At 49.3% G+C, this 71,436-nt stretch overlaps 1 protein-coding gene across 4 annotated transcripts; it reads right to left on the bottom strand.

Annotated features, from left to right (window-relative positions):
* Window positions 1–15,561: 15,561 nt before the first annotated feature.
* RGS10 (regulator of G protein signaling 10) lies at window positions 15,562–57,935 on the bottom strand. Of its 4 annotated transcripts, XM_084764527.1 has the most exons (6): window positions 56,576–56,831; window positions 42,407–42,525; window positions 41,202–41,288; window positions 28,163–28,306; window positions 27,743–27,774; window positions 15,562–15,993 (listed from the first exon to the last, which is right to left on the bottom strand). In XM_084764527.1, exons 1-6 carry the CDS (start codon window positions 56,622–56,624, stop codon window positions 15,978–15,980), a joined length of 447 nt encoding a protein of 148 aa, XP_084620653.1. In that variant the 5' UTR covers window positions 56,625–56,831; the 3' UTR covers window positions 15,562–15,977. The 4 variants fall into 4 exon arrangements, with proteins under 4 accessions (XP_084620653.1, XP_084620651.1, XP_084620650.1 ...); XM_084764525.1 differs by lacking the exons at window positions 27,743–27,774; window positions 56,576–56,831 and adding an exon at window positions 57,705–57,935; XM_084764524.1 differs by lacking the exon at window positions 27,743–27,774 and having other exon boundaries at window positions 56,576–56,736.
* Window positions 57,936–71,436: the final 13,501 nt, after the last annotated feature.

Here is a 71,436-nt window from a genome sequence, read left to right as displayed (position 1 = left end):
TCCCAACACCAATGAGGGGGGAAAGAAAGGTCCGGAAAATTAGCTTGACCTCTTAAGAAGCTATGGTCTCCACAGCCTGAGCTTTAGCGAAACAGGCACAGCCGAACGTCCTTTCCTTCCGTTTCAGTTCCTAAGGTCACCCAAAGAATGCCTGATGGTTTCCCACAGAGAGTTCTGGGGACACAGGTGAGCCTTTACTGGGTTCCCTACAAGGGTGTCTCCAAAACAAAATATATTTAATGTCTGCCTCCTCCCTTCATCCTGTGCCGTCACCCTGACTCCCTTGGGTCCACTTGTTAGAGGGGCCATCTCCCAGCCAGCCTCCTTCAGATGAGCTTCTAAGCTAGTTTGATTTTTTTTTTCTTTTTCATCTAGACAACAAATGCTCCAGAATTGCACCTGCAATCTTTCCAAATCCATCCTTTGAACAGGCTGCAAGTTAAAGCATAAGAGCGTCCCTTCTTGGTTGCAATTCAGGCCGCCTTCTGCCCCGCCGCTTGCTTCCCACAGGCTCCCCACTTCCCACGTCTTCCCCTCGTCCAACACAAAGTTGAGAGCAGACCTTCACAGCAGCACCCTTCCTCAGCCCGGTGTTCTTACACTGGGGGAAGACTAAAGCCTTGGCTGCCTCACCCTCCTCCTCCTCCTCACATCTGAGCTTGGAACACCAGCAGCAACGACCGTGCTGAGGCAGACGGACAGACGGGTATATGAGGACGGGACAGATGTAATTAGCAGCATCAAGTCTTTGTGTGTGCAGAATGGATAGCAGGATGCCACCGCCTACGCTGCGCTTCGGCAGATGTACCATCGCTCATTTTCACAAACAATTCAATGAGTCTTTGAAAACTGCAACAAGCAAATGAAAGCACGGGGTGAGGGTGGGGGTGAGAGTAAGGGTGGGGGTGGGGGTGGGGGACCCAGACTGACACACACACCTGGAGTTCCAAAGTTACTTGAGAGTCTCTCCGAGGATAGTGAAGGCAAGCCAAAGGCTAGAGGATGGAGTCCCGTGTTGCCAGCACTGTAGCAGGGCATGATGGGAGGAGCACCAGCTGCCAGATCAGAAAAAACGAAAGCACAGACACTGGGATTCCTTCCGTAGCTTCTCCCTTGGGACTTCTTTTCCCATCCATCTAGTGGGCCACAGATACCTGCGTGCTGGTCTCTGGGTTTGCAGTGGGTCTCGAAGGAAATAGAAATGGAAGTATTTGTCACTTACAGGGGTTCTCAGGGGACTACAGGCAGCCCACCACGCAAGGGACAAATCAGCTGAACAAGATGATGCTCCGGGCCACACCCCACAGCAGTGTGCATCCACCTCTGTGTAGTCCAGGGGAAAATAGAGTAACCATGAGAAAAATCTAGGACCAGTCTAGCCCTGACAGTGTACAAACATAGTCTAATGTATTCTGCTCCTCCCCCCACCACCCCACCCCCCGATCCCTAAGAAAAACCAAATTACCAAGTTCTGGAAATTAATTAGCTGCTCTGTTTCTCTTTCACCACAACCCTCACCTAGGCAGGTGCCCTGACATCTCCTGCTGCCCTTGTAAAGAAGACTTAACTTATTATTTTTTTTATTTATGTGCTTGTCTCTGTGTGTGTGTCCCACACAGGTATGAGCGCGGGCGGGCATGGGGGCGCTCGCACGGGCGCGTACACCCACCCACACACACACATACACACACACGGACACACACATGCACAAGCATACAGGTGCCACCAAGCCCAGAAGAGGGCATCAGGTCCCTTGAAGCTGGAGTTGCCGGAAGTTATGAGTCTTTGTGGATATTGAGAAACAAACTCTGGTCCTCAGAAAGAACAGTAGGCACATAACGATGGGACCATCTCTCCAGCCACGACTACCACCTCTTTTTTCTAGCTCTTGTGCAGAGGGTCTGAACTTGGCCTTTTGGGGTCATAGAGAATCTTTCCACTGTCGTGAGGCAGCTAGTGATGGGGGTGGGGCTTCAAAGGCTGCTGGTAACCAGGGAATTGGTTAATATTCATTATCCCCCTGCAATTGTTTTTTAGGAGGTGCATCAAAAGCTCTCCAGAGCCCAGGCTAAAAGGTTGTTCGAGGACTGAAACAAATCAGGCCTTTGGGGGTATTTTTTTTCTTTTTTCTTCAACCTCCTACTTTATGTTATTCTCTCATTTTCCTTGGGGTGAAAAATGAAGATTCATGTTTTTATCTTTTTTTAAATAATTTTTTATTATTTTTATTTTATGTGCAATTGTTGTTTTGTCGGCATGTATGTCTGTGTGGAGGCGTCAGACCTCTAGAACTGGAGTGGTTTTTATCTTTTAAAACATTTATTATTTAATGTTATGTATATGGGTGTTTTGCATATATATACATATATGTGTATGTATATACATATGTACATATATATGTATGTGTGTGTGTGTGTATGTATATATATACACTACACCCACACCTGATATCTGTAGAGACCAGAGAAGGGGCTGGATCTCCTGGGACTGGAGTTACAGATGACTGTGACCCACCATGTGGATGCTGAAAATGAAACCTTGATCCTCTGGAAGAGCAGCCAGGGCCCTTGACTGTTGACCCATCTCTCCAGCCTGCCCACCACAGGGTTTTGTGTAGCCCAGGTTAACACAAAATACAACATGTAGCTGCAGCTGATCTTGGCCCCTGCTCCTCTGGCTTGTGCCTCCCAAGTACCAGGATCACGAGCATGCACCACGTGTATCTGGTTTGTGCCTGGCTAAAGCTCAAAGCCAGGGCCTTGCGTGAGCTAGGTAAGTGCACAGACTGGGATAGAACCCAAGTTCCTGCCTGTCTGTCTGTCTGTCTGTCTGTCTGTCTTTTCTTTGAGTTCCTGTCTTTCTCGAAGGCATTTTCCAAAAACATAAGCCACCCCTCAGAGTGGGAGAAGCTTCCGGTTCAGCTTGTCCAATCTCAGGTGATGTCTGGAGCCTTTGGGATGACCGGCAGGTGGTGACCCAGTCCTGCATGGATGCTCTGGGCAGCTGCTGCCTCCTAAAGCTGAGCGGACAGCATTTGACTTCCTCCCAGGTGAACCTCCTAGGGGATACTTGCTTCCTCTGCCCCTGCCCCTAATCTTTCCTGTCTTTCTCCCAGTGGGGGGCTGCAGAGGACCTAGGAGATGAAGGAAAAGTGTCCCCACCGTATCTTATACAGAGCAAGCTTTTTAAACTTGATCACGCTTTGACAGCTTCTTTGCAGACCAGAGGCTGAAGCTGCTTTTGACACGGGTTTTGGGAAAGAATTGCATCTAAGGGCATGAAGGCAGGGGGAGGGGGGGAGGTGTGGGTGGGGGGGGGGGTATATGGGGGTCATACACTGGCCCAGAGCTCCACTCTGCAGTCACATGCCACCTAGGGACATGAATCAGCTCTCTGCCTTACAGCCCTGCCAGCTACAGGAGGGGGCTGCTCTATAGGCCTCACCAGATGTTTTCAGTTTCGTTGCAAATGTGCGTGTGGGGTGGTGGGGGAACTTAATACAAATAGATCATTATCATTAATTATTAAGGAATAATAAAACTAGAAAAGCTCCAACATTCCAATTTGGAATTTTAATAATTCACCAAAGAAATACTGGTATTTTAGTAGAAAAAGAGCCCTAAATTCTTCCTACCTATTGAGATTTGGAAAAAAAAAATGGCCTCATGACGTTTGGGAGTGGGAGGGAGCTCGTTACAAAGTGACAACTCTATCCGATCCCTGGAAAACTGCAAAAGCAGTGTTAGATTCACCCCAGCTTAAGTCAGCTCTGATAAACATCTATTTCCCAACACTCCACAGCCAGGACTGAACCTGTAGCCTCTTGCACGCAGCTACATCTCAGCTTAATGCATTGCTGTTGCTGTTGCTATTGCTACTTCCTACTGCCCTCTACTCAGCTGCAGGAAGAACTCAAGGACAGGACTGGGCTTGTTCGACTCTGGCAGCCCAGCTGGAGCTCAATGGCTCTCCCATGATGTCAGCCAGAAAACATTCCAGAAAGCAAGTTAGCAAAGGACAGAGCAGCTGCTGCGGTCCCTGCTGGCTGGTGAGGAGCAGGCTTTGTCCCAGGTCTTCTCCTGTTTCTTCCCTAGTGTCAGTTCTCCCAGAGGAGACCTAGAAAGGCTGTCCTAGCACTACTGAGGATGTGAGAGGTGAGATGGATTTAAAGATTATGGATTGGGGGCTGGGGAAGTGGGTGAAATGCTTTCCATGCAACCATGAAGACCTATGTTTGATCCCCAGAACCTACATACAAGTTAGGCACAGTGGCACGTATGTGTAATCCCAGCCCTGGGGGCAGGAAACAGGAGAGACCGTGTTTCAGAAAGCAAGGTAGACAGCAACTGAGGAAGATACCCAGAAACCGCCTCCCCCACCACACGTGCTACACATACTATATTAAACATGCTACACACACTATATTAAACATGCTATACATACTATATTAAACATGCTACACATACTATATTAAACATGCTACACATACTATATTAAACATGCTACACATACTATATTAAACATGCTACACATACTATATCATATCTACACATACTATACTATATTCACACTATACATGCTAACACAGAGAGGGAGAGGGAGGGAGGGGGAGAGAGAGAAAGAGAGAGAGCGCGCACATAGACGTTGCTTTTTATTTTATGTTGCTTTTTTAAAAAAGATTTATTTATTTATTGTATACGAGTGCTTTATCTGCAGAAGAGGCCATCAGATCACATTACAGATGGTTGTGAACCACCATGTGGTTGCTGGGAATTGAACTCAGGACCTCTGGAAGAGCAGGCGGCACTCTTAACCACTGAGCCATCTCTCCAGTCCCGTGATGTTGCTTTTTAAATACTTGGTCTTGACATTCTAATGACCTCTTCTTTTCCTACAAGACTTCTGTTATGGTATGTTAGCGGGAAGGGACCCAGGACCTGAGCACGGGGATCTGTGATGACTCGATGGTTATGAAGTTGACAACATCTGGAATTAACTAAAACCCAGGCGCCTGGGTTACACCAGTGAGGGATTTTTTTTTCCTTAGTTAAGTCACTTGATGTGACCCACTTTAAATCTGGATATTTTAGGGTGGAAAAATTCACCTTTAAGTCAGATCATTTGAGGTGGCTAAGACCCACCTTTAATCTGGGCCACACCTTCTGCTGGCAGCCTATATAAGGAACATGAAAGAAAGAAGCTTGCTCTGTGCCTGCCGCTCTCTCTGGAAAGTCTATTCCTTCACTGGCATTAGCCCTACATTCCTTTAGACGGAGTCATGGCTTTGAAAAAAAAAATTGGATTTTCATGTTGCTGTGATTAAAGAGAAGCATAACACCAAAAGTATGTCACATTTATGTATGAAATTGTCACAATGAAATCTATTAGTCTGTATAATTAAAATCCATTAGTCTCTATAATTAAAACGCTGTAGCAATAAAAAGAGAGGATATGAAACAGGAAATTAGCTGATGATGTCAATCTGGGTCTGAGGCTTGAAAAGTTTTTTTTAGATAGTTCATCTATTCAATGAAACTACCCCAGACAGCAGGAGTAGAAAGAATTAAATTTTAGCCTCTTGTCTCTGAAGTTTAAGAAATAATGACTATAGTTTAGAAGGAACGTCTGAGGCAAAGGTGAGGATTTAAGTTCTTGTTGCTTCATTCATTATGTGTGCACCCATATGTATGTGTGGGGGAGGGGCCCAGGCTGCGGTGCATGTGTGGAGGTCGAGCCCAGGCCGCGGTGCATGTGTGGAGGTCGGGGCGCAGCCTCTCCCCTTCCACCACACTGGACCTAGGCCTCCAGCTCAGGGCGTCAGGCATTGGCGGCAAGCACCTTTACTTGCTGACTCATCTCTTTGGCCCAAGATGAGGATGTTAAGTGTTGACTTTTCAAGTAGAGTAATGGGTAAGAGAAAAGTTTAATATCTCAACTGCTTTAAGTCTTTTAAGCGTCTGTGTACCCGGCCAACCATTTCTTGATCTTTATTAATGTAGCTTTAGGGCCAGGCAGCTTATTGTGAAATAAAATAAAATAAAAATCCTGCAGTTCTTTTTAAGTAATAAGCTTACATTGAAACAATATTCTGTTGGGTTTGGCAAGATGTGCTTGTAATCTCAGCACTTGGGAGACTGAGGTAGGAGGACTGTCGTGAGTTCAAGGCCAGCCTGGGCTACCTAGTGAGTTCAAGACAGGCCTGGGCTACATATGTACCAAAAAGCGACAAGAAAATCCCACAAAGCGTTGCTTTCACACATTTAAAAAAAAAAACAAAAACCCTAGCATTAATGAAATGGACATACGTATTCCACTGATAGCCTCTTGGGAATATGTGGGGTCTTTGAGAGTGGCAGAGCAGGAGATGAAATCAAAAGAAAAACAAGAGATGAGGAAATCTCAGCACACCAGAAAGTGCCTTGAGCCCTGGACCAGGGACCAAGAGAGACAGAGCTATTGGTCTTCTAGACTGTCTCAGCCTCTGCCACCCACATTTGGTTTCCAGGTCAGTGGCCCTGGGCCCCTGGCACGGACGTGGCACGTCTTTGAAGATTAGTACAAGAGCCTTCACATCCAGACCTGAGGAAGGGGCCTTTCAGGGAACCCTCCTCTGCCAGGGGCCAAGTGGTTCACGCATTCTCCATGGCTCACTATCGCCCCAGTGAGGTAGATCTGTGAACTGCAGGAACATCCTACAACCTTCCCTTCCTTTCTTCCCTTCCTCTCTCTTTCTCAGTCTCTGTTCTGTGTCTCTCTGTCTCTGTCTGTGTCTCTGTGTCTCTGTCTGTGTCTGTGTCTGTGTCTGTGTCTGTGTCTCTCTCTCTCTCTCTGTCTCTCTCTCTCTCTGTCTCTCTCTCTCTCTCTCTCTCTCTCTCTCTCTCACTCTCTCTCTCTCCATGATCATGTGTTTATGGTTGTGTGGAGGCCAGAGATCAATGCCAAGTGTCTTCTATCACTCTCCACCTTATTTTTTTGAGACAGGTCCCTCACTGAACCTGGAGCTCACTAATTGGCTAGACTGGCTGGCCAGCACGCCCCAGGGATCCCTCCTGTCTCTCCCTCCCCTGCACAGGAGTGAACTATACGAGGCTTTTCTTTCATGTAGGTAGTGGGAGCCCAACTTAGGTCCCAGTGACTGTGTGGCGAGCACTTCACCAGCTGAGCCAGCTCCCAAGTCCCAAAACCTCCCTGCCAGATGACACAGAGACCCCAGGGTTCCCTCTCCTTCCTTCAGATTTAGACTGTCTAGGGATTGCCCAGCTCCGACCTCCCTAGACACTTCCCCTGTGGCCTTCCAAGCCCCTCACGTGCTCTGGCCTCCAGCCTAACCACTGTACTTGATGAGAGAGCTGGCTTTGGGTTGGAAACTGAGCTACATCCCAGACTCTGCCACCAGCTCTTGTTTTCTCTTCCCTGGTTGCTCCTTGGCTGGCTATCCTCTCGGCCACAGCAGATCCTGCTCTGAAGATGTACTCGATTAGGACACTAATCATTTGAATGACATGCAGACCCAGCTCTGGCCCCGGGGTGCTTCCTGTGGCTGCTCAAACAACACCGGGAGTAGCGTGTGTTAGGACTCAGAAGTGACAGTGAAAAGAGACCCAGTCTAGGACACAGACCAGGAACCTCCATTCTTCCCTGTGTGACCTTGGACAGTCTCTGTAGCTGGTTGACTGCCGGGACACTAATATTTATTCCAGGCACCACGCTTTGCACATGACATGTGCTCTCTTATGAGTCTTATGCAGCGCTGGAGCCTGAATCTTTGTGTCCCCCCTAAAAGCCATGTGTTGGAGTCTTGTCCCCAGTGTGATCCAATCAAGAGAGGTGGCATTTGGGGAGGGAACCTAAGTCTCGAGGGTTATGATCTAAGAATGGAACTGGTGCCCTTACAAAAGGGGCCTGAGGGGAACGTGCTTGCCCCTGTCAGCATACAGGATCACAGTAAGGAGGCATCCTGTGCGAGGAAGCCGGCCCACCATGAGCTATCGTGTCTGCCAATACCTTGATCTTGAACTTTCAGCCTCTGCAAGTGAGTGAATTACTGTTGTCTGTAAGTTGCCCGGTCTAGAGTGTTTTGTTATAGGAACCTAAAAAGATTAAAGCATAGGCACCCCCGGTGTCACCATCTAGCAAGAGAGGAAATGGGCTTAAAAGGATGTGTGACTCATCCAAGATCACACAGCTGGAACGTGATAGAGCTGGGTTGATGTTTGGGAAGTAGAATATCAGAGCAGGAATGAGCCACAATTATCAATATTAAAGGGATGATGACATCAGCAATGATGGTGATGATGATGATGATAGTGGCGGTGGCTGGTGGTGATAGTCATGGTGACAGTTATGATGGTGGTGATAATGATAATTGATAGATTATCTACTAAGATTCTGGGGAAACTAGCAACTTTGTAAAAGCACACACACATTCTGGTGTCTCCGTGTCATGACCTTGCTCACGCAGGAAATTGAAGAAATGCCCATCCTCCAAGAGGGAGGGACCGGATGACCCTTGCCTCTGTCGTCTGTCTCCATCTGTAAGTGCAGATAGAAAGCAGCCCGAGGCACTATATTTGTTGCCTTGAGCTTAAGAGGGCAAGAGGGGTGACAAGCAGACCACAAGACACATATTCGCACAGTCACCCTTCCTCTGGGGACCATACGGCTCTCACTTATCTTCCGGGGAAACAACTCTATCAAGCAGACATCTGTTACTCCGAGGCGATCTGTATGCCATAACAGTTTAAAAAACAGAGTTTTGGTGCTTAAATAAGAAGAAAACAGTTTGCCTACGTTGCAAAAACAGTCATATAAACTGAGCTAGAATTAGCACAAGAGAAACATCTATCTTCTGTGTAATCTCCAAGCAAGACTTCAGGGGAACAGCGTACAGTTATGTTTACTGGCACGGGAAGGCATCCGCCGTATATCACTAAAGGGGGGGAAAACCCACCAGTTGTAAACACGAAACTAGATGTTTTGAGGGAGCATTAGCTCTGCCCCTAGATGGGGACCAGGACCCCTCTGTGTGTCCTGAAGACCAAAAGGAAGCCAGGACCAAGACTGCGTGTCCTACAGCCTTCCTCTTGAGAAACAGGACACGGTTTCTCTTGTGCGTGTGCACACGTGAGCATGTGTGTGTAGAGGCCAGATGTCAACAGTGGGTGTCATTCTTCAGGTGACACACACCATTTTTATAGGGTCTTTCACTGGCTTGCAGTTCACCAAGTAGGCTAGGACCAGCTATCCAGCGAGCCCCAGAAATTCATGTCACCATCTCCCCAGCACTGGGATTACACGCATGCATTGCCACCTGGATTTCTGATGTGAGTTCTGGGGATCAAGTTCCAAATCTCTTCGTGCTTGTCCAGCAAGCATTTGGAGACCGAGCCGTCTCCCCAGCTTTCAGGGACATATTTTCTGTGTAGAATGGATAGGGCTTTGCAGGAAGCTGGACCAGTTTGATGCAGAGAAAAGGCTTTTGAACTGCCAAGTCTGGAAGATCTAATTCCGGTTCTGGTGCTCCTGAAGACGGCCCCCAACGACCCACGATGGTTTCAGCAACCCTGAAGATCCGTTCCCCACAGAGCCCAGGAGGCTCACCCCTGTAGTGCAGCCCGTGGTATGGGAGGAGAACACAGGAGGTGGCCCTGTGACCCTCTAGTCTCCACTATTAATGCCGATGACATGGGCTACAAACGAGACCAGTTGAAAAGTTTGGATCCAAAGCCCTTCCTGCACCAGTACATTCAACTCAGAGAGCATCTTCTCTCTGTGTGTGTGTGTGGCTCCTCACAGCCATTGATCTGGCCACTGTGTTCACTAGGAAAAAGACCTGGCCCCCTGACCCTGGGGAGAGAGAACTACCCGCAAAAGTAAAAGGAAACCAGGAGAAGCCCAAAGTGAGGGGGCGATTCATGAGTCTTCAGCGTGTGGTCTCCAGGAGCTAGCTGTCAGTCTGAGGCTTGTGGCCTGGCGAGGAATGGGCCTCCAAGGTCGGAAGGAGGCTACCCTAAGCAGAGGAGGCTGTCACGCAAAGGCTGCCAAAAAGTAGCGTGGTGCCCGCTTATGGATCTGAGGCTGAGAAGGGCGAGAGCCTTGGGCATTAAAGGAGGCCAAGGGACAGCTGGGCTCAGGTCTCTCTGGCCTTGCAGGCCCAAGGCCATAGCTGTGACCTGAATTTTCATTCTGAGGAGGAGGAGAAGAGGAGGAGGACCAGGAGGAGGAGGAGGAGGAGCACGGAAGGGTCTTAAGCAGGGTGACCACATCTGGGCACATTTGTGCTTCTGACAGATGCTGGGAACAATGTGGGGCTCTGGGAAGCTAGAAAAGCCATCGGTGAGGAACAAGGCGGCTTGGTCAGGCCTGTGGAGATGGAAGCAGGGCGTAGCACAGTGGATCCTAAGGAGCAATCTAGAAGGCCTGGGCTGGGGAGGAGGCAAAGCACTTGATGTACGAGCATGAAAAGCTGAGTTCAGATCCCAGAACCCACATGAACGCCGGACCTGGTGGCTGCACCTGTAACCCTACAGCTGAGGAGTCAAGGACGGGGGGGGGGGGGGGAAACAAGGTAGGGAGCAATCGAGGTGGACTTTAATTGTGACCTCTACTGCATGCACACCTCCACACATACACGAACACACGAGCACGCAACCACACACCGAAAAAAGGAACAGAAACGCAAGATGACTTAGTGGCACGTCATGTGTTGAAATGAGGGAAAGATGAGGTGCTTGATTGCCCAGCCGCCTCTAACCTTTGGTCTTGGGAAAGTTTGAAAATGGCCACTTTTCTATAGGTGGCTGCAGCGTTGGGGCCACGCCCTCCAGTCCATCCCTGGATACTTACCACCTGCAAGGTCCCCATCCAGAGGCTCCTGCAGGAGGGGACCCCCAGCTTACACTGTGACTTTGGACTCACATGTGTTTGGGAACCTCATGAGAGGCTTAGGCTCATCTGAGCGTCCAGGTTTCTTCGTGCCCTTGGTAGCCAGTGGCCTCTTCACACCGCTCACTGCCTTGTACCAAACTAGCCTTGTGCAGAAAAAGACAATTAAAAATGAAGCTCCCCGAAGCTGATGGCACAAGGCCGCAGAGCATTTAAACAAATGAACATCTGCAGGCAAAATGAAAGTGAATAGTGGATGTGACTCCGGCCTGTGCTCTGGGCTTGCCTAACAGTTTGTAAAGTGTATAAACAGAGTGTCCCCCGCCTGGCAGAGTGGGGCCTGGGAGCCAGCTATAAATTAATCAGCTTCTAACTCTGTGACACATGACAGGATGCATGGCCATGTCCCTGGAGAGCACAACCGTAGGGAGAAGCTTAGCTCTTCCTCCTCTGAGGCTGAAGTGGGAAGTTTACACACCGCACCATTATCCATCTGAAGCTTTGCACCTCTGCTCAACACCCCCAATGCAACCTAGTCTGTGAGCCTCAGGGCTGAGCACACTCAGTCTGCCATGTTCTGCCACTCTTTGGAGTAGTGTCATCACCTCACCAGCCGCTTCCCTGAAGACAGGATTAACACAGCACTCTTTTCTCCTACGGCGGTCTCATTGTATCCACTATTTGGCCCAGAATGTAAATAGAAGGTGCTCATTAAATATTTGTCTGGTAAGAAATGATCATGCTTGCTCAAAGGCCAGCAGCGTTCACCCTGGCCTCGCCTTGCAAAGGTTCTGTCCAGTGAGGGGATGTGCTGGAAGGCAGCAAGGTCAGAAGACAGGTGTGGCTTTGCCCCCGAGATCCTGCCCCTCACAACCATGTATTTGTGAGTCATTTGCCACTCTACCTGGTGTCCTCACCCCAGATCTCTTTGGAGAGGAGGCTAAGAGAAAGAGTCCCCTGTCACCATTAGAGAGGAGTCTGCAATGGAGAAGGCACAAGGAAAATGTGAGATGGTGCCACAGGTCAGGGTGCTTCCTGTGAGCCTGACATCATCTGACCTCAATTCCTGGGACCCATACGGTGGGAGGCAGGAACCAACTCCTGCAAGCTGTCCTCTGCATGTCCATCATGTGTGCTTATACACACACACACACACACACACACACACACACACACACACACACACATACACAGGCACGCAAAGCATACATAATTTTTTTTTTGGTTTTGGTTTTTCGAGACAGGGTTTCTCTGTGTAGCCTTGGCTGCCCTGGACCTGCTTTGTAGACCAGGCTGGCCTCAAACTCACAGCGATCCACCTGCCTCTGCCTCCCGAGTGCTGGGATTATAGGCGTGCGCCACCATAATTTTAACAAGAAAAAAAAGACAGACAATGCAGAACCCACAGGGAGGAAACTACCATGGCTTTCTCTCAGAAAAACCAGGCAGTGCAGTGGTTAGGGAAGAGGAATAGGTGACCATAAAGTCAGAGAAAAAAAAAATGTCCCCTGGACTGTGCAGGTGGGAGATGGAGACGAGGGAGCAGGTAACGGCATGAAAGTGGCCTGGAACAGGCACCAGGGAACAGGAGAGCCCGTGGGCTATAGGAGCTGATGCCATTCTCTCCCCGAGGCAACAGCGCAGCAAGATTTTAAACAGATGCCCAGGCAGAGACAGCAAAACACATCCATGGCCTGCAGGCTGAGTGCTGGTGGCTAGGACCGTGGTACTAAGAGTGTCTCTTTATTCTGCTGCTGTGACATCTGGGAGCCTTGCTGACCCTCACGAGGCTGATCCTCCCACAGCTAGCCAATGGCTAGGCCATAAGCACCTGGGTTGTATCCTCCATACACTAAGCAACCATGTTAGAGCACGCCAACTATACTAAATCATTGGTACCATGCTTCCCCGTGCTGGCCCACTGTCCGCCCGCCCTCATCGCCCCACAGATACCTGGGGACAGTCATACCCAGGAGCATAAAAATATGCAGACTGGCCAATCCCAAGTCTCTTGGTCTTGCTTGCCTTACCCAAGAAATGACAATAAAGACTCATTCCATGACTCCCCCATGTTCCCCCCACACACACACCTTGTTCTGGGTCCTGACAGGACCCTTGGGTAACCCTCCATGACTCTGCCTCCCTCCTCATAGGAATGGAGAGCAACCAAATCTCTCCAATAGTCTCTGTCTTCTGGCTCGTTGGCCTCTCCAGACCTTAATAAGAAGAACTACATCTATAGACTTCAATGGTGTGTGAATTGTCACAGTTGTTTCCCCCTTCAATCCTGGCATCTGACAGTCCCCAGCATGCTGCTGACCTGGCTTAAACACAAATTGATGGGTGGTGAGCAGGTGGGTGAGTAAATGGATGTTGGATGGATGCATGGATGGTTTGTGAGTGGACAGACAGATGTTGCGTGGATGACGGGTGAGTGGGTGGGTGGACTGAAAAGACAGACAGAAGGATAAAAGTGAGGGGCTAGATAGAAGCATTTATTTGGATGCATGGATGCCCCTACATCTCAATCCCATGGCAACTGCTTCCTCGGGTACCAAATTCTATATGTACCTAAGTTTGGTGTAGATTCTGGTGGTCAAGAAGTAAGAGAGGAAATGAGGGCGGGTCCCTTTCTTCATACAGACAGAGTCAGAGGGAGGCCTCCAGCTACTCTGGTCTCTGCCCATGGTGGGCTTTTCTCAAAGGTGCTGGCCTGGGATCTTGCAGGGGTCCCATCTGCACACTACTGGCCAGCCAAGCCAAGGCGGGGCTGGAGGACCTGCACTGTGAACCTTCACTCTGTACATTGCACCGATTTACTCTGCTTGCCATGACGATGCAGCTCTGGTGACAGGGCCCTCGGATGTCACCCTCAGTATCCCCATTCAGTCCCAGGCTCCCGAGACAGGCAGAGAGGAGACACCCACAGGAGGCATGCGCCCACGGGGTGTGCAACGTCCTGGGCTTGCAGTTGCCAGCAGATGCTCAGTGGTCATTCCATCTTCATGAGGGAAGAGCTGCCCAAAGGCCATTCCTCCTCCAGGACCAAGAGGAGAGGACAGGGAGCAGGCAGGTGAAGGAGCAACTTCACCAGAGGGTCATCATCAGAGCATCTTTGTTAATGGGTTATGAGAGATGCCAAGCCACTATAATTCTTTTGGGTTTTGTTATATATATATATATATATTTCTCTTCTATTTTTATTTTATTATTTGTTTTGTTTTGTTTTGTTTTGTGTTGTTTTGTATTTTCAAGACAGGGCTTCCCTGTGTAAACCCTGGCTGTCCTAGACTCGTTATGTAGACCAGGTTAGCCTCGAACTCACAGCGAACTGCCTGCCTCTGCCTCCTGAGTGCTGAGATTAAAGGCATGCACTACCACGCACAGCTCTATTTTTATTTTTAAAGATTTTTTTTTAAATGTATATGAGTGTTTTGCTTGCATGGGAACATGTGCACCAAGCACTTGCAGTTCCCACAGGGGCCAGAAGAGGGCATTAAGTCCCTTGCAACCGGAGTTGTAAGCTACCTTGTGGTTGTTGGGAACTGAACCCAGGTTCTTTGGAAGAGCGACAAACGCTCTAAACCACTGAGCCGCCTCTCCAGCTCTTGATTCATTTGCGAGGCAGGTTCTCACTGTGTAGCCTTAGCTAGCCTGAACTTTATATGTAGACCAGGCTGGCCTTGAACTCATGGAAATCTACCTACCTACCTCTGCCTTCCCAGAGCTGGGATTACAACATGCCTGGCCACTATCACTTTAAAATGTATCTCACCTTGTCTCTCCAGTACCCTGGCTGAAGTGATAGGTCACACAGTCACCTCCATGGCAGGGGATTTTGCAAATGCTAGCGCTTGAGTCAAGGGGATAGCAAGCAGCAGAGGCATGCTGTTTTGTGGGTACGAAAGAGAGCCAGCAAACATGTCGGAGATGGTCTGGGAGCAGTGGCGAGTCCTGCACGTGCTGGAGACACTAGGGAGCTGAGCCTGATCTGGGGGCCCCTACGGTCTCCATTGTAAACGAGGAGTGACCTGGGGAGGCTGGAACCCTTTGGTCTGTTCCCAGCCTCTCTACCCATCCTCGGCGGGCTGACTTTAGACCAGGCTAGCCTTGAACTTGAAGTTATGTAGCAGCACTTCTTTCCCCTCACTGGAATCGCAAGCCAGAGTTCACAAGTGGAGAAAGATGGGCACAGCGGGTCCAGGGTTGTTTTGTCCCTAGGCAGGGAGAGGGGAACATCCCATCTTCATCATCTTCACCCACACATCTTGTGCTGAGGTCCCCTTCCCCCCTCCCCCACCCCTCCCCGATGCTACCTGGAGCAGCCATCACCCTGAGCAACTTCTCCTTTGTTTTCTGCCTGGCTGATCTTTAAATGGGTGCTGCCTGAAATGTCATAGATTAAAGGACCAGGACACACACACCCCCCATGAGACACAACAGCCCTTTGACTCCCCAGATCTTTAGCAGCAGTCAGAGATTTGCTTTGGATAGCACTAAACTTCTCTCAAGAACTATTTAGCCCAAAAGCAATCGGCAAACTATCCCCACCATCCCTGTTCATGTCAGACAAACGTGTGCTTTGGGTCATTAACCAAGAGGGTCTGTGGACATACACAGCCCCGGCCAGAAGGGCAGGGCAAAGGCTTACAAAATGGAGTGGCTAAAGACTTTACCTGTGGCCTCATGAGATGTTTAATCACATTAAAATGCTCGGAGGGTCCAGTGTTGGGGGAAACCTCACTTGTTTTGTGAACTGAAACTTCAAAGCTACTTTTGTTTTTAATGGAAGGTTAGCTGTCATGCAAACGTTGCTGGTCAAACAGTTAATGAAATACACATATCCCGAGGGAACGTTTTGCACACTCCAGTCCTCAAATATGACAAAGCAGCGACACTTGCGAAGTTCCGAGAGTCCATCCCTCCGCTCCCTAGGGGGTGATGGTCTCAGCTCTTGGGGGCTCATGTGTTGTAAATTCTGGAAGCTCGCTTAGCTGCAGTTTGAGCGTCAGGGGGGTCCTCTTCCTCTTCCTCCGTCCGCTTGTGTTTCAAAAACAAGTCAGACTTCAAGAAGCGGCTGTAGCTGTCGTACTTCATGAGATTGAAGATCTAAGGACAGAAGAGAAGATTCTGGTGACTACCGCCAATGCCAGACCATAAATCGCCCTGTCAGATACCCACTGTGGCCCAAACAATGCGCACGCACACGCACACACACATTAATACATGTTAGTGTAGGACCCATGAAATGACTCAGCAAGTAAAAGTGCTTGCCATGCAAGCCTGAAGACCTGAGTTCGAATCCCAGCACCCACAGTAGAAAAAGAGAGAATTGACTTCCAAAAGTTGTCCTCCAACCTCCACACAGACGCCATGGCCTGCACACATCCACGCTGGCACACACGTCACACATGCACACACGGACAATATCAACAATAAGAACACCACCACCACTAGGGGTAGGGCTGTGCTGGACAAGGCAGACTTCCTGCACCTTTTTTGGCCATGGTGTAATAATCTCTGTGGACTCTATAGATTAGAGAATCGCATGTACAAATACATCTTTGTTTTCCATGTAAGTACAGACGCACCCCAGCCTGAGTAATACCAGTGCATCAAATGGCCCTTTAAGAATCTTCTCTGGCTGAGTGTGGTGGCACATGCCTGTGATTCCAGCACTCAGAAGTTCAAGTTCAGCCTCAGCTACATAGTGGGTGTGAGTCCAGACTGAGCTACGTGTGACCTTGTCTCAAAACAAACAAACAAACAAACAAAAACAAATTAAAACAAAGAACTTTTTAAAGCCTAATATTAAGACTCAGTCAAGCAGGTGTCTGTGAGTTCAAGACCAGCCTGGTCTACAGAGCAAGCTCCAGGACAAGCAGGACTGCACAGAGTAAACCTTGTCTCTAAAAACCAAATAGAGACCTCAAACCTATTACCATGCCGAGATGAAGGGAGCGCGTCTGTGCTGCGCACACAGACCACGCAGTCTCCCTTAGGAGAGGCCACAGGACCAGGTCTCAGTTGCAAAGAATTGGAGTGGGCAGCTGGGCAGACCCCCTGCAAGCCAGCTGGGCTGAGGTCACTAGGAATCAGTGATTCGGAGGTACATCCAGGCTGAGGATACAGGATGGAGCCCAGGTCCTTGAAAGCTCAGAGAGTTGCACCTGCCAGCACTACCCATGCTCCAGCAAGGGCTGTCTCCACACAGAAGCCTCCTGTTCTTGGGCCATGCTCCCTGGAGCCCAGATCCACTACTGCTCAGGGTCCCTCAAGAAAGAAAGAAAAGAATGGCACATTCCCTCCTAGTGTAGAGAACCCTCTCTTCATGACGTAGTCCATCTCTATGTCACCGCCTCTGTCTCTGTTGTGTCTCTTTCCTTCAGATCGAAGAGCTACAAGACGCACACCAGGGTGCCTTCCGGTACAGCAGGAGCTCATGTCTGGCTGAGTGAAAAGTTCTAAAATGTCACTCACTCACTGTCAGGCAGGGTTGACAAGTGGGTGGTAAAATCCTGACAGTTTTTTAAAACCTGTTTTCTCCAAACACATAGAGGCCAAGGCCTCGGGACATCTGCTCAGGAGATGGTAGGGTCTTTCCTCCAAGAGGACGGGAGCCTTCCACCCTCCTGTTCCCAGGCGGGCTGTGAGAGAACCAAACCACCCATTTTGCAGAGACCACACCCAGAAAACATTTGGCACATTGAGATGTTTATAAACTGTTCAACCAAAGCCTGCCATTGCGCTACGCCTGCCATTTCCCGGGGCCTGCCAGTCCCCTGGGGCTATTGCCAGCTCACCCAAGCTCTGGTGTAGTCACCTATTTTGTATCAATTTTGTAATCTTAGAGGTGAGTATAACTTGCTAAGGTTTGGACAAATCAATTTTTAAAGAAAAGATAACACCCCAGAAGTTAAAAAAAAACAAAAACAAAAACAGAAGCAGCAGCATGAGGAGGCTGGGGATAAGAGACCCCACTCTCCTCTCTAGACTTCCCACACAATGTGCTAAGCAGGTATCACTACTGAGCATCCTTCATCCTTCAAGTACATGGGCCCCCAAGGGAATCTTACATGCACCCCACCTGACTCAGACTCCACAACAAATGCTCCAGGCCAGCTCCATGAAGGCCTTTCCTGGCATGCAGTCTTGTACCTGGTCACCTCCCCAGGCCCCTGGCATACAGCCCTAGACTCCCCTCTACCTCCCAACCCCCCCCACCCCCACCCCGGTCCCTGGCAAACCCAGCAAACCCGACCAACAGCAATAGCAGGGGTAGGGCCTCTCATCTGCAGCTCTGTGGGTGGAAGAGGAGTATCCTGTTTGCCTTCTGTGCCTGTGAGGCCCAGGCCTCAGAGAGAAGAGAAGGGGGTGTGTTGGGGGTACCCAGGGTATGCAGTGGGGGGGGGGGGGACTGAATCAGGGCTGCTGCCTTGTTTGGGGGTGGCGCCCAAGAGCCAGAGGCTCTGCTTCCCTCTACCAACTCAGCCTCTTGGATGGGAACTCTTTTACTTAAAAAAAAAAAAAAAAAATTAAAAAGTATTTATCACAGGGCGGTGGTGGTACACACCTTCAGTCCCAGCACCCAGGAGGCAGAAGCAGGCAGAGCTCTGTGAGTTCAAGGCCAGCCTGGTCTACAGGGAGAGCTCCAGGACAGCCAAGGCTACACAGAGAACCCCTCTCAAAAAAAAAGCTGGAGAGGTGGCTCAGCAATTAAAAAGCACTTGTTGCTTGTGCAGAGGACCCAGGTTCAACTCCCAGCACCCACACGGTGATTCCACTGTGAGTCACCATCTGTAACTCCAATTCCAGGGAATCAGACGCTTCCTTCTGAGGACACCAGGCTGCACATGGCACTAGACATACACGCATGTAAAACAATAAAATAAATGGATATTTGTGGGCTCGGGGGAGGAGGAATGTGGGTACCGGCACACGTGTACCCATCTTTTAGAACTTGGTTTTCTTCCTCCGCTACAGGGTCAAAGGACCAAACTGAGGTTTGTGTGTCAAGTGCTCTTAACTGCTGAGTTCATTGTCCCTGTCACAAACTATTTAAAGAAGGTGCAGGGCCATTCCCTGTGGTGGGCAGGTGTGAATGCCCAGCTAGCCTCTAAGTCCTCAGGCCATGCCTTCTAGGTGCCTGGTGCTCATCACCTCTAGGTGCTGGAGGGACTAGCAAGCAGCTGTGGGCAGCAGGCCCGGGAAGACTTCATCCTCCTGGATGCCCACAGCCCTGTGGCTCTGCATGGGACCCAGAGCCCAGCTTCCCGCTGCTATTGGCAAAGGCCTCCTGGCAGGGACATAAGTGTGTGTTTCCACCATAGAGTCCCTCATGGGCGACAGAGAGCATGCAGAAGTTGACGACAAATCCTTCCCAAGCTACTGACCACGGGCTCTCACAGGACAAATGGCCATGGAGGAGCCTAGCATATGTTTCCCGTGTGTTCAGCAGACATTGAGGCGGGGCCCCGATATTGCTGAGAGGTCTGTGGCCACACACCCCAGGCAGCTGATAAAGCATCTCCCATGAAACTATCACAAGGCCCTAGGGGACTGCGGTTTCACAGAGGAGGGAAACAGGCCCTTGGGGGCTTGTGTTCTGCCGGATGGTAAGGGCTGCTCCCAGCTCTGTCTGGCACAGTGTGACAGACAAACAGCTTTCCCTCATGGTTCTGGAGGCCAGAATCAGCTGGCTGACTTCTTTCAAGGCATCTCTCTGTGTCGCATGGCCATCCTCTACATGTGTCTTATAGGAACGCACATCAGGGGCCACCAAGATGGCCCGGCAGGGAGGGAGCTTGCCATGAGAGCCTGGTAACTAGAGCTGGATTTCCAGAAGTCAAACAAACATGGAAGGAGAGAAACAACTCCTCAAAGTTGTCCTCTGGTCTCTACGCACATGAGCGCGCACGCGCGCATGCGCGCGCACACACACACACCACTTAAAAACAAAACAAACAAAAACCACTTGTCACTTTGGACCAGGGTCCACCCATATGACCTTATTTAACGTGATTATCCTTTCTAAGGCCCTGCCTCACAATCTGGAGGCCAGTAAGTTAGGATTTCAATACGTGAAGTGGGGCAGGAGAAGGAGGGCACAATTCAGCCCCTAACTGTGAGCAAGAGACAGAAGGGAGGCTGAGGCTGACAGGGCCATCTCCCCGCCCCATGCACCAAACCACCCATATGACACGTGTGCGGCAGAACACTATGCAGTCATTAAAAACGAGGTCTGGGGGCCAGCAAGATGTTTCAGACGGTAAAGATGGTGGCCACCCAAGCCTGGTGACCTGGGGACAGGTTTGCTCCCTGGCCCTGCAAGCTGCCCTGATTCTCATGCATGTGCCATGGCACTTGTGCTCCATGCCCCTCAAATAAAGAAGTAAATGTTAAAAAAAAAAAAAAAGAAGAAGAAGAAGAATTTAAAAAGAGGCAGGAAGATCACAAGTTCAAGACCAGCCTGGGCCACACAGGCATGCTCCAAGTCAGGATTTTACCACATGAGAAAAGAGAGGGTGGGGGGAGGGAGAATATATAAGATTTGCAAAGAGTTGAATATGGAAACTTGCCCATAAACATTAAGTGACTGAATATTTAATTTCAAAAATGTACTGAATTTTAAGCAATGATGCCAAATATGTTAGTGGGGAAGGAATAGTCGTAAAGGTTAGAAACAGCTTGGACAGTGTTTTCAAAACACTGAGAACCTCACCAAGAACCTCAAAACATGAATTTGTTTTTAAACAGATCTGGTGATGTCTCTCAAGCTGAAATCACCCTACAGGATAGGGGACCCCCGATCCAAAGACAATTGTTTTTCTCCAAAGAGGATAGGACACACAGAGAGACCTAGAAAGAAGGAAGCCATCTGAGAAGAGTGACAGACAGGAATGGCACGGCCACAGCCTGCAAAAAACTGACCAGAAGCTGCAGCTAAGGCGAGTTGTTCTTCCAGACCCTTCATCAGGAAGCCAGACCCTTCCCACAGCTGGTTTCAGATTCCCAGTCTCCTTTGCTGTTTGAAAACACATGAGACTGACTGACCAGGAAACCACTAAAACAGATACACAGACATGAGCTACCTTCCGGTCCTGAAGGCCTGAAGTTCAAGGTCAAGACATTAGTGAGCCTCAACTCAGGAAGAGATGAGCTAGCCCTAGGACCTTAGTTGGTCCTCTGACAGGCAAGCCAACACCACCAGCACCTGACCCTGACCTAAACAATGCGGTGGAAATCTTAGGCATCTGCAGAGAAGAGGAGAAAATGGGAACAGCTCAGGCAGGGGTAGGAAGAGGCTGAGGTGGCCAGGAAAGCCTCTGAGCACAAAGATGATTTGACTCCAGTGGGCGGCAAGGCAGAAAAATCCTAAGTAGGCAGCTGGGCTGCTTCCCAAGTTTTTTGTGGGGTTTTTTGTTTTGTTTTGTTGTGTTGTTGTTGTTGTTTTGTTTTGTTTTGTTTGCCAGAACAGATGTGGCTTAGCAAGGCCCCTGGTTTGCAGGCCCCACATCTGCATGCCTGCACCATAAACTGTTTAGCCGGTTGCTTGGGATCCCCTGCTGTGGACTGGGAGGAAAGAGCGATGGGCGCCCGCCCTATGCCTGCACAACAGCACCCTGTGCCTTGCCGTCCAGTACAGGGTCCCTGCATCACCTAGACACCCTCACATCCTCAAATCCCAGATGGATCTGAAAAGGCAAAACAAAACAAACAAACAAACAACAAACCCTTCCAGTGCCCATCAGGCTTGCCTAGGGACAGACCCCCCTCCACCTGAAGCACTCAGACTCTGAACGATGGCCACTCCAAGTTAACCCACTGCCTCCGCCCACTGCATTTTGAGTCTGATAACTATTTGATCACCCAGAAACAAGTACATGAGAGGAGCTAAATGAAATACCCACCCACCCATCCACCCCCCCACCCTTTTTTTTTTCTGGGTTACTTCAACCCGCTTAATGAGGAAAACTTGTTAGTCCTTCAATGTAGCACAGAGTTTGCTAACGGGATTTCTGACTTGTCATTCTAAAACACACACACACACCCCCTGCAGCCCCCTTTCCTTGCACCTAGATGGCAGAACTGACCTGTATCTGTGTGAATAGAGGGGGAGGAAGCCGCTTCCTGCATCTCTCACGTGCCCACCCTATGAGCTGGAGACCCTTCTCCCTCTTCTGAAGCAGCAGGCAGGGTGCACCCAGGAGGTCTGAGGGTAGCTGGCCGACAGCGGAGGGTAGTGCCAGACAGAGACTGCAGACCCCTTAAGCATGAGTAGGCCACCATGAAGGTTTTGTCACTCTGGAAAGCACGTCTAGTTTGTAGACAGGACTGCTAGGCATGGTGAATGTGTCAAGGGCGGGATCAGAACTCCAAGGAGGCCGGAAACGGAGTCAGAGAGAGCCCCTGCGTAGGGCAAAATATGCTCCCTCAGTGTGGGCTAGCCAGGCTTCCCTGGAGTCTGTGAAACTCGAATTCAAACTTCAGTGGCATGTTATGCATGTCTGCCATGACATGACATGAGCTCAGTGCTTTTCTGGCACATATCCATATGCCTTCCCAGCCCGTGCGCCGTCTGAAAGTCCAGCAGGTCACACCCTTCATGTCCCATCCTGCCGAAGCTGCCTGATCATACAGATGTGAGGAGACCCTTTCCATTGGAACAAAAGTTTAGCCCCCACTAACTTGTCTCAGCAGGGCCACACTAAGAAACAGAAGCCATGTGGGGTCTGAGGCAGGAAGTGGCTCTGAGCCCCTATTTCCCCCTCCTAATGCCAAGAGCCAGTCTACCACACACAGAGCCCATACTTGGTTCCTTCCTCTGATGAGGAAGGCCATTCAGTTGTGTTTGACCCTTGCCTAGACACTGGCACTGCCCAGGATGAGGGCGTCCTGGCACATGCCTGTTCTGTAGTAGGTTCCTTTGGGAAAAGCACGTTACGCTCTCCTGAGGTGCAGCACAGAGTCTCCATATTACATGTGGGGAAGCAGAAGCCACACTAAGAAACAGAACCCGTGTGGAGTCTGAGGCAGGAAGGAGCTCTGAGCCCCTACTTCCCCCTCCTGATGCCAAGAGCCAGTCTACCACACAGTGTTCAAGACCATGATTCTGGGCCCAATGTCCAGGAAGTGGTGGGCTGAGACAGGGATGGGGAGGAGGGCTGGCACTCAGGCCATGGATAGGAAGCCAAGGCCAACAGTTGGTCCTCTAGTGATAGGGGTGGCTCTGAGCCGAGTCATCTGCTCTTGCTAAGCCCACCTAGGAAAGGGCGGGATCAAGTGGCCCAGCTTACAGGCTCAAACCTACTAGTGCAACTCACCTGCCTGGTTAAAAAGCTAAATTTCAGCTGGGCTTGGTGGCACACACCTGTAATCCCAGCACCCCGGGAGGCAGAGGCAGGTGGATCTCTGAGTTTAAGGACAGCCTGATCAGCAGCCAAGGCTGTCTTGAAAAACAAAACAAACAAACAAATTTCAAAATCCCTCATTTAAACTGGTACCGTAGCCCCAGTATCCAACAATCTCCCACTGAGTAGAGACACTGACCTTCATAACACACAGCCAACACCCGCCTCAGAACCTTTACACTGTTCTCTCAGAATACCCTGGCTCCCAGGTCTCTTCTTCCAGCATTTGCTGTCTTCCAGGGCTCTGGCCTCTATAGGAACCAAGAGACGCCCAGGAGCCCCTCCTGGCTGCTCTAAGCCCATCTCTTGGCTATTCTGTTTACTTCTTAGTGTTTGTCTTCGTCCTTGTGGATGGGCAAGGGCTGGTTTCCTTGAAGGACGTAGCATACTCACTGGAGAAACCAAGTGACTGACAGGGAGCCACCTTCCCTCCTGCTTCTGTTTTCCTTATTGCTCCCCGTGCCGTTCAGCCTCCGACTCTAGACCACGGTGCCCAAGAGACGCACACAGTCCAACCGCAACCTCTCCCGATTAGTCACCAGCTGGGCATACAGACGACCCAAACTTATGAATTAAACCAGGAACTCATCTCTCCCTTTATTCCACGGAGTGTGGGTGGGGTTCCCAGAGAAGAGTGATAAGCCCCCAATTTCTCCTGCTTTTGCTAAAATGCTTCCTAACGTGCACAGTGCATTCTTCACACAACCTACTGACTACTGCTCACTTTTGTTAGGTTCTCCGGATAAAATTACCACCCTGTAGTACAGAGAAGCCCGCACTGCAGTGTGTGGGAACATAGGCCCCACGTGTTTCAGCCCCAGATCACTGTGCTGTGGTTAATTTTCAGTCCTGTTGTCTGCCTCCTCCCTGGCTGTGAAGTGTTGCTTTCTGCCGTCTAGCCCCGGCCAGTACTTTACGTCAAATCTGTTCTGAACTAAGGCACCTGTTGGACCCGTGTGTCATCAAGATTTAGCAGGACCTGAGTAAAGAACCCAAGGGTCTCTTTTAAGGGTGTAGGGTTGTGGGGCCATCTAATCCGAGCTCAGTGGTGTCGGCTGCGCTTTCAGCTCTAGTTCTGTCCCACAAAAGCCGTGCTGACCCACCCGCTTCCCCTAGAGCCGCAGAATAAGGCCGCACTGTGAGTGGCTGGGCTGCTTAAAACTTCTCTGGTGCTGGTGGTTGAAAACAGAAGTTGGCAGCAAGTTAGCAGCCTCTTCAGGTGGGCCTACCTTAAGCCACAAGGTGGCCACGGTAAAGCTGGGGCTGTGAATGGAGCTTAGTGAGACCTTGGGCCTTAGAACTGGGGAGATGATTGCCAAACAAGCATTGAGGACCTGAGTTCCAATTCCCAGCACCCACGTACACATTTGGCCTGGTGACACATGTCTGTAATCCCAGCACTGGAGAAGTGAAAACATGGGGACCCCTGGCCACCAGTCTAGTCAAACCCGTTAGCTCTAGGCCAGTGAGACTCTGTTAAAAATTAAAGTGGGAAGGAATTGAGGAAGAGACTCAGTGTTGACTTTTGGCCTCTACATCACACACACACACACACCCCCCAAAAAGTAAATAAATAAATAAATAAATAAATAAATAAATAAATAAACTTTAAAAAAATCTTGGTTACCATCATGTTTCCTTCTAATTTGACTTCCCTCATTTAAGAAAGCAAAGTCCTGGCACACGCCTTTAATCCCAGCACTTGGGAGGCAGAGGCAGGCAGATCTCTGTGAGTTCGAGGCCAGCCTGGTCTACAAAGTGACTCCAGGACAGTCAAGGCTACACAGACAGACCCTGCCTCAAAAAAACTAAAAAAAAAAAAAAAAAAGCAGGTCCTCAGGAGCAAAGACTACAGGTGACGCTGAGCCCCTTTGTGTCTCAGGCCCCTGACAGAGATTTGCAACATGAAGCAAAACCCAGGTGCCTTCTTCACTTCCTCCACCTCCGAGAAACCAGCAAATACTGCACAAGCAGACCATGCAGTTATCCACCGGAAAACAAAAGCTCAATGTGTACCAAGTTTTCCTTTCCTGCCACGATCCCCTAAGAAATATAATGTAAGTACAGATATGGTACTACGTCAGATCAGGTAAGGTCACCACAGAGGAGTTAACCCTTGTGGGAAGAGGTGTAGATCACACGCCATCTCACACTGCTTGTCAGGATGATCTCCAGCACGTGGTGTGGGTATCAAAGGGCCTTCTGCAGCCAGTCTCCAGGGATACCGAGGGATGGGGTGGCTGCAGCGTTTTCTCCTCCATACCTTAGGAGAACAGTCTCTCTCTCTCTCTCTCTCTCTCTCTCTCTCTCTCTCTCTCTCTCTCGTAAACAGTGAGTGCTTCACAACAGGATATAAAAGCACTTCCTTTACAGTCAAACCCTGAACCGCATCGGTGATGCCTGTGGGCCACACATGTTATTTATAGAACGTGAAAGATGGGCAGCCAGAGACGGGATGTCGCTCAGCGGCTATCTCCAGGTGAAGTCGGGAAGGAGTGCCTTCGGTATAGCTTGCTTCCCAAGTGCCTTTTACTATCAGGTGGATGAAAAGTGTTTTTAAAACTTTTGCCACTTAGCCAGCTGTAGTGTGGCACACGCCTGTACCCCCAGCATTTGGGAGGCAGAGGAATGAAGTTTGAGGTCAGACTCTATCTCAGAATGAAAACTATATTGTCACTCAAAAAACAAAAACAACAACAACAACAAAAATCATCCTTTCTGTGCCAACAAGCACCCCTAGCAGACACTTGTCTGGGCTAAGTGCGACTCACAGTAGCTGTGGGGTCTTTGGCACTGCATGCAGGCCAGTGTGTGGAGTCCCGCCAGGCTCCCTCATCTCATTGCCACCTGGCCTCTGTAACCCCATAAAGCAACTGCCTAAGTTCACATGAGCCCCATCTTCCCACTGTCCCAGGTTATCACGGGCCTCTGCCAAGCTGAGAGAAGCTGCCCTTGAGCAGGAAGACGGGTGAAGGCTATGAGGGGTACAGAGCGGCCATGGTTTTTCTAGTGGCCATAACTAAGAAGCCACAACAACTCCTTGAGTCTTGTTTCTGTAGTCAACAAGACGAGGAGATGAATCGATGAGCGAGTAGGTGAGAATTCATGCCGGGGAGACAGCCGCTCTCTGGAGAGCTCAGCAGCCAAGGCCACGGCCGCTGCAGAGAACCCAGAACCTAGTGGCCAGCAGAGCTCTCAATACCGGATGTTCTTTGGAGCACCCAAGGGCATCTTTTAGAAGATCTTGAGGGCCCGAATGGACAGATGTTCCCACGTGGCTACCGTCACAAGAACTGTCTTTCCCTTTTTTTTTCCTCTCTCTCCCAAATCTATGCCCATCGCTCAGAGCCACTCCTGCAGAGGGCCCTGGATAAGTCTCCCCAAAGACGCAGCCGGGGTTCCCTCCACACCGGAAGTTTGTTCTGAACTGACATGGGATCAGCCCTCGCCACTGTGTCAGCTGGAAACTGGTCTCAAAGTCCTTCTGCTTGTGCTTCTTCTGCCTGGGCAGTTTCATTTTTTTATGAGGCGATGAGCAAAGATGGAGCCTCTCGAATGCTGGGATAATCCTCTAACCCAGCGCTTCTCAATCTTCCTTACGCTGCGACCCTTTACCACAGCTTCCTCATGCTGTGCTGACCCCCAGCCATAAAATTATCTCACTGCTACTTCCTAACTGTAATCTTGCTACTGTTATGAATTATAATGTAAATATCTTGATATGCAGGGTATCTGAGATGGGATCCCTTCGGCCCACAGGTTGAGAACTGTTGCACTAGGCTCTGCGCACCAGGTGATCAGAAAGCCCCTCCCCCCAAAAGCGAAAGCTCAGCCAACACCCAGAGAGCAGTGTGGAGCCTCAGACCTGCAAAACTAGCCTTCCCTGAGACCATGGGGAAGTGGTCCCACGCCACGTGTGACCTACAGTTCTGAACAGTTAACCCTGGGAGTGCGACCCACCACCGGGTGTAACACACCCTCCATGTGACTGTCTTATTCACTGTGTCCTCCTAAGGGCAGACAGTGAGGTTTGGGTATTTGTGCAAACACAGTTGCAGGTCCCCTGCTACTTTGACTTCTCGTGGCTGCTTCCAGAATCTTTTCCCTCTACCTTCAACAGCAGCTGTTCTATGTTCTGGTTGGGTCCCTTAAGCCTCAATCTGCCTTCCCAGCAGAGATGCAAGCTGGACCCGGAGTGGATCTCCCAATTTTATAGCAGAGCACAGACGTGCACACACGTTTATAAAGTCAGGTCTGAGTTTCAGGCCACATCCTTTTCATCTGAATTTACCGAATATTCCTCATAAAAAAATTCTGCCAGAAGGCTTAAGATTTACCTCTTTAACATGTCCACTTTTAAACTTACCTCTTCTGGTTCTAAGTGGAATATATTACAAGTTTTTCACTTTGTTGTTATGACTGAGAAGCCACATTATAAATGTACTTACAGCTCTGGGCCACCAGCAGTAAGGGAGTTGTTCTATCATTTGCAAAAAAAAAAAAAAAACAAACCAGCCTTAGATTCCCTGTCACTGTTCCCAGGCATTCCTAACTGTCCCTCCCTTCAGTGATTGCCACATCTCTGTAACCTGTGTTCGTCAGACAGACCCAACATCCCATCCCATCACAGTGGAAGTGGCTGAGAGCCATAATGGTTCAAATGCTGCAGAGAGCAAGTGAACACGGTCCAAATTCAGAACCTGGGGTTCCCCGACCTTCACCAATGGGTGCTCCTCAGTCACTTCGGCCTGCACAGCAGGATGAGGTATTTCCTGGGGAATGTGGCATTTCCCTGAAGAATTCTCCCGGGCCTGGAGTGAACATAGTTAGCTTTTCAGATCACGACCCAGGCAAGGAGGTCACATTACCTGGTCCTGGAGCTTCTGGAACATCAGAGGGTGCGGTTCTTCCAGAATCTTTTCACTGAGCCGAGACTGCCCCTCCACGTTGACTTGTGAAGACGCCTTATTGGACAGGAAGGTCATGTAGATCTCCTTCGCCTTTTCCTGCATCTGCAGGCAACAGGAGCAGGACTATTAGCTTCCGGAACAGCCTGAAACCAGCTCCACCCTCCAGCCAGCCCTGGAAGAGCTTCAGCTGGGAGCCATCGCTGCCTTCAGAGCCAGGCCCTGCCAAGAAGGGCCACAGCAGCCTGCCCCACACCTAATAACGCATCTGAGGCCAAGTCTCCTGAAACAGAAGCGCCACACTGATCACTTAGAAACAATGAAAATGGCACTCCAGCACGACTCGGGATCATCCTGTGAGCCCTCCAAATCCAGAGCTCGTGGGAGCGTTGCTTGGTCCTGAGGCGGAATGAAACTCACTGGTCAAAGTCGCAACCTGAGTGAACCTTGGAGCTGTAGAGCTGCATGAAGGCAAGCAGACCCCAGACACGGGAGGCTGCATATGGTACAGCCTTGTGCGCGCGGGGACACGGGACATCTTAACCACCAGGGGCTTCACTCAGTGTGCACACACATCTCTCCCAACAGTGCACCTAGGGACCTAGACCCCCCTAAGACCTCCCATTGAGTGACACAAACCCACTCCAAACAATGGGATAAACCTCTCCCTCCCTTAACAGCCACCAAACACTATCCCAGTTTCCATTCAATCACACTCCAGTCAGAACCAGGTACACCCGGTAGGGGCCAATCTGACCTGCTCTAGTTTCAGGCGGATGAGCAACAAGGCAAACCGTGTCCTCTAAGTGAATTTTTAGGGGGAATCTCTCGATTTACCACCTTATGCCTATGTACAACGGAGTGTGCGTGTGGTTCAAATCAGATGCATTACAGGAAAGGAAGTTATATCTTAGACATGTCAATCAAAATAGAGACTCACTCATGGCCTAGCCTTAACCAGCCCCTCCTACCTCAAGACCCCATCAAAGTAGTCCCAGGCAATAACCTGGGGCCCCAGGATACACTCTCACTCATGTGGCCTGCTGTCACTCATTTTGAGGTTTTTGGGTTGTTTTTTTGTTTTGTTTTTTGGTTTTGGGTTTTTTTTTTTTTGGTTTTGTGTGTGTGTGTGTGTGTGTGTGTGTGTGTGTGTGTGTGTGTGTAGAAGAATGTTAATTGAGAACATGGCTGCTCTGGCAAGAGATCACGTCCAAAGACCTTCTAGGTCTATGAGATCCAGCTGACAGGAGAGCTCATCCAAAGATCTTCTAGGGCTGGAGAGATGGCTCAGAGGTTAAGAGCACCATCTGTTCTTCCGAAGGTCCCAAGTTCAATTCCCAGCAACCACGTGGTGGCTTACAACCATCTGTAATGAGATCTGGTGCCTTTTTGTGGTGGGCAGGCACTGTATAAATAATAAATAAATCTAAAAAAACAAAAACAAAAACAAAACAAAGATCTTCTAGGTCTGTGTGATCTGGCTGGGATACAAACATGCCTTTAATCCAGGAGATAGAGGCAAACAGGTCTGAGTTGAAGGCAAGCCTGGTATAGAGCAAGTTTTAGGTAAAGAAAAGCTTAGGTCCAGGTGTGGTGATACATGCCTTTAATCCCAAACAATGAAGGTAAAATTAGTTCATAGAAGGAAGCACCTATATTTGAAAATGATGTCTGAGTGAGTGGCAGAAAAGGTGAGGAATCGGAGATTTGACAGACTAGGATATGCCCAACTCTCACGAGAAGAGAAAGAAAAGGGAAGCTAGTTAAGAGGCAGTTTTACAGAGAGAGAGAGAGAGAGGAGGCAGTTTTATCAGGACAGTAATAGAGACATGGGTTGCAGAGAGAGAGAGAGAGAACTCAGATGAAGACAGAACAAGCCAGAAAATGAGAAGAAGCCAGAAGATTAGAGCAGATTGCTGAGTTAATTTGAAGCCAAACAGAGCAATTCTGGGCTAAGAGAGAAGCCAGATTAAATAAGTCAGCTGGGAGAAGAGTTTGAGCCAGGACAGCAGAGTTGAACCAGGCAGCCCAGAGCTCAGAAAGAACAAGTAAGGGTGAGCGTCTTAAGCAGTAAGTCTAAAAAGCTGAAAACATTCTAGGCCTAGGTTAGATTGTATGGAGGCTAGAAGCTTCCAGGACTAGGCCTCTAGCAGAAGGAGGCAGTAAGACTCCCAAGACAATTGATCCAGGAAAATAAAAGTTACTTTTACATTTTTTTGTTTGTTTGTTTGTTTTTGAGAAAGGGTTTCTCTATATAGTCTTGGCTGTCCTGGACTCACTCTGTAGACCAGGCTGGCCTTGAACTCAGAGATCTGCCCGCCTCTGCCTCCCTGAGTGCTGGGATGAAAGGCGTGCGCCACCATGCCCAGCCTCTGTTGTCACTCTTGATAGCGAATTTCTTTTCAGCTGTACTATGGCTTTGTTGCTGGATAGCTTCCTTGGTACTCTGCAGTTTCTGTGTATCTTTATTTCAGTTCCTTGACTAAGAACCCAGAAACACCTGGACCAGACTCTGACCGTGGGTGACAGGCATGATGGGCACGGAGATTTTTCTTTTTAGTGTTAAAAGTATTTGGGGCCCAGTAAGTGGCAGCGTCTGTACAGCACTGTGAATACAGTCAGTGCCATGGAGACACCGTAAAGGAAGTTTTCATTATGTGTGTCTCGCCAGGACAAATGAAGTCCCACGGAGCCACACATACATACATGCATGAGTTACTGCCAGCCCCTGCTATGGTGTGGACACACCTAGGCCTGTTTCCCCTCCCTTAATCTTTTGGTCTTTTCTCCTGTTAATGCTGGTTTCCTGGTGAGGACCAGGGCCAAGACGGGTGACACCAGGACTGTCTGACTCCAAACTTCAATCCTACTCAGGTCCCACAAGGCCCACTGAGCGCCCCAGGGTAAATGGCTTATCAGTCTTCCAAAGGAGGAGGAAGTTTGGCTTTGAGTGACCACGCATTCCATGTAAGTAAGGCACTGTACACCCAGAAGTCCCCAGTGCAGCGCCACTGGGGGGCATGGAGGTATCTTGGAGACAGGGCTGACAAGATGCTCGCTCATTTGTACTCTCACTGCACTGAGAACCATGGCAGAACCGTGGCATGCCCGGATGGCAGGAGCCAACTCACGCCGTCTTCAAAGTTGCTGTGGACAGGGCTGCAGACTCAGCACTCTCCACCAGAAAGAACCTCCCTCCCTTTTCTTGAGGAGGATGGAGACATCTGTGCACCTGCCTCCCCTGCAGCAGAGCTAGCTCCTGTGTGAACCTCAAGTCTCAAGCCTCATCGGACCTCACAGTGCAAGGCAACGGAGAGATGCCTTTGACATGCAGCATACAACTGTGCTTTGCAGAGATAGGAGAGGTCAGGAGGCCCCAGGAAAACACTTTTCTCCCAGAGAGGCCCTCAGCCTCCGAGGGTGCTTGCAGAGCTTGGCCGAGGGAACACCCGGCTCTGAAAAACTTCTGGTCTTATGAAAATCTGTGGAAGTTTTCAATTAGCCATGCTCAAAAATAGAAGAAAATGAGCTTGCTTCATGCCAGAGACTAGAGAGAAAAAGAGCCAGTGAGGCTGAGGCCTGACTATATCTCTGCTGACACAGGAATGGGGCCCAGTGGGGATCTGCACTCAAAGCCATGTGGCTGTTCTTTCTGACTACAGGGACAATTAATTAATGTCAAACTCAAAGACACGGGAGCCTCTTAAGATAAATATGACTATTCCTAGGATAGGTCTGGAGACTATCATGAACAGCAGTTTGGAACTTCGTGTCTCTCAAAGACCCACCGGCTCCACAGAGCCATACGCCTCGCCCATCTCCCCCCATTCTGTCAGAAGGGAACATTTTCTGGAAACCCACTTCCTGTTTTAAAGTTACTTCATGAAGGCAGAATTTCAGTTGGCCAGATGAGCAGGCTGCATGCAGAAGAGTGTGGGCCTGCCCCTCCCCAAGACATCTGCACGCAGCCCACGAATGCTCTACTGTGCATGTATGCACACACACACACATGGCCCACGTGATTTCAGGCTCTCTGGAATGGCTCTGAAAATGAGACATACAAGTGAGCAGCTTGAGGCTCCAATGTGTGTGTGTGTGGGGGGGGGGGGGGTGAGGGGGTGGCCCATGGGAAAGGAAGCAGGTGCCAGGGCTGCAGGTGTCCAAACCTGGCTCTCAGCCAACCGTCTCGCACCAGCTGCCCTTCCCCAGCCTCTGAGAAGACGGTGAGTCCCTGTGCTGACCCAGCGGGCGCGAAGGGAATGAGTGAGCAGCAGAGTTTATCTGGGCTAGGATAGGAAGTGTGATCGAAAAAGGAAACCCTGAGACTGCTGACCACAGGCCAGTCACGGGAAGGCCTGGTGTCCAGGCTGAGAACACTGAACAAAAAAAAGAAGAACTGGTCCCTTGAGCTATTCTGGTAGATTTTTCCAGACTTTTGTTAACCCTGTTCCAGCCACTGGAGGAATCAGAATAGAATGGCTCCCTTGGCAGAGTCAGTTCTAGGTGTGTGAAGACGCTACCAGACACGTCCAGCCAGCCACTGCCTACGTCACGGCCCTCCCTTCCCTGACAAAGACAGATAGCTACATCCAGTCTCTGACACCTTGGGTGAGCTCCTTCCAGACACAAGGCCGGGCCTTTCCTTCTGGTACACTACCTGGTTTGCACCAACACGGGGTAGGAAACCCTACTTCCCAACAATGGAGGTTTAAGAGAAGCGAATTCACTTCACTCATAACCCCGGACATCCATCTGGCCAGAACAGCAAAGCAATTAGTTGTCCAGCACTCAGGAGGGCGTGGTGAGGCCCCTTCTCCCTGACTTAGGCCACGTGCTGATGTTCTGCCACCACAGAAGCATTTAGCTCACTTCCCCATGGCAAACAGCTTCCTCACTGCCAACTCCTAAGACACCTCTCGGGAAAAGAGTCCCCTGGGAGTTCCTCCCACACACTCTCCTTTCTACCCTCTCGCCAGAATCCTACCATGTTGCCTAGGGGCTCCTGGGTGCTAAGCCCCTGAAGGGGTCGCTGGGTGCCTGCCTCTCTGGTTCCAGTCCTGAGTGCCATGCCTGCCTTCTTCCTTCACCCTGCTCCCTCAGCAGAGCCCTATTCTCTCAGGAGTCTCGGGTTCTGTCTTACTCCCTTACTGTGCCCTCTTAGCCTCTCCCTAAATTTGAGTCCTGCCCTGGATGCTGTAACCATATGCTCCACCATGCAGCCCAACAGCCTCCCAAGCCATTGCCCCATGAGTTAACTGACTGCTGGCAACACAGGTAGGGAGCCCCAGAGACACTACGAGAAGGGAAGGTCACCTCCTGGCCAGGGCTCCTCTAGGAAGGCGGAGCTTCGAGTCCCTGTGACACCTCTTCATCTGGCCCACACCCTGCCTGCTGCATGCCTGACTCTGGAACACATCTCCCATCAACCACTGCTCTCCATCTTGCTCCTCCACTGGAGGTGGACCCAAGAGAGAACACATTAAAATAGGATTGCGTATGGACTTCATTCATATTTGGTTCATAAAGGGAATAGAACAGGGACAGGGCAAATAAAGTGAAGGGGACGGTGAGAAAGCTCAGCAGGCAAAGGCACTCGTTACCAAGCCTGGTGACCTGGGTTTGACACCACCACGACCCACAGGGTGGAAGGAGAGAACTGTCTTCTACAAGCTGTCCTCTGACCGCCACACTGCACTGAAATGAATGTAACTTTAAAAGTTTTAAATGGCAGAGCACGGCAGCACACATCTATAATCCCAGCACTCAGGGAGGCAGAGGTAGGCAGATCTCTGTGAGTTCGAGGCCAGCCTGGTCTACAGAGTAAGTTCCCCACCCCCACCCACCAAAATAAAGAGTGTTTCCTGCCCTTTCGGAAGACTGGAGTCTGGATCCCAGCACCCATGCTGGGTGGCTCACAATCTCTTGTAACTCCAGCTCCAGGAATCTAATGCCCACTTCCACAGCCATACACACACACACACACACACACACACACACACACACACACACACACAGAGAGAGAGAGAGAGAGAGAGAGAGAGAGAGCGCACAGAGCTTATATTCATACAGACACAAATATACATATATAAATAATAATAAAATGTAATCCTACATGGAAGCTCATAACAAATTTTAATGCCTATTCTAGGATCCCAGCTTCCATGTGCACAAACATACATGCAGACACACACTCATACACGTAAAATAAAAATAAATAAATCTTTTTAAAGCCACCCTCCACCTGGAAAGATGACTCAGCAGTTAAGAGCACATGTTGCTCAGCCAGGCTCAGTTCCCATCACCCACATGGTGGCTCATGATCATTTGTAATTAACTCCAGTTCCTGGGGAGGTGTGATGCCCTCCTCTGACTGCCACAGGCACCAAACACATATTTGGTGCACACACATACATGGATGCAAAACATTCATATATAAAACAAAATGAATAAATCTAATAATTTTAAAGACTGGACTTTTGGCTTAGCTCAGTGGTAGAGTACTTGGGTCCCCTGCTCCAAAAATAAAAATAAAATAAATCGATTGAGGGAGGTTCCAGAGAAGTGAGGAGGGCTGGAGGCGGAGGTGGGGGGTGGTGGTGGAGGGGGGCTGCCAAGATGAATAAATTGCTCCAGCTGAGTCAGCTGAGTTCCACATACAGACCCCAGCAAAGCCTTTCCAGCCGGCTGAATGGAAGTGTATCCAGCTTATGAACATACCAGGCTTGCCTCTAGAAAACAAAAACAAAAAACACAAAAGCAAAGAAAGTCCAAAAGGGGCATCTAAGCATAAAATTGGAATTGTAAATAATTAATAATGATAATAATAATAATAATAATAATAATAATAATAATAAAAGAAAGAAGAAAAGTAGAAACCCAAAGCCGAAGAGATGAAAAGGAAAGAAAGAAAAAAAATTACAATTAAGAGCTCAACTCAGGGGATAGGGACTATCACGGGAAACAGACAGACAAACAGACACAGAGCTGATCAGGGTTGCAGGCACCTGTAGGAAGGCGGATCACCTGAGGCTAAGAGGTCAAGGCTAACATGGGCAATAGAGCTTGTCTTGGAAAGACCACTGGGACTTGCGTCCAGCCAGCCTGGCTGGAGAACGGTGTGCTGCAGGCTCAGTGAGAGAGACCCTATTTCAAGGGAACAAGAGAGCTGGACACCTGGCACCCTCCTCTGGTACCACATAGGCGTGATCCACACCACCACCAGCAGCAGCAGCAGCAGATCCTGTCTCCAGTGGAAGAAAAGGGGGAGGGGAAGGAAGAGAGAGCAGCTGATGCTTTAAGGAAGGTACTGACTGGTACCCCACCAGGCCTCCACCCTGAAATTCTACTCTGCAGTTCACAAAAGGGGGAAGCAGACAGTGAGCACAGAGGCCAAGATCGGACCACGTTCCTAAGGGCCAGTGTGGGCCCTGGCACTCCCTCCCATGGCGAACATGGATTCAATGGGTTAACATGTACGTGACAGGCTGTAGTCAGAAGACATTACCAAAACTAGACAGCAACTGAGTTCTGGAGGGCGCTGCGGGTGAAAGCAAGAAGCCCTCCCTACACAACCCACTCACTCACAGAGAACAAACCTCTCCCAGGGAACATTTTAAGCTCTTTAAAACACCTTTAAAAAAAAAATCCCCAAATAGATCCAGTTATGGGATCAAGTTGTAGTGCTAAGCAAAATATACCAAAAAAAATTTCAATACCATAGACTCTTTATAACTGTAAGCTTTGAAATACTTTGAAATAGAAAGAACTGTCATATCTAAATGCTGGCACAAAGCTCTCTCAGAGCTGGGAACCAGTCCCTACCCTACCTCCATGCCCCATCCTTGATGTGGTCTGCATAGAGCTGTACAAGCAGCCAATTCCTTGCAATCCTTGCCACATAGTAAACAGGCTCAGGGGATGTGAGCTAATGGATAAGTGAGTAGTTAGGAGGCTGAATGAACAAACGAATGAACGAAATGAACGAACGAACGAATGAATGAATGAACAAACGAATGAATGAACAAATGAATGAATGAATGAATGAATGAACAAACGAATGAATGAAATGAATGAATGAATGAACGAACAAATGAATGAACAAATGAATGAATGAATGAACAAATGAATGAACGAATGGATGAATGAATGAATGAACTCAGGGTTAGCCAACAAAACAAAAACAAAAGCTTGTTGGAGATTTCTCTGGAGTTCTTTTTAAAGATTTGTTTTTATGTTTAATTGTCTGTAATATGTAGGGGTGGCTGTGCACACATTTGTGGGGGGAGGGGGGCGGTGCCCCCAGAGGCCAGAGGCATCATATGCCCTGTAGCTGGAGTTACAGAAGGTCATGAGCCACCTGACACGGGTGCTGATAAACCAAGCGTGGGTCTTCTGGACGAGCAGACTGAGCTTTGAACGGCTGAGCCAGCTCTCCAGCCTGTCCTCTGTGGTTTCTTAAGACACAAATGGTGAATTATCCTAAAAGCTACGAAGACATCACATGCTAACTCGCAGGAAAAGGGCACATGAGAGAAAGGCTTTAAACCACAGAGAAATGGAAGGTGCTGGGTACAGACGTAAGGGAGGGATAAAAAACAACGAGAACCTGAGGGCAGGAGGCGAGAGGTGTCACGTTCCCAGTTTCCCAGAGTCCCCCAAATTCCCCAGATATATGCAGTGTTGAACCTTCCTAAGCCATGGCCCTGCTTTGCCCAGTGGCCTGAGTAACCTGCCCAGGTCTCAGTGAAAGGCAGTCTAGACTCTGGGCTGCTCTCTCTGACGGGGCTTCTAAGAACGAAAGGCCCAGCAGGCTAGAATGCATGCTTATCTTTCAAGGCCATGTCACGGCCAGGGTTTCAGGGCCAGGTGACAGTCCAGCCTGAGTGGAGGGCACACCTTCATCCCACAGAAGGGAAGAAACGCCTTGTGTTCCTGGCACGGGCCTAGATGTTCGCATACTGTAGAGAAGAAGAAGAAGAAGAAAGATGCCTGGACTCATGGACATAAGAGACAAAAAGACAAGACTACAAAAGACCCCGGAGAACATCGTACAAGATGCCGGAGTCGCTGAGTGTGAGCTAGTCACGGAGGAGAGGCTCAGAGGGGAAGCCATTGCGTGCAGTGAGCACCAGCACTTGGATCTCCAGGACTGAGGCATGGTGGCTTTGCCTGCAATTTCAGCCCGGGGAAAGAGGAGCCAGTGCAAGCCGGCTAGTGAGACCAGCCGTGTGAACAAGTTCTGGGTTTGATTGAGAGACCCTGCCTCAGTGACTAAAGTGGAAAAGTGTGGAGGGTAACACCTTCGCATCAGTCTCAGGCCTCCGGATGCGTGTTCACACATGTATAGGAGCACCCACACATGTGTGCTCATACACATGAAAAATAAAACTCATGCACACATGCACGACACTAGTACACACATATCCAACATACACACACACACACACACAAAAAAAAAAAAAACAGAAAAAGAAAAAAGGAAGAGAAATCAACAAAGTGGTCTTTAAGCTAACAGAGGTTTAAAAGCCTGATTTGTATCAAGCTCACAGCTGCCTCAATTGAGCGCAGATAGAGATAAAAACCTCCCACGCTCCCTTTGGGGCAGATGTGGTAAGTCTGATTGTGAAATTCAGTTAGGTGCCTTCTGCAGGGCCTGCCTCCTCCTCCACTTCTGGAAACTAGTAACTCAGAGCTGACTGCCTAGTTTTACCTCCCCAGCAGTGGGACCCAGTTGAGCCTGTGGGCCCAGGGGTCGGCTCTACATGCTGATGCAATGTTCGGTAGGTAGGTAACCTAACACAGGCTGCCACTGACCTCTCAAATTCTACCCCTGTAGCTGTGCATGGTAGCAGCGTGAAAGCTCAAAGCTGTGGCCCAGACCAAGACCCAGACATGCCAGTATCACCAATGGCTCCACCCTCCCCAGCAGCGCTGTGCTGGCTAGTTTTATGTCAACTTGACACAAGCTGGAGTCATTTGAGAGGAGAGAGCCTCCATTGATAAAATGCTTCCTCCATAAGATTGGGCTGAAGACAACCCTTAATTTTCTTCATTAGAGATTGATTTGAAAGGGTCCAGCCCACTCATTATGGGTGCTGCAACCCTTGAGATGGTGGTCCTGGGTACGGTAAGGATGCAGGCTGAGCAAGCCATGATGCACAAACCAGAAAGTGGCACCCCTTCACGACCTCTGTACCAGCTCCTGTCTATAGGTTTCCTGCCCTGTTTGAGTTCCTGGCCTGACTTCCTTCAGTGGTGGACTGTGACGTGGAAGTGTTAGCCAAATAAAGCCTTTTCTTCCCAAGTTGTTTTTCTTCCATCAACACTGTAGTAACCCTAGCTAGCCAGAAATTGGAACCAGGAGTGAGGTGTTTCTGTGACAGACCTGACCGTGTAGTTTTGAAGATAATTGCAGAAAGACTTTGGAACTTTGGGCTGTAAAAGGCCCCGAGTGTTCAAAGATTGGCGAGCTGTGCTGTCAGAGCTTGGGAGATAAGAGTGCTGAGAAAAACGCCTAAGATGGAGGCCTGGCTTGTGGTGTTCCAAAGGAAAGTTTGAGGCAGGCATCTCTGTTCCTTGAGCAGAGTGGGGAATCGGTGCAGTATTCATTATACTGGTGAGTGTGTTCCAGACTTAGGGACACATGCCTCCCAGAAGTCCTGGGGTAGGTGTTGGCCATGGGGCTGAAGAGAAGGATACTGGTTCTAGATTTCCATAGGCTGTAACAAGGCGGTGCCACCCAACATAACAACATTAAGGTCCTCTAGGGACTTTCCAGGGCCGTGGCACAAGGGCCCTTCCTTACAATAGCGCCCACATTCCCAGGTTTGGTCACACCTACCCTTAGCTTCCAATACATCCCAGCAGCCCCCTGGCAAACAGGACCCTCTCATGCCTGCTCTTGTCACCAGGCTGTTGTTCCTGCTTTTAGAATCACTGGTTCCCTTTCCCCAAGCAGCACTGCAGGTTTCAGGCCCCAACTCACTTCCCAGTAGACCTTGGTGACCTCCGCTGCCTGAGGGTCCTGAGACTTCCCACTTCCCACATCTGTGTGTGCCGCACTGGCAGATCGTGGTACTCTAACGAAGCCCGTCTGCTTTGCCCATGAGGCGGGTGTCTCCAGCGCTTTTCACGGTGCCCGGCACTGAGCAGGCACTCTGCAATGGGCTGGGCACTCCACAAGAACAGACACACACAGGGCAGGTGGGGTACAGGAAGGTGGCGGGGGGTGGCTCCAGAGCACTGTTAAAGCTCAGCTCTGTCCAGGACCTCTGCTTCCTGCCTGGGCCACAAGGATAGATTTGTTCTCTTGTGGGTCTCTCCCGCTTCTGACCTTCAAAGAGCAAGATGAAGGCCATCGGCATGGCCGCCTGACTCTGAGCTAGGTGCTTATGGCACGATGCTGGTCACATCGGATGCACAAGGCCAGCATACGGCGGAGGTTCTCCCAGGCCTGTCTTCAGTGCTGGGGATGGAGGAGAAGGGTGTGGCCTCCTTCCCAGGGGACCTCAAGCCTGAATACTACCTTTCCAATGCTGGTACAACTTCTTCCCACTTCCCCCGTGACCTCCCTTCCCCATCCAGGATGCTCTGGGAGAAAATGGCAGAAAGACACAAAAGCCCCACAATCCTTCGTAGTGGGGCTAGGCCAGCCTGGGAGACTCAAGCCACAGGAACCCATCTCAGACTCACTTCTTGTCCTTTCCAAAGAGGAAAGCCACAGGCTGCTCCACCCTGGGGAGAGAGCCTTGCACCAGACCAGGGAGATGCGCTTTCCAGGCTGTTGTCTACAAACATGTAATGGCTGATGGTCCTGGAGAGTCCAGCTTTAAGAGACAGAATCTCCAAACCTGGCAGCCTACAAGCCACATCTGCCTGGGGAGATGCTCTGTTTGGAGGGTAAGTGTGGCAGTTTGAATAAGAGTCATCCCCCACAAGCTCTTCTATTTGAATGTCTCTGCTTCCCAGTTGGTGAAGTGTTTGGGAAGAGGTGTGGTCTTGTAATCCTGGCTTCTCAGATTCAGTGGCCCATCGGGATTGAGTTCAAAGCCAACCTGGACAACTCAGTGAGACCTTGTCTCAAAAGGCACAAGTCTCAGTGAAAAGGTGTGTGCCTGACATGACCCACGCCCTAGATTCGAGCCCCAGCACTAGAAGGAGTAAAAGAAGAATCCAGATGTTCAACGTGAGAGAAGACTCTATGGAAAGAGAGGTCCCCCAGGTCAGGCACAGAAATACTATTGTAGTGGAGCGCTCCTGGCAGTGAGCTGAAGACAGAAGCAGAGCGCACGAGGGCCAGCCTTCAGGGCCCTCGGTGGGCAGCGCAGGCACCAGAAGCAAGACAGACATCCTCTGCCGGCCCCTCACTTCCAACATCCTTACCCAGAGTCCATGCGCTTTCACGGGACTTGTGGCCTTTGGTGGCCCTTCAGAAAGACAGCCGAAACCCACCCAGGCCACCCACCTGTCTTACATCCCTCTTTCAGAGGCTGCCTGGGGACCAAAGGCCACCTCTGACAAAAGACAAACACGTTCTGGGAGAAGTCACAAACGCCCTACATAGAATTTCTGTCAGCTACAGGAGGGGCCACCCAGTCACCTGCTGCTGGTCCTCTGATGAACGGTGTGCCTTCACGGCCACACATAGCATGGCTCACATCTGACAACACCGTTGTCACCCCGGGGGAGACATCCTCACGGCTTATTTACGAAGAAAACAGTTGACTCGATAAACGAAAACTGTTTACACTTACTTTGCGCATAGTGGCCAGCTTTAACAGGTCTCTTTAGAAAGGGCTGACTCACTCTCTTTTCCCCCAAAAAAAAAAAAAAATTATCAATATTTGGTCAACAGAATCCGAACTGAAATTTTTGAAATCTTCCCTCGAATCTGGTACAAGTGAGGACGGTCTTGGGCAAGTCCCAAATCTTGGCAACATGTGTCTGTGAGTGTTGTAATGAGAAGGAAAACAGATGAAGAAAGCAGACGGCAGAGACATACCTCCTTTTGGTCCTCTATTTTCTTGAAATCTTCACACGCTAGCCAAAACAAGACATTTTCCTCACTGAATTCCTTCTTCAAAAACTCCTGTAGATAAAAAAGAAAGACGGAATCATAGAGTGCTCAACATTGAGAAAGCAGAGTTTCCTTCAGAAGATGACTTAGCAAAAGTGGACCAAGGGGCCTGGTTTAATCAGCCCTTTAAAAAAAAAACTCCACCCAGAAAAACAAAGAACGTGGTTTATGTTGAAGCAAGAATTTCTTACGCATTTCACCTTAATGGTTTTGACACTGCAAGACAGAATAAAAATGAAGCGGGGAATCTGCTCACATTTCTAAGCTGACAATAAATTACCAAAAAGTAAATTAAGGCCGAAGATATATTAGCCCCTTCCAGACACTGTTTAAACAAAGTGCATTCCTCTAAAGCCAGGCCCCCGCCTTTTTTTTTTTTAAACAAAAGAAAAGAAAACACATTAAGCCTGTCCAAATCACAGTAATGTAGACCGTTTTAAGTTGGAGGTGTGCTTCCCTTCTGGTGAGGAGTTAGTACGTGGTCAGCTTTGCGGCTGTGTTCAGACCTCACTGGCCTCCAGGCAAAGCTCACCATTTGACTTCCCACCTGACCCAGGAACTCCACGGAGACCAGCAGCACCTTGGCCCATCACTTAAAAAGCCACGTTGCCAAGGGTCAGTACTGGACTCGTGCGATACCCTCCAATGCACAGGGAAAGCTATTTCTTGGTGGCTTGAGCCCTTTCTTGTCACATCAGCCCTCCTTCGGCCGACCCCTTCCCCAGCTTCACTTTGTCAGTTACCATCCGACCTCTTTCTCCCTCACCAGCCCGGATGCATCCAGACAGGGTCTGAGATCGGAGAGGATAACCCTCCACACCAGAGAGACCCAGACCATGCCTGCCAGTCCTGGAAACCCTTCGTCCAGATCCCTCTCAGGCAGAGCACCCTCCCCGTGGCCCTACTCTCCTCTCCGCTAACTATAGGAAAACCAGAGACAACAGGCTGCATGTCCCTTAGTGGAAGTTCAAGGTGGTCATGACAGATGAGCAGTTCTCAGTCTCCGGTCGGGACAGACAGTGTTAAATGTTGTCCTGGTCCCTGCGTCCACCCACCCCCCCATCCCCCATCATTCACACGTTTAAACTTTTCCTGTTGCATCAATGCGAATGAACAATGAAAAGGCAAACCCTAAATCTCTTCACGCCTTCAGGATCTTCCAGAAGATTCTCCAGGGAGGCTGCCCACTTGGCTGTGCTCTTGAGGCCTTGGTGGCTGCTGCTTGAGCCCCCATCGCTGTCGTGGATATCTACAAAACACAATTCAGACAGTGTCACCATCCAGAGGCTCTGTCCCATGCGCACGGTGCATGGGAGGAAATTAAGGTCAGCCTGCATAACAAGGTCATCACCACCAATGGCATCAACACGTGTTAGGGCCTGTCACAATGCTCGTTCTACTGACGTGGAAGTCACTATTCCTGCCACTGTTTAGACAAAAACAAAAAAAAAAAACAAAACAAAAAGCCCTGAGGTTCAAACCAAAGAAAGTAGTGGGTCTTGCCATTTCTATTATGTCCCAATTTGTCCATTGGCCCTGAGCCTCTCTGCAGACCACCTCCCATGGCCCCTGACCATGTCTTTTCCCTCCTCCTTTGCACAGTCATGGTGACTCCGTAGATCTGCTTTGGTTTTTTTGTTTGTTTTGTTGTTGTTGTTTTATTCTTCAAGACAGGGTTTCTCTGTGTAGCCTTGGCTGTCCTGGACTCACTTTGTAGACCAGGTTGGCCTCGAACTCACAACAATCCACCTGCCTCTGCCTCCCGAGTGCTGGGATTAAAGCCACCACCGCCCGGCTGAGTCCATGGATCTGAAAGCTCCTATAGCGCAGCATCTTCAGCCTGTGCGGCACATAAGGAAGAGTGTGAAGCAGGCCGGGAAGAGGACAGTCACACCAAGAGTTGTGAGAATACACAGGCATCAAGATAAATGTCTTCATGAGGTAGTCTTCTAAAAATTCAAAATTAATGCACAAAGAATCCATAAGGTAGAGGGGTAGAACGCGCACTTAGTGTGTACAGAGCCCTGGGTTCTTTCCTGAGTCCCAGAATACAGTCCATGGCAAACAATGGCCAACATTTTAAATAAAGCATCGGTGGTCTCCGTCTGTGTGGTTTGGCATCATGCTGTTACTTGTCCAGTTTTTATTTAAACTTCTGCAGTTTGGTTCATTGTGGAAGTCTCTGCATTAGTTTTGTTTGGAGGAGGAGTTGTTTGTCTGTTTGCTTTTCGAGACAGGGTTTCCTCTGTGTAGCCTTGGCTGTCCTGGACTCACTTCATAGTCCAGGCTGGCCTCGAACCTCCTGGAGTACTGGGATTACAGGGGTGTGCCACCGCGCCTGGCATTTTGTTTTGCTTTTAAACATGGCATATCTTTACAAGCCTAGCCGGAGATGCAGCAGTCGGGAAAGGGCTTGCCTAGCATCCACAGAGCCCTAGGTCCATCCTTAGCACGAGAGCAGCCATGGTAGCACCTGTGTGGGACCTAGCACTTGGGAGGTAGAGAGATCTGGAGTTCAGTCCTCCATGGCTACACAGTGAGTTCAGAGCCAGCCTGTGAAACATAAGGCCCTGCCTATAGATGGGTGGATGGGTGGATGGATGATAGATTAGAATGCACTGACCCTGAGGCAGCCCCCTAACCTGTTGGCACACAGGGTGCATGGGTGACTGCATGGAACATCTTACATCAACAGGCTTGACACATAACACCCTCTATAGCAAAGAAAAGGGGACGGCGGGCCTTGCACTATCACTCTGGGGTCACTTGGCTGAAGGAGGAAGTGATGCACAGACCTGGCCCGGACATGGAATCATGGGAAAACTACTGGCATGTCACTTTGGTTGAGTTCAAGGTCAAGTCCCAGCTTGACTGGTTTGAGCTACAAGGTCTTGGATAAAATCCATGTGTACATCTAAGGAGAAAGCCTCTGAGCTGGGGGCTGTCTAAACACTCAGGACGGAAGCACAAACTGTATTTCTCCACAGCAGGAGAGAGGATTTTGCATGTCATGTCTCCAACACAAAGAAATGAGAAGACTGAGTGGTAGACATGGCAGTCACCTAGACCTAATCCTTACATAATATACATTTAAATGTCCCCACCATATCTAACGGATATGTGTAATTATCATGTGTCCATTAGGGGATAAAAATAGGAGGTCTATCAGAGAGCGGTGAGAGCACAGAGTGTCGGTCTCTCTCTCCCTACCAAGGGAACTGTATTTACAGCTAGTTCTTTTTTTTTTTCCCACAATTGCCTTTTTTTTTTTTTGTCCCAGATATTAGAGACAAGATTTTATTTAAAAAAAAAAAAAAGCTTGAATCTTGGAGAAAATAAACTTTCCATTAAGAGACCAACAAAGTAAATCATTTTTAAAGCATGATTGAAAAAAAATCTTACATTGATCACTGAAAGCAGCTAGGAGGCCACGTATTTTTGAAAGAAACCTTATACCAGAATATACCAGCCTTGGGCTGAGGAGTAGGCTTAGTTGGTAAAGTGCCATCTGCACAAGCATGAGGACCCGAGCTCTAGTCCCAGCACCCACCTGTGAGTCTACTTGAGTTGCTAAGCTCCAGGCTGCTAAGGGACCCTGTCTCAAAAAAAATGGTATTAAGGAACAACCTTTGAGGTTGTCCACTGGCTTCAAAACATATGCACACACATAAGCACACCTACACACACACACACACACACACACACACACACACACACACACACCCGGGGTGGAGATAATATACTTAACAGTTGACAGTGACGTCCTTTTAGGGGGCAAAACAACCCATCCTAACCTTGATTTTGTTTGTTTTTTGAGAGAGGGTCTCACTATGTAGCCTATGCTGCCTGCCTGTCCCACCACACCCAGACTCACACTTTAACATCTTAATTTTCTGGGGATCAATTGCCTGCACCTCTATAAAACAGAACAGCATCAGAAACCTAGTTTCTGCCGGGGCTCATCAGTGAGGTAGTATGTGAGAAATTACTGGCGGCTGCACCAGTGCTCTCATCAAAGCAAACTCCCTAGAACAATTTACCAAATGACCCTGCTGGCCCTCCAGCGTGACGACTCTCCAACTCCTGGGTGAGAAATGACTTCCTGGCTCCGTGTGTATCACGGAACGTCAATCCCTCGACACAGATTTTTAAGTCATCGTTACAAGAGATTCCCGAAGCAGGGCTCGTCCCACCAAGCATCCCAGGAACTTACCTTCTGTCCTCTGCCCTCGAGAACAGTTTGACCATTTACTCCACTGGCCCAGCAGATCCTCTTAAGTAAATAAACACCGGGACACGAGTGTGCTGTTCTAGGAGCTACCTCAGGCAGCCACAAGCTCTCTTCCACGTCTTCAGCCGTGGTCTGAAAGGACGCCAACATTCCTGGCACTCTTTAAATAATCAACCACACCATGCTAAGTGTTCCACTGCCCTGCGCTATGGCAAATAAACGCACATGGCACCCAGGCAGTTGAGAGCTGGCTCTACGGCCGGGGAAATGCAAATCGGCCCCTTTACTGCTGGCGCCAATCAAATCTATAGGTAACTTTTTGTGGCAGCTTTCAGTTGAACAAGAAGTGAGGTGGCTGCTTTGGTACCTGAGGTCCATCCCTAGCACCCACACGGAAAGCCAGGAGCAGCAGGATTGCCTATGTGATCCCAGTGCTGGCGGGTGCAGAGACAGGAGGATTCCTGGGGCTCGTGGACAAGGCCCGCGAGGTGGATCACAGAGTCTCAGGTTCAGTGGGAAGCCATGGCCTAAAATAATAAGGTGGAAATGATTGAGGAAGGCACCTGGCATCAGTCTCTGGCTTCCACAATGTGCTGTGCTCAGGAATATGCACACACACACACACACACACACACACTTGTGCAACTCCAGATCCACTATCTAGACTGCTTCCTTAGAGTGGAAAGCAAAAGTCCAAGAAAAAAAAATAGACAAGAAAACGTCCTGGGTGACATCACACGGGACCAGTGGGACCAATCTGTCCTCATCAGGTTGCCTTCATAGAGCTCCTGGGTCGTTGGAACACAGAAAATGGTAGTCCCTCATGGGTATGTGCCGGGGCTCCCGTCTCCCTTGCATCAGAAAATAACAATGATATTGTGTGACTCAGGGGAGATATTATCAAAAGCTCTGGTTACTGGAGTTTTGACTTTGGAACTGTGTGTGTGTATGTGTCTGTGTGTGTGTGTGTGTGTGTGTGTTTAATCACCTGTATACATGGGATAGGAGCATTGTGCAAGTGAGTGCAAGGCCAGAGGAGGCCAGAAGAGGGCATCAGAGCTGAAGTTCCCGGTGGTTGTAAGCTACCTGACCAGCAGGCTGAGTACCAAATTCAAGTCTCCAGAGAATGATACGCACTCTTAGCTGCTGAACCATCTTTTGGACTTCAGGTCTCTTAACTAAAAGAAAGCCTTCCCTTTTATCCACTTCTGCCACTGTAACTTTCCCACACAGCTCTTCTACCAGCTCCTGTCATGTGTTTTCACTTTCCTTGGATATTGGTTTGGATCTTTTCCAAGACTTCAGATTGACTTTAAGGTTTTTTGTTGTTTGTTTTTCAACACTGGGGGTTGGCTCCAGTTCCTTGCACATGCTAGGCAAATGCTCGACCGCTAAGACATGCTCCCTTCTGCCACCTCCCCTCCCCTTTCCTCGTTCTGAGAAAGGGTTGTCTGGAACTCACTCTGTGGCCCAGATAGGTATTGATCCTGGCAATCCTCCTGCCTCAGCCTCCTGAGGAGCTGGGATTACAGGTCCAGGTCATCAGGCCCAGCCTGACTTTCAAGTCTGATTAAGATAGTTTGGTGTTCTTACAACAAACAGATCTTCCTGGTACAACATCTTCAAACACAATTCACTTAATGGCATCTATATTTTGTCTGTTTTTTTTTCATTTCTGTAACAACACACCTGAGGCAGGCTACTTTATAAAGCAAGAAGTTTGCTATGGCTCATTGATTCAGTTCCTAAGGGCCCCTACTATAAACAGTATTTCTAAAAAAAAAAAAAAAAAAAAAAAAAAAAAAAGTTTCTTCCGCCTTCCTAACACCTTACAACGGAAACTGTGTTTCAATACAGGAGCTTTGAGACACATTCAAACTGCACTCGGGTCACAGCAAGCCACCATCTCCAGGCTCCTGTGAAATATATCACCAGCCTTTTTCCATCTGGCATCATCCTGAATTCAGAAGACTTTGGTGACTCAGTGTCTCCTGTTCAGGAAACGTAATCTACTTTTTTTAAAATATTGACCAAGGGATCCTACAATCTCTCTGGTCTTTTGTTTTGGTTTTGGTTTTTCAAGACAAGGTTTCTCTGTGTAGCCTTGGCTGTCCTGGACTTGCTTTGTAGGCCAGGCTGGCCTCGAACTCACAGTGATCCGCCTGCCTCTGCCTCCCAAGTGCTGGGTTTAAAGGCGTGCGCCACTATGTCCAACCTCTCTGGTCACTTCAAATGTGAGGTTTCACCTTGTAACCACCAAGAGAAAGAATAGCTATTATCAATAGCAAGCAAGCTTACTCAACACCGTGGTGGCGCACATCTGTAATCCCACACTTGGAGGCAGTTCCAGGAGGATCCCTGCATATTCAGGGCCAGGCTGGTCACGTGGGGGAGCTCCTGACCAACCAGGACTGTACGGGAGACACTCTCAAAATACCACCATGCCTATTACTAATAATGACAATAAACACACACACACACACAATAAATTTATCTTCAGCTGATGACAAAACCAACTACAAGTGGTTTTCCAGGTATGCGGTTTCGCACTTTCATGTGGGTTGAAGGCACTCCTGCAACATTGACAGCACCCCCATTTTACAGGCAAGAAAGCTGAGATTAGAGACAGGGAAGAGTCACCTAGGTAGGAGGTGAAAATCTTGGTCTCAGGCAGGGCCGGCGGGCTGGCACCAGGGCACCCGCTCTTTCCCACAGGGTTCCACGGCTGATTCATTTTGATTCCTGTTCATTTTTACATTGAGAGGCCAGAAAGGAACAGCACTGGAGAGGCTAACAGCTGCAGGGTACGCTTTTAGTCCCGGCATTGGGGAGGCAGAGGCAGGCACGTCTCTGAGTCTGAGGCCAGCCTGGCCTATACATAGAGTTCAGCCAGAGCTATGTGGTGACATCCTGGAGAGAGAAAGAAAAGGAGAGACAGGGGTGGGGGGTGACAAATACCAATTACAGTGTGGGTGAAGACAGAAACTTTGGGTCAGTTCTGTACTGGGGAAGTCGGGGTGGGGTGGGGGGAGCCCTGTAGGACTTGAGCTAGACACACCTAGCACAGGCAGAGGGCGCTGACAGTTTCATTTCCATCTGCGCTGTCCCCGTGTGGTTTCTGACTTCGGTAAAAGCCTGTCTTCGAAGATGCATGCAGCACTGCCATGCAGATGGCTGGGGCCTGTTGCTTGCGATCCGTTTTGTAATACATTATTTATAGTAGCTGTGATGTCACGGCTGATGGAGACTTTCTCCAGACAGGAATTCCCTAGAAATCCACACTCAAAAGGCAGGCGTGTGCAGCCGTCATCAGACCTGAATGCTTGCAGCTTGGCTTTCTCCTGCTATTCTGCAGGGAGAGCCTCGTAAGGAACCCGCACAGCCCATTTCCCCAATCCAAAGGATATTTTAACAAGCTCTCCACATTCAACTTCCTCAATAGCAGAGGCTAAGACTTACGTCCTCACAGGCCCTGCTCTCGTCACAGCACAGTGAAGGAGACAAAGGAGACATTCACACCCAGGAGAAGGCAAGGATGCTGGCCCTGAATTCCAAAGCACTTAGACAGGATACCCCACCTTCCTTTCAAGCACTCTCCTTCGAGTGAACATGGCTCTCTCATCTATAATCCAGTATTTAGAAGACTGAGAGGTACGAAGATTAGGCTAGCCTCGGCTACCTAGCAAAGTCCTGAGACCAGTGTAAGCTCCATAATACTCTGGCCCATGAAAGTTCTTAAAGTAGGGGGGGGTGGAAGCTGGGCGGTGGTGGCACACGCCTTTAATCCCAGCACTCGGAAGGCAGAGGCAGGTGGATCCCTGTGAGTTCGAGGCCAACCTGGTCTACAATGCGAGTCCAGGACAGCCAAGGCTACACAGAGAGACCCTGTCTCGAAAAACCAAAAAAAAATTAAATTAAATTAAAAAATAAAGTGGGGTTGGGGGGGGAGGGACAAGAAACAAAGAAAAAGGAATACAAACAAATACTCCTCTTTACATGAAGTCTCAAGGGAAAACCACACCCACAAAACTTACTCAGAAAGTTCCTATCACCCATAGCGCATCAAGCGTAGTACAATTTTTTTTTTTTAAAGTTACATCCCAATTTAGAAGCAGAGAATCTGTTTGTTTTAGCTGCTGATCTACTTAAGACTCCACCGAAATTGGGTCATGGAAATTCTATATCTAAATAGGATAAGCAGGCTACCAAGACTTGATAGATAGCCTATGACCATATAGTGGGGGAGAATGTCCCCCTCGGTCACAGACCTAGGGGAAGGGGAATAGGGTGAAAGCAGGAGGGAGGAAGGAACGGGTGGCTACAAGTGAGGTAAAGATAACGGAGATGTACTCTGAATAAATAAATAAATTAATTTTAAAATATTTTAAAAATAAATAAATATTACTCTACCTATTTATCGCTTGGCACTTAGCCCCCTGAGAACTACCTTACAGGCTCGCCAGGGCCCCAGCTGGGGGCTTGGGAAAAAAGCTCTGCAGTTAGTAGAAAATGATGATGAAGTCTAAAACTTTTTGAAACCACCCTACTCACATCTGGCACCCAAGACAAGAACAAGAGGACAGGCCTTGGAGGATGGCACAGCTCAATGCAAGAGAGCTCAGGGCTCCAAGTGTGCCAGTGAGCACAGCAGACTCTCAGAAGGCACCAGTGTGCCTGTCTGGGCATTACACCCTCCCCGCTGGGCCCTGGTCCACCCCCCACCCCACCCCACCCCCGAAGCAAGCTAAGAATGGGTTCTGAGGGGCTGAGGGGGGCAGTGGGTAGTCCTTACATTCCATGCTCCCTCCAGTCCACCTAGAAGCTCCGGCAGACCAAAGCACAGCTCCCTTCTCGGATCCGCTTTGTAGGAGAAAGACAGGGGCTCAGGGCTCCCTGGCGCCCTCGGGTCCGAAGAAAAAACTAGCCTCAACATCCTCTTTTGGGTGGACTAAACAGCAGATGGCCACAGTTGTCAGCATCGACTAGAGGGAAGGAAACGGGGATGCCAGACTGTCCTGTGTGCCCTCCCGAGAATCCCCCGCTTTCTAGGCCGCAAGAGGCCCAGAAAAACAACGATGGCCCCTAAGGCCCTGAAAAAAATGACAATGGCCCCAAGTCCCTGGCCACCACTGACTTTCCTTGTCTCCAAGAACAGGGCTTGACATGTATGCATAAATGTCCCTTTCCTCAACACACTCCTTCCCTGTCTCTACCTCACTTCAAGATAAGGAGCTTCTGGGCTAGAGCTGGGGCTCAGCAGCAGAGCACTTACCCAGCACACATAAAGCATTGTGTGAATCCCAAACCCTGTAAAGATCTGTTGGCAGAACCAGCCACGCGTTCTTTGTGTGTGAGGGGAGGCAGTGTTAAGGCAAGCTCTTCATATGTAGCTCTGGCTGGTCTCAAATTTCCAGCAAACCCCCTGCCTCAGCCTCCCAAGTTCACCCATGATTTATGAATTAGCCCGTACATTTATTTTCCGGCTTGCTTGCTTGGTTTTGTTGTTGTTATTAGTGGTGGCGGGGTTTTTTTTTAATTTGGGGAGGAGGGTTGGTTGTAGTCTGTTTTTGTTTTGTTTTGTTTTACTTTGAGGGCTGTATGTGAGGGTGTGTGTGTGATTGTTGTGTGTCTGAGTATGTGTGTGTGTGTGTGTGTGTGTGTGTGTGTGTATGCGCGTGCGCGCGAGAGCATGTTGAGAAAGGACATCATGTAGCTCTGGTTGGCCTTGACTTGCCAGGTAGCTAAGGATGATCTTGAATTTCTGACCCTCCTCCCTCCTAAAAATCCAGCATGGCCAGTTTTACGTTGTCCTGGGGATTGAATTCAGCAGGTTGTACCTGCTACTTGCCCCCCCCCCCCCCCCCCGCCAACCACATACTTCTTTGTGTGTCTGTTCCTGTGTGTGCTGCACAGGTACGCGTGAAGCCTCGGGTGTCTCTTCTCAGGCACCGTCCACCTTGTCTTTTGATAGAGTCTCCCGCTAGCCAGCTAAATAGGCTAGACCTGCAGGCCAGTGAGTCCCAGGCATCCACCTGCCTTCACATCCCCAGCGCTGGGGTTACAAGCAGGCAGCACCCTCAGGGTTCTGGGGACCCAGCCCAGGTCCAAATAAGGGCACTTCACCAACTGCGCTCTCTTCCCAGGCGCCAGCCCACACATTTCCTAAGAACAGAGTCAGTGTGTTCCTCAGGGGCCGACCTCACATCTGGTACGCCGGAATATAGTTTATAGTGATCAATACACTGGAGGAATAAGTTGAGCTGAGCACTGATCAAGGGGTCAGAGGCACTGAAAGGTAAAGGAGACACTAAAAACAGGTGACGGTCACTGAAAATGTACGGCAACCCAACAAGGCGCACACAGGTGAGTGGAAGCAAGCCACGGAATGGAGGAGATTGGATTCATGGCTGGCTGAGGAAACTGGGGAGTTAAACATGCAAGAAATGAAAGAAAGCCCTGACTTTCAGTCACAGATTCACTATGAATTGAGAAAACAAGACCAGGAATTCCCAGACAGGAGGGGAAGGACATAGGAGAAGCTGTCACCTCCATATTTATTCACTAAATATTTAACAAGGTGACTGAGCAGAGGAGTGTGCAGATAAGCCCCAGACTAGGCTCCAAGACCAGCTATCTTGTCTGCTTCTTTGGAAATAAGTAGCCCTGAATTAGTCCCCACCGGGGGGACCCAACTTCCCTTCTTCTGAGACAAAGTGCTATCAGCATGCAGAGGACCAGCCGGGCCTGGAGGAAGGCCACCCTCAAGGAGGCAGGAACACGCAATACCTCCCCCAAGGCAGAGTGAGGGGGCCAGAAAATGGGTTAAAAAGAAAGACAGACCAGGTGGAAAGGCAGCATGGCGACCCTGAACACCAGGCATGGCCCTCAAGAAACGGGAGCCAGACCCAAACAGAAATTTGTCCCTAGAAGTCTGCATGGACTGTTTCATATAGTAGACGCCTTCTGACAGCTCTTATCTGGGGGCCGCTGGCATTGCCTGCCTGAGGCCCCTCTTCTCTCACTGCCACCCCCAGACTGCTGCAGTGGACAGCTATCTGGGGGAAACAGAAGTGACCAGAATATATTTAGTAGCATCTAAACAACAAGTTCTCAGAGACCAGCATGAGGGGGTCAAAGGGATCCCTCAGCTCAGGGAGGGAAGGGCCTGGCTTCCCATGAAAGCACTAGGCAATGGCCAGTGCAGACCCTGCCTGGGCATCTGTCTAAGTCTTCTGCTCTGAGGAAAGAAGATGAAAGACAAAATACAGATGAGTGGCAGCTACTGAAGCCACCTCGAACCTCCTGACCACCCATGTCATCTGCAACTTGCTCTTGGTAGGACCCAAGCAGGCTGAGCTGATGTCATCCGGACAAAAAACCCATCTCATCCTGGCTTTTGCACACTTGTGGGCTAGCCTCCTCCTCTCCCAACGACCATCTTATCCTGGCCTTTCCACACTTGTGGGCTAGCCTCCTCCTCTCCCAACGACCATCTCATCCTGGCCTTTGCACACTTGTGGGCTAGCCTCCTCCTCTCCCAACGACCATCTCATCCTGGCCTTTGCACACTTGTGGGCTAGCCTCATCCTCTCCCAACAACCATCTCCTCCTGGCCTTTCCACACTTGCTGGCTAGCCTTACCCTCTCCCAACGACCATCTCATCCTGGCCTTTCCACACTTGCTGGCTAGCCTTACCCTCTCCCAACGACCATCCCATCCTAGCCTTTGCACTCTTGTGGGCTAGCCTCATCCTCTCCCAACAACCATCTCATCCTAGCCTTTGCACACTTGTGGGCTAGCCTAAGCCTCTCCCAACCCTCAGGCCCAGCCCATGAGTTCCTACAAAGGCAAGGTTCCCCAACTGCCAAGATGTTCCACTGTAGATTTGTTAAAAACAAACACATGCCAGGCAAGGTGGCACACACCTTTAATCCCAGCACTTGGGGAGGCAGAGGCAGGTGGAACTCTGTGAGTTCAAGGCCAGCCTGGTCTACAGAGTGAGTCCAGGACAGCAAAGGCTACAAGGAGAAATGAAACAAAACAAAACAAAGAAAAACATTTCTGTGCAGACTGTCACCTTTAAATAAAAATTTAAGCCCAGGACTAACTCTGAAACTGTTCCCATGCCTTAAAGGGATAGTGTAAGAGAGCATCTCTGGCAGGCCACCAGGCAGTCTAGGTATAGGGCGAGACCAGGGGCGTGGCTTTTACTTTGGTTCTGAGGTAGGATCTTGCCAGTTATTAGCAGTGTGGGTCGTGGGTAAGGGGCAGGATCCTCTGAGGCGTCCTCACACTTCAGCATAAACACCACTGGGGTTCTTGCTGAAAGTGAAGCAGACTCTTCTGGCTCCCCTTTGGTTCTCCAAGATTGAACTGCGGACTGACTTGTGCCAAGCCCCCTACTTCCCCTACCTGGTAGGCAGAACATAAGGCCTCCAGCAAAGACCCCCTCCCCCAACTAGACCTTAGAAGCAGGTGAGGCTTACAGCCCTCAGCTTGCACGGAAACTGCCTTTGATGAGATGTAGCTCTTTAAGCTAAATAAACGAGAAATGCTCGGGGGGGGGGGGGGGGGGGGGGTGCCGGCAGGCAAGAAAATGCTGGGGGGGGGGGCGCGGGCAGGCTTGCAGGCTCATGCAGAGGCACATCCAGTTTTGGTGGGGCCTCAGTCAGATATTTTGGAAAAGCTCTTTAAAAATGAAGTTCAGGTGGGGATGTCAGTCTGTAGCAGACCACTCGCCTACATGGGCAGGGCCTCGGGCACACCTCTAGCACAAGAAAAAAAAAATAATCAGAACTACCCTCCCCTCCCCAAACCCTTAATGGTCCTGAGGATAGCTCGCCTGCTGCGCCCCCCCCCCTCCTCCCCATCTCTGTTAGGAGCCCTCACCACCTTCCCTCCTTTCTCTTTTGGCTCCTTCTTTTTTTCCTATAGGATGGTGATGATAGTGACCAAACTGGCAGGGGCTCGGGTCCTTTCTCGAGGGCAGCAGACCTTGTGCCCATAGGTTTCAAGGAAACTGGGCTCTTGCATCCCAGACAGCCAACACCAAGCTCTGCTGTGTAACTGCTGGCCTCTCTATCAGCGGTGTGGGCAAACGTTATCAGAGTTAGTCTGTTGCCTTGGAACAGACAGACGGGTGATGCTAATGTTTGTGAAACTGCCCTTCAGTTAGGGAATGCAACCTGGCCACATGCAAAAGCATCCTAAAGCCATGTATCTGCCATGATTCAGTAGTTTCTATTTATATTATGTTCAGGCCAAATATAATTCTAAGCAAAAGCAACCTATGCAGGGCTAGTCACCGTTCCTCTACATAATAAGAAAGAGAAAGAAAACTAGAAACTCCTGTACCTTCATCATGTATCTAGCATTGCACTTAGCACTTCTCATGTTTAACTGCTCACCCTGCTGTTGGTAACGTGAGCACATATTTATCAGAATTAAAGTCTGTAGTTAAGGGACAGCAACATGGTTCAGTGGGTGAGGATGCTCGCATCCATGCCTGACCGCCTGAGGTTGAAGACCCATATGGTAGAAAAGAACTGATTTCCACAAGCTGTCTCCTGACCTCCACATGCGAGCCGTGGCTTGCACACAGACACACAGGTGATAAATGTAATTGAAAAAAACAAACAAACAAACAAGTATGTAGTTAAGTCCATATCCCTCTTAAATCCACAGTACAGAGGCTCATCAAGTCTTGACGTCTGATATATATTGATATGTCCCACCACGGTTAATTCCAGTCTACCTATGGCTTAGCAACCAGTTCCCAGGTGCCCTGAACAGTCAGCAATTGGCTCTTGCAAGCTACACTGAGCCAGCACCAGCACAGCTCTGTGGCACAGAGAGGTCCAAGGACATTCATTATTCAGTGTCGCAGAGTGGTGGAGTCAAGATTGGAGTCAGAAGTTTAACTCCAGTGCCTAGAATCTGACTGCCCCTCCGTGTGGCCTGGGTTGGTCATCAGCACTCACGAGGGAATCTGACTGCGTGGAAAACCCTAATGGAGCACTCTAAAGCATATTAGGCAACGGTGCAAACTCTTTACAATAACTCCATGGGATCTGACTTCAGTGGGGTCGTCTTAAATATTTAATGAAATGATTTGCATGAGTTGATGGGTGGAGGGCAGGCTCCAATTAAGCACTTAAAGCTACACTTTGCACATCCTTACTCACAAAGAGGCTGCACAACTGGGGAGTGGTGGCAGTGGGATTGGGGCTCTGTCTGATTGCAGTGGCTTAACCACATTTGATGTTTAGGTGAAAAGAGGAAACCAGCTAAACGCGTCATGAATCTCCCGGCCGACAGGAAAAGCAAGCCTGTGAACTCGGAACCCAGAGTCAAGCAAACAAGGTTACTTTAAGAGACCCACCAACTAAGAGTGGAGCTGGTTATACCCAGCACCCTGGCTTCAGAACCCCACCCCTCCCGACGCGGTTCTAAGGGAGAAGGGAGGGTGTCAACCCAGCTGGCCACAGCACCAGCCATCAGAGTGTCGGGTGTTATTATGAGCAAAAAAGGATGACTCGGTTCAAATCACCGTTTCTGCACCGTGGGTTCTTTGTCTTGCCAAGTTGCCCCAAACTATGGGTCGGGTTGGTTCCGGGGGAAAGACAAAATGACTCCTCCGCCGTGTCACATAAGTACCACCACCACCACCACCACCCCGCCCTGGTGTGCAGCCACCTAGGGACTCCACTTTTTGGCGCCGTGGGACCGGGCCCTTAGGGGATGCAGAGGTCCAATGGAGCATCCTTCCCATTTGGCCCGCGGAGAAGGATGCACGCAGGAGGGGAGTCTGGCTCTCACGCTGCCTGGGAGTGTGGAGCTGTTAGATGTCTCCCGTGGCTCCTAGACCTTCTCTAGAAAGAAAGCTGTTGTGGCTCCCGCTTCAAGCCCAACTTCCTCCTCGGGCGGCTCCCGGCTCTGCGCTCCCGCCGCGGCTGGGACAGAGCGAGCGGGAAGAAGCGCGGCTGCTGTCCCGGCGGCACCGCGGTGCCGCGACAGGGGACCCCGCGACCCTGCCCTTCCCATGCCCCAGCGCCCGCGGCCGCTTACCAGACGGCGGCCGCTTCCTGCTCAGTCGGCTTACAGCGCGGGTGAACATCGCCGCGGGCGCCCAGAGGACGGAGCAACCGGGCAGCGCGGCTGCTGAGCCCGAAGAGGGCAAGGAGGAGGAGGAGCCCGCGCGACGCCGCCCCTCCAGGCCCCGCCCGTCGCCTCCTCTCTGCCGCGCTCCTCTCTCCCTGCCCACCCGCGCCCGTGGGCAACTGGGTCCAGCCCCCAGCTACCCGCTCAGGGCAGGGCTCGGTGGCCCCGGGTGACCCTCAGCTCCCGCGCACATCCCGGTCCCTCCCATCACGGCCTGAGAGACGCACAACGTTGTATGTCCCCGCCAGGCCCGAGTCACCTCCCAGATCGCCCCCGGGTCTACCCGACTCCGACTCCGTGGGCGCAAGGCCTGCTCACGCCGTGAATGCCTGAGAGGCGTCACCAGAGTCCCGAGCCAAGCCGCCGCGAGTGGGCACCCACTCCAGCCCACGCCACTACTGTGCCGGGCTTCGAGACCTTGGAGAATGCTGTCTGAGCCTCTGCGGTTCCCGAGCGGAACGGAGCGCGCCGGCACATTTTTAACTTGGACGACACTTGGGTACAGTCTCAGGAGGACCTTTGCGCTCAACTACCGGAATCCCCGTAGGTCCCAGCGCCGGGCTGGTCGCTCCTCTCCCGGTGCCTGACACCTGCTCAGCGCCGCGCTCAACGCCCATCTAGTTTCTCATTTCTTCTACAAAACAGCTCAAGAGGGGGGGTGTCGTTAGCCCCGTTTTCTTGAGCATTTGGTTTGCAAGGAATTGTCTTTCTGGCGAGTTTTATTTTTCTCCTTGTGGATCTGGCTTTGTCTCGAAATTGGTCCTTATTTTTAGCTGTGCTAATTGCTATTTTTCTAAACCATTCCCCAGCCGCCGCCGCCCCCCCCCCCCCGCGCGTTCTTTCTCAGGATTTTCACTAGTTAGCACTTTCCTTTATATCTTCTATTCTGAGCTTCCCATTTTGCTCTATTTTCCTCCCTTTTTTGTCCCCCCTGCAGTCCCAGCGCCACCTCAGCTCTGGCCCTCTGTGGTTATTCTCCATCTTTCTCCCTACCCTTCCCCACTCCATCATTTCCAAACGCGGCCCTTTGTAGTACCCGAAGAGGACATTCCACCCCTTGAAGGCTGCAGAGGTCTTCAGGCGCGGCTAGCAGGTGAGCACCCTCAGAGAGCCTGGCTTCCAGGCGGCGCTTTATGAATGTTTCCGGCTGCTGTTGGCCCCCTCCCGGGACAAGCTTCCAGCCACTGGGTCCTAGACAAGCGCTCTGTAAGGGCTGAGCCTAAACCAACAGGGACAGGTGTAGTGGTGCATTCCTTTAATCGCAGCGGTCCCAGCGGAAGCAGGAGGATTCTTCGACTTAAAAAAAAAAAAAAAAAAAAAAAAACCAACCTGGTCTACATAGCAATTTCTAGGACAGGCAGGGCTACCTAGAGAGTAGAAAAAGAAAGAAAAGAAGAGCCGGAGAAAGGGAGGAAGAGAGGGAGAGAAAGAGACAGAGACAGAGACAGAGGGAGACAGAGGGGGGGGGAAGGAGGGAGAGAGAGAGGAAGAGAGGGGGGAGGGAGGGAGGGAGGGAGGGAAGGGGAAGGAGGGAGACAGAGAGGGAGGGAGGGAGGGGGAAAGGAGGGAAAGAGAGGGGGAGAGAGAGGGAGATTGGGAGAGAGGGGGGAAGGAGGGAGGGAGACAGAGAGGGAGGGAGGGAGGGAGGGAGGAGCTAAGGAGGGAGACGGAGAGGAAAAGAGTGAGAGAGGGAGAGGGAAAGGAGGGAGAGTGAGAGAAAGAAAAAAAGAGGGAGTTGAACCATCCCAGTGAGACCACTGACTTCTGAGAACAGTAACAGTATTTTCCCTGCCCACCTCCACTGAAAGTTTCCCCAGAGGCTGTTCACAGATACACCGATGCTAACACAGGAAAAGGAGGAGTCCAAGCACAATGAAGTTAGACACAGGCAGCCAAACCCAACACTCACAGCCAAGTCCTCCCCACCATCCCCTCAGCAAGGTGGCCCAGGATAGCTCTGCAGCCCTGCTGCGCCAAGTCCTCCAGGGTTCCGAGACAATGGGAAACAATGGGAAAAGTAAACAGCTTTAGATCCCTTTCTCTGTCCTGTGAGCTTGTCAAAGGACCCTGGGGTTAAGAGTTAGTAAATAGGGCTGGAGAGGTGGCTCAGAGGTTAAGAGTACTGGTTGCTCTTTTAGAGGTCCTGAGTTCAATTCCCAGCAACCGCAAGATGGCTTGCCACCATCCATACTGGGATCAAGTCTCTCTTCTGGTGTGCAGCTGTACATGCAGACAGAGCACTCATTACATAAATACCTAAATAAAGACATGTTTTTAAAAAAAGAGTTAGTAAACAGTTTGGTTTTCTTTTCTGTTTGAGTCATGAAATTGTTGCCTGTGGCTGGAGAGATGGGCTAAGTAGCCAAGGGCACTTTTTTCTTGCCGAGGACCAAGGTTTGATTCTCAGAACCCACATGGCAGCTCACAGCCATCAACAACTCCAGTTCCAAGAGGCCTGATGTCCTCCTCTGACTTCTGTGAGCACCAGATACACACACACACACACACACACACACACACACACACACACACGCAGAAAAAAACCACTCATATTCACAGTGTCCAAAGATCTAAGAGCCAGTGTCAGCAAGTTAGCGTGCAGAAGACCAGGAATGAAAGAAAAAGGCCTACGGTGGTGTACACCTTTGATCCCAGCACTTGAGGTGGAGGCAGAGGCTGGTGGATCTCTGTGAGTTTGAGGCCAGACTAGTCTTCATAGAGAGTTCCAGGACAGCTATATAGTGAGTAAGACCTTGACTCAGAATTTAAAAAAAAAAAAAAAAAGTAAAACACCTCAAACTGTCAGAGCAGGGTTACCAGCTACACACTCACACAAGTAGAAGGTTCTGGGGCTCAGTCTTGCCGCCAACTGAAGACCCTCATCCTGCGAGACTGACTCCTTCGAGTCCCTCCAAGTCCCTGTGCTGCCTCTCTCACTCAAGCCTTCAAAAGACTTGATGGCAGCTGATTGACCAAGAAGGCAACTAGATTAGGCCCCATCCCTTCCCCCTGCTGACTTGACATCAAAGACCAGCTGCTGCTGTGGGCAGGAAGCCGGGCCCTGGAGCTGTATAAGTCTGAGTGGCTTATCCTACCCAGGAACTTAAAAACTTTGGTAGGACGGGTGAGACAGCTCAGTAGATACCAGAATGTACATGGCAGAAAAGGAGAGCCGCCTCTGACTTCTGTAAGCTGTCTTCTGACCTCCACATTCGCACCACTCGTGTGCACACTCAGTTTTGGTTGTGTTGAAACAGGCTCTCTCTAAGCAGCCCTGGCTGTCTCGGAACTCACTAATGCAGAGCAGGCTATCCTTGAAATGTACAGAGAGATTCACCTGCCTCTGCCTTCCTAGTGCTGGAATTAAAGGCGTGCACCACCACATTCATCTGATACCATGCGCTCTTACACTTATACCCACAAAATAAGTAAGCGTGGGCACTGGAGAGATGGCTCAGTGAGTAGAGCACTTGATGCTCTTGCTGAGGACCCGGATTCACTCCCAGGACCCATGTGGTTACTCACAACCATCTGTAACCCCAGTTCCAGGTTACCTAACAGGCGTGTGTGTGCTATGCATGTGTGCTTGGCAAGGAAGACACTCACACACATAAAGTAAAAATAGCTAAATAAATAGATGTAGTAAAACTTTGGTAATCCTGGCTGCTGACGTACGTGGGTCAGTGACTAGGTGAGCTGTGGGTTTGATCTCCAGCATGAGACAGAGCAGGGCATGATGGTGTCCACGTGCAACACCGACTCTGAGGAGTAGGAGGCAGGAGGATCAGAAATTTAAGATCATCTTTGACTACATAGGGAGTTTAAAGCCAGCCTACATTACATGAAACTCGGTCTCAAAAAAAGAAAGAAAGAAAGAAAGAAAAAACTGGAAAGCTGAGAATAATTAATTGTCTTCGTTCTATGATATATGTACCTATATATGTCATATGTGGTATATTCTATATACATGTACATATATGCATAGAGATCAGATATATATGTGTCAGATCTGGCATAAACACTCCGAGGTAGGGTTAAATATGCAAGCAGACCAGTGCTGGGCTCCAAGTCAAGTGACTTGATACGAGTCTTGACCACATACTCTGTCCTCAGCACATTACAGACTCATGTGACAGGATGACACCTCCATCCTGAAGGTGTGGTCCCAGCAGTAACAAACAAGCAAACAAACAAAAATCACCTGGCATGGTGCCTGGCACACGTAGGTGCACAAAGAAATCACTGGAATCCAAATTGCTCGTACTCCCGTTGCAAGCTGTTTCCACAAATAGTTAACATCAGCCTACACACAGTCGGAAGGTTTGGGGCAGTTTTTGCTTACCTGTGGTGCTGGGGATGACACCCAGAGCCTTGAACAAGACAAGCACTTTCTGAGCGAGACCTCAGGCCTGGATTTTTTTAGTTATAGGAAGTTGACACGGTATTAACAGTGTGATGCACACACAGTATAATCACTAATAGTGAACTCCTACAAGACATAAGGGGCGAGCAAGTCCTTACCAATACTCTGTTGCTCAGGGAGGCAGACGTCGGAAGATGCTACTTGGCATTATATAGGGGAGTCTTTGAAGTGTTTATGTCCATTGAGCCAGCGAATAACTTGACAGCCCGTCATTTTTGCCAAAAATAAATAAGAATAATCAGTGCAATTATTACGTGTGTCACTGCACGGTTCTTTTCTGAATCATTTATGATCTCTAAAACAAAACAAAAAAACCAAAAAACAAACAAACAAAAAAAACGCTCACTTGCAAGATGACCATGCTCCAACACATTCCTTTGATAGTTGGAAATGACCATGTGCTAGGAGGGGGTGTGACTAAATTGGCAGCGCACTGGCCGAGCATGAGGGAAGCCCTGGATTCTACCCCCAACAACTCACATGCTGGGTGTGGTAGTCGGTGACTTTAATCCTAGTACTCAGGAGGTGGCGGCAGGACATCAGAAATTCATGGTCACTGTTAACCACATGGTGAGCTTGAGGTCAGCCTAGACCACATGAGACCTGGGCTGAAAGAAACCACCAACAACCACAAAAAGGACCCAGTGAAGCTCACTCGGTGTTGTGTGAGTAGACCTGGAACAAAACTTTGCCAGAAAAATGGGATCCCCTGGACTCACATAGTGGAAGAAGAAAACTGACTCTGGCAAGTTGACCATACACACACACACACACACACACACACACACACACACACACACACTTCATTAACTAATTAAAATAAAACTTTAATAAGCCCAGCTGGGGATATAGTTCAGTTGGTAAAGTCAGCCCTCCACATACATATTGTGGCACATTCATGATCATACAATAAATACATATACAATACATGTATCATGAACGCATGAATGGATAAAATAAAAGTTTGATAAGCCTGAATGGCAATATAGCTCAGCTGGTAGAGTGAGTCCTTAGCTTTTTGAATGGATGAAGCCAGTATTTATGTATACAAAGTTAGCAGTTGCCCACACCAAATGTTACTAGAATTTGTCTTTGGATAATAGAATTTTGGGGTGATTTATATTTTTACTATTATGTATTAATGTTTTGAAAAATGGCTGCAGTTTCTACACTCTTTTCTTTCTCGCTTTTGTTTTTGTTTTTGTTTTTGTTTTTGTTTTTGAGATAGGGTCTCACTGTGTAGCCCTGGCAGTCCTGGAACTCACTATGTGGACCAGGCTGGCCTTGACGTTCCAGTGCCTCTTCCTCCCAAGTGCTGGTATGCACTTTTAAACCAGAGAACTAGAAGTCAGAAATCAGAGCTTAGCTAAAAGCTCCATTTGCATTTAATGGGCATATATGTAAGACTCCATTTTTATAAAAATTTTACTTAATTTTAGTGAGTGTTCAAAATAATGTATTATATAGAAATTATGTGATGTAATGGCTTCCTTATGACACTTTTGTACACGGGCATCACTATACTTTGCTCGTGCCTCCGTCATTATCGTCTTCCTCACAGTGGGTTTTTTCCTTCTTAAAACCCTGAATTTCCTTTCCCTTGGTGGGAAGGGCCTGGTGGCACTAAGAGGATGAGAAACAGGATGAGACCTGATAGGCTGTGACCGATGTGGGGGAGGAGGCCCTCTTCTGTCACAGGTCTAGGAGAGGGGAATAGGGTGAAAGAGGGAGGGAGGTGGGAATGGGAAGATACAAGTAAGAGGATAACAATCGATATGTAATCTGAATAATAAGATTTAATTTAAAACAACAACAACCAACCTGAATTTCCCATGGAAGGATCAGGCACATGGCGTCTGCCGCTCCCAGCTCTGATCTCTCTCGGACATCACTCCGTATGCTCCTGGCATGCCAAAGCTCAGAGGTCCTTGGAGATCAGCATCTTGGGCTGCAAACTGGGAAGCTTAAAGACAGACAGCAGCTGAACCTGGTTTGACTATTTCCAGGTAGTGAGTGTGTTGGGAGGAGCACCTTCCTCCGTGGCTACATCGCATCTCTGGGGGTAAAGCTGAAGGTTCTGGGTAGCGTTTCAGCTGAACAGGCCGATTAGCAGGGCGTGGCGGCTCTTTTCTATAATCCCAGTAGTAGAGGTAAAAGTCAAGAGTTTGAGACCAATATACACTACCATGTGAGTTCTAGGTTGACCTAGGCTACAGTGAGATACTCTCTCAAGAAAAAAAAAGAAAGAAAAGAAAAAGATTAAAAAATAAGATTGATGGATTCGGTCCGTTTGTAGGCAGGCGTGTGTTTCTCCAGTCTCAACATCAAAACAGTCCTAAGAAGAAAGGAAATCCTGCTATTTCTGACAGACTAGGGGAACTTGAAGGACATTGTAGTAAGTGAAACAGGCCAGACGCAGAAGGATAAACCCCGTAAGTCCACACAGCAGATGGGACCTACAGCAGCTGCCTTCGTAGAGCCACGAGGAAATGGTGATCTCCAGGGATCTGGGGAAGTCACAGGGTACAAACTCCAGCTATACGCGTGCGCCTCCTATAGGCGTGTATGCGTGAGTGCAGGTGCCCTGGGAGGCTAGAAGAGGATAGACCAGCCCCTCCCTCTGAGCCCCACTCCTCCTGGCCACGGTCAGCCACCCCTCCCCGCCTCTAGCAATGGTGTACCACAGGCTGGTCCTCATAGCTGGCTCCTGCACGCTTATTCCTTCTGCTATTGCATCAAGGTCCACAGCTCTTTTAAAACATTTAAAGCAAAGCATTTAAAACAAAATCAAGTTCATTTCGTAGAGAATATTTAGGTTTACAGCAAAATTAAACAGAGCTTTCCTATCCTCCAAGACCTGCACGTGGGCAGCCTCCCCACAACAGGCCTCCCACGCCATAGAGGCATCTGTGCTTGGAGCCTATACTGGCGTGCCATGGTTACCCAGAGTTCATATGGAGTGTGCCCTCCAGATGCAGGGCTTTTATGCTGTCTTCAGCCCTACTCGCCTCCCCCTCTCCTCCTTGGGCAGTCTAGTAAGACATTTCAGCTGCAGTGCGTCTAGGACAAAGCCTTCCTTCCCACACCTGCTCTATCCCGGTTAAAGGCCACGGTACCTCACTAGCCACTCGAACGAGTATCTGCCAGGCATTGTTCCTATCTTGTGTCTAGTCTGCACAGTGGTCCTTTAAAATACAGCGTCTGACACTTCTTGCTCGCCCGATTCCATCCAAACCATCCTTTCTGCCCAGTTGATGCCTTTCTTCCCAGCCTGCTTTCTCATCGCTGTGATCCATTGTAAAGCTAGCATGCAGGGCGACGGCTCCACCAGGACAGCTTTATCGTGCCGACTCCCTGACACTCTGTGACAGTGTTTCATGCCACCCTGAGAGGAAGCCCTGGGTCACATAGAGACCTACAAGGCTCCTGGTGGCCAGTTCACCCTCCCAGGACTCCCCAGATGCTCACCCGAGCCAGGCCTGTGCCCTAATGCTTTCCATCTAGAACATTGATCCCTGGCATGAATACTGCTCAGTGCCATTTCCACAAGGTCCCTCGCTCACCTTCTCATCCAGGTCCCCTCAAATCACACTTAAGATGGCAGAGCCACAGGACTAAGGCTGTAGCTGAGTTTGTAGAATCCTTGCCTAGGAGTCCAATTCCTAGCGTTGCATAAAATTGACTTGACGGTGTGTGTCAAATCCTGGCACATGAAAGGCGAAGGCAGGAGGACCAGAAGTTTAAGGTAATCCCTGGCTACACCCTGAGTTTGAGGTCAGCCTGAGCTACATGAGACCCCTTCCCCACTCCTGTTTCTTGTCTTATAGTGGGTGTCCCCTTTACAGACTCTGTTTCTTGCTGGCCCCTCCCTTCCCCCCCTCCACCCCCCCATCCCCCCCCTCCCACACCACATTACACTGTCTGAACATGGGCTCGGTGGCTCTGTTTTGTTCGCTGCTATCCCAGGGTCTATTAGGCTGTCTGACGTAGGAAACAGTCAGCATAATGTTGGTGAATCAGAAGAAGAGCCACAGCTCTCCTTTCTCCCAAAGGCCACTGAACTAGCAGAAGAGGCGTTACAGGTGCGGTAAGAGGAGGGAATGGGGAGGCGACCACAATCAGTCTGAGAGCAGGCAGTGAGGCAGAAAGTGCCATAAAAGGAGGAAGGCAGTAGGACCCGAATGCAAGAAGTGCCCTGGGAACACAGCGTGGTGACGTCACCACAGAGCTCAGAAGGCTCCAGCCTGGAAGCAGGGAAAAAAGAGCAGGCAAGGGTGAGCACCAGGGACAGGACAGAGGGCTGTGTCAGCAGGCCAGGCCTCTCCTAGCCACCCCAGGGACATATTAGGGCACAGAAGCTCTGGACTTTGAGGGCCATGGGCAGAGCTGAAACTCACATGGGCTCTGAGCTCATGGAAGTGGGAAGCCATCTTCCCCAGTAGTGGGTATAGGAGACACATGAAGCATCTCCCTCCAAAAACATGAAACAAGACAAGACAAAGTCATCCTCCACTAAAGTAAGTTTGAGCCAGTATAGGGTACATGAGATGTCTTTTTTTTTTTTTTTAAGGCAATTAGGGCTGGAGAAATGGCTCAGAGGTTAAGAGCACTGGCTGCTTGTCTAGAGGTCCTGAGTTCAACTCCAAGCAACCACATGGTGGCTCACAAGCATCTATAATGTGATCTGATGCTCTCTTATGTCATGCAGGGGTACATGCAAATAAAGCACACACACACACACACACACACACACACACACACACACACACACACACACATTCATCTTTTTAAGGCAATTAAATACATGTTTGTTGTATGATCCAAACATTCCATAGAAAAATGCAAGCACGTGGCCAGCAAGATGGTTCAGCACATAAAGGCGCTTGCTGCCAAGCCTAATGACCAGAGTTCAATCCCTGGGCACCATATGTCGAAAGGAGCGAACCAACTCTGGAAAGTTGTCCTCAGACCTCTACACACTCTGTGCCACATGTGCACAGACATACACACTCACACGCAACTCACACTCATAAAGTAAAAATATAACAAAAATTTTAGGCGGAAGTGTATGTAAAAGCTGAATACAAAATGTCCACAGCTGCTTTGTTTGAAATAGCACAATTTGGCCGGGTGTGGTGGCGCACACCTTTAATAGCAGCACTGGGGAGGCAGAAGCAGGTGGATTGCTGTGAGTTCGAGGCCAGCCTAGTCTACAAAGTAAGTCTAAGTCAGTCAAGGCTACACTGAGAAACCCTGTCTCAAAAAAAAAAAAAGCATTAATTAGAGACACCAAATGTCCATCAGCTGTTGACTGAAAGGAAAAATCCTAGCATACGGTAGCTAGCATACAGATATAACGGAATACCACTTGTCAACTAAGACAGGATGCCCCCTCCGCTGATGTGTTGGCTACCGACAGGTTCTGGGAGAGAGTGAGTCATTGTTTTCAGTTGTGTACCCATGGAGTCATTCACAAGAAATGATCACAAGATCCAAGCTACCGGCCTCGAAGAGAAAGTCCTGGAGAGGGGAAAGGAAGTGGTATGTTTCAAACACGAGTGGCAGGGTCTTGCCTGTCACACTATTATAGTATGCATGCATCATTTCACTACCAAAAAAAAAAAAATCAAAGCTTAAACCTCTACTGATCTCACTTGCCTAGTCCTCAGCAAGACTTGGTGATGGCGCCAGGACTAGCGACTGAAGTCGTTGTAAGTGGCTGCTGTTGTGTTAAGTGTGGTTTTAGCTACTGTCCTCAAACAACAATCTTCGAATGCCTTTGCTACCACACAGCCTCGAATGGACACCTGGGCTACATGATGCGTGGGTTTCTCAGAAAGTTCTCCTTGGGAACGTGTCAGGCCGAAGAGTGGTTCTGGAAACTGCCAGAAGCTGTTTAGTGACCATGAACGGGTGTGAAATGACACAGAGGAATCAGTGTGGGGACTAGGGTAGAGCTAGGGAGGATGTGGACCAGTGCACCAGTGTGCTTCCAAGTACTGGAAATGAGTTCATGAGGACCACAGTGAGAAGAATGACAGATGATGCATTTCAGAGACAAACACATGTTCCATTTGAGACACTGTTGTGTGATTGACTTTTCCTGAGTAGATGCAGGACACACACATATCTAGAGGAACCTAGTGACTCTGGTCAGGTTTAGGGACTTCCTAAAGCTATTTTGAATTGTTTGCTTCCTGTCTTTTCCCCCCTTTCATTAAAAATAGATTTTTTTCCCCTCACATAATATATCCTGATTACAGTTTCTCCTCCTTCAATCCTCCCCCCCCAGCTCCTCCCTACCGCCTCCCATCTGGATAACTCCCTTTTAGTATCTTATCAGAAAACAAAGTGGCTTCCATGGGATAATCATAAATAACATAAAATAAAAACTAACACATTGGAATTGGGCAAAACAAACAAAAGGAAAAGAGCCCGAGAGAAAGCACAAGAAACTTGATTGTATATTCAGGAATCCCATAAAAGCACTAAACTGGCCTGGCAGTGGTGGCACATGTCTTTAATCACAGCACTCAGGAGGCAAAGGCAAGCAAATTTCTGTGGATTCAAGGCCAGCCTGGTCTACTAAGCTAGTTCTGCAGGACAGCCATGGCTACACAAGGTACCAACAAAAAACAAAAAACAAAAACAAAAACACAGAACACTAGACTGGAAGCCATAATATACACAGGAAGGGCCTGGTGCAGATGCGAGCCGGCCCTGTGCGTGCTGCCTCCGTTGCTCTCAGTTCCCATGAGCTTTGATCACGCTGAGTTAGAAGGCCTGGTTTCCCCGGCATCCTCCATTCCCTCTGGCTCTTACACTATTTCTGCCTCTTCTCCCACAGGGTTCCCTGAGCCCTAAGGCAAGGGATTTATTTGATGGAGACATCCCATTTAGGGTTGAGTATTCTAAGGTCTCTCATTCTCTGCATTTGTTCCCATCTGCTGCAGGGAGAAGCTTTTCTGATGATGCCTGAGCACGTTAGTGGTCTATGAGTGTAGCACAGTGTCATTAGGAGTCATTTTACGCCTACACTTGTTTGCTTTAGAAAAGTAGTATTTGGTTTTACTTTAGGTCCCTGGGCTGTCTAGTTTCGGATTCTTTTGTTTTAAAGAATTTATTTTTATTTTAGCTACATTGGTGTTTTGACTGCATATATTTGTAAGAGGGTATCAGATCCCCTGGAACAGAAGTTATGGACAATTGGGAGCTGCCATGTGGGTGCTGGGAATTGAACCCAGGCCCTCTGGAAGAACAGCCAGAGCTCTTAACTACTGAGCCATCTCCCCAGACCCCTGGTTTTAGGTTCTTGATCACCCAGGGAGTGTCATCAGATATTGGTTGGTTACTCCCACAAGCTTTGTGTGACCGTGGCACTAGCATATCTTGCAGGCAAGACACCATTGTAGATCAAAGGTTTTGTGGCTGGATTGGTGTATACATTTCTTCTTTGATAGCATGCAGAGTGCCTTCCTGTACCAAAGATGCTAGCACATATGGGTGAAGGTTCTGTGTGGGCACCAAACTGATTTCCCTTTGTTCAATGCGTTGTGTAGGTGTTATCATCAACTCTAAGGCCTTGCCGTCAGTTTGTGGAAAGTAACCTATAGTGGCAACAGCCTAGGGTGTTTAGGGATTCCCATTGGACCCCTTTGACCAACAACTCAAATTAGATGTAATCCAGTCCTGGTACTGGAAGCTTCATTTGGTGACAAGAGATGGCCCAGCTGGGGCTCTGTCTCATTCATTATTTGGTGATTTCATCTACATCACCTTCACTCATATCTGTATATATTTTAGGCTTCCATACTACCCCTAAAATGGCCCCTAATTGCCGGGCGTGGTGACGCACACCTTTAATCCCAGCACTGGGGAGGCAGAGGCAGGTGGATCACTGTGAGTTCGAGGCCAGCCTGGTCTACAAAGCAAGTCCAGGACAGTCAAGGCTACACAGAGAAACCCTGTCTCGAAAAACAAAAACAAAAACAAACAAACAAACAAAAAAGGGCCTTAATTTTAGCTGTTTCTCCCCTTACTCTCTTCCTCAGCCCCCTCTTTACTCCCTTTCTGCTATTGGTCCTCCCATTTCAGGGCCCCTCATTCATCCATGACTATTTATTTTCCTTTCCTAAGAAGATCAATCTACTCTCCCTCTAACCTCAGACCCTTAGCCTATACTTAACCTCTGTGATCTATGGATTGCAGCTTGGCTATCACTGACTTAATAGCTAATATCCACATATAAATAAATGCAGACCATATTTGTCTGTCTGGGTCTGAGATATTTCATTCCAGATGATTTTTTCCCCTAGTTCCATTCATTTACTTGAAAATTTCATGATTTCATTTTTCTAACGGCTGAGTAATACTCCATTGTGTAAACTTATCACATTTTCTTTATACATCCTTCTCTGTTGAGCGAGGTACATCTAGGTTGTTTGCAAATTCTGGCGATTATAAATACAGCAGCAACGAGCATAGTTGAGCATGTGTCTCTGTGGCTGGTTGGGTATCTGCCCAAGAGTGGTATAGCTGCATCTTGAGGTAGATTGACTCCCATCTTCCTGGGGAACCACCACATTGACTTCCACAGGGGCTATGTAAGTTTTGACTCCCACCAGCAATGAATGAGAGCTCCCCTTGCATCTGCACCAGCTGGAGCTGTCACTTGAAGCAGCCGAGGGATAAAGACTGTATCCACTGTGTCCTGCAGGCATTTAGAGCCCAACAGAACCGCTAAGATTACTTCTGCAGATATATATTTTTTGCCATTAGGCTTTAAATGCCAGCAGATTAAAATTACCTCATAGCGGGGCTGGAGAGATGGCTCAGTGGTTAAGAGCACTGGCTGCTCTTCCAGAAGACCTAGGTTCAATCCCTAGCACCCACATGGCAGCTCACAATTGTCTGTAACAGTTCCAGGGGGTCTGACACCCTCACACAGACATACATGAAAGCAAAACAGCAATTCATAATAAATATGCAATTTGAGGCAAAAGGAAATAAGTTGATAATTAGCTGGATTGTTTTTCTTTTTTCCTTTTCTTTCTTTCTTGCCCCCTCCCCGCATTTGGCAATTTCATACACATGTATAATGATTTTGGAACATTTTCATCACCTGTTACCCTCTCTCATTCCTCTGCCTTTCCTGCTGAAACCCTTCTGCCTAACCAACGCCCCCCCACCACCACCAAGCATGCACTTTCATGTCTATTTCTGGGCATGTAACTTACTGTACATTACGCTAGTGAGGTCTGCTTGCGTGCACATGGGTGGGGGGAGTTGACTGGAGCACGGCAGCTATACTACTGAAGACTAGGCCTCCACTGCAACCATTAACTGTCAATTGCCCCTCAGGGAAGGGTCCTTTTTACACTCATGACAGAAGGCAGTAAGCCCAGTCTTGTGCAGCTGTGCAGGTAACCACAGGTACTAAGGGTTGACCGTGCAACAGACTGTCATGTGCAGGAGAGAGCACCTCACAGCATACCCCTGCGTCCTCTGGCTTTTACCTTCTGTCCACTCCTGCTTTGGTGATGTTTCCTGAGCCTCGAGGGAGTTGATATATTCTCTGGGGCAGAGCACTCAGCTGTCACACATGCTCTGCAATTTTACTGCTTGTTAATCTCTTCATTAGCCACCACTGATCGCAAAAAGATGCTTCTCCAAAGGCTGGAGAGATGGCTTGGTGATTAAGAGCACTGGATGCTCTTCCAGAGGACTTGGGTTCAGTTCCTACCCCCCACATAGTGGCTCACAAATGTCTGCAATTCCAGTTCCAGGGGCTCTGATGCCCTCCTCTGATCTCTGAGGGTACTAGGCATGCATGTGATGCATACACATACATGCAGGCAAAACACCCCCACACATAAAATTCAATGAAAAAAATTAAACACACATCAAATTCCACACTCCACCTATTTTTAGGTGTCCGGTTCAACACATTGAACATTGCAACACGTTGCATAGGAGTTCTCCAGAATTTTCTATCCTGTCAGTCTGCTATTCTACCTATTAACTAGCTGCACCCCCTCCCCTTTCACCTCAAACACCATAATTTGAGTATTTGAAATTTGACAACCTGAATAATGTAAACAAAATCATAGTGCTTGTCCCCAGCTTACTTCACTTAGTGACCTGTCATCATGGTTCCTCTATGCTGAGGCGCTACTGGCTTTGTTTCCTCTCTCCCTCCCTTCTTGGCTCCTAGTTCTTCTTTTTCTTCCTTTTCCACTTCTAATAAGACAGGGTCTCGAGATGTAGGCCAGGCTGGCTGCCAAGGCTCCTCCTGTCTTAGCCTCCTGAGTCCTGGGAATACAGGTACACATCCACCCAATTTAAT

The sequence above is a fragment of the Acomys minous genome, assembly GCF_964271855.1.
Source record: "Acomys minous genome assembly, chromosome: 2".
NCBI classification, from domain to species: Eukaryota; Metazoa; Chordata; class Mammalia; order Rodentia; family Muridae; genus Acomys; species Acomys minous.
This window is presented reverse-complemented; position numbering and strand designations above follow the sequence as displayed.

Excerpts from the sequence above, each read along its gene's own strand:
- RGS10 (XM_084764524.1), bottom strand. The coding sequence starts at position 56,624 with ATGTTCACCCGCGCTGTAAGCCGACTGAGCAGGAAGCGGCCGCCGTCT. Across the intron at positions 42,526-56,575 it reads CAGGAAGCGGCCGCCGTCTG|ATATCCACGACAGCGATGGG; the intron begins GTAAGCGGCCGC and ends TGTGTTTTGTAG. Across the intron at positions 41,289-42,406 it reads AAGGCGTGAAGAGATTTAGG|GAGTTTTTGAAGAAGGAATT; the intron begins GTTTGCCTTTTC and ends TTTTATCTACAG.